This window comes from Choloepus didactylus, chromosome 12 (genome assembly GCF_015220235.1).
Source record: "Choloepus didactylus isolate mChoDid1 chromosome 12, mChoDid1.pri, whole genome shotgun sequence".
Classification (NCBI taxonomy): domain Eukaryota; kingdom Metazoa; phylum Chordata; class Mammalia; order Pilosa; family Megalonychidae; genus Choloepus; species Choloepus didactylus.
Genome location: NC_051318.1, coordinates 46,037,755 through 46,109,843, shown reverse-complemented (window position 1 = coordinate 46,109,843; position 72,089 = coordinate 46,037,755). Strand labels below are relative to the sequence as shown.

At 36.3% G+C, this 72,089-nt stretch overlaps 1 pseudogene; it reads left to right on the top strand.

Annotated features, from left to right (window-relative positions):
- The first annotated feature begins 33,811 nt into the window (after positions 1-33,811).
- LOC119506824 lies at positions 33,812-56,963 on the top strand (annotated as a pseudogene).
- The last annotated feature ends 15,126 nt before the right edge of the window (positions 56,964-72,089 follow it).

Genomic DNA, 72,089 nt, shown 5'->3' with positions numbered 1-72,089 from the left:
TGCCTAGACAACAGAAAATTACAACCTACACTAAGAAAAACAAAGTTATGGCCCAGTCAAAGGAACAAACGTACACTTCAACTGAGATACAGGAATTTAAACAACAAATGCTAAATCAATTCAAAAAGTTTAGAGAAGATATTGCAAAAGAGATAGAGGCTGTAAGGAAGCACTGGACATGTATACGGCAGAAATCAAAAGTTCAAAAAACCTACTAGTAGAATCTATAGAAATGAAAGGCACAACACAAGAGATGAAAGACACAATGGAAACATACAACAGCAGATCTCAAGAGGCAGAAGAAAACACTCAGGAACTGGAGAACAAAACACCTGAAAGCCTACACGCAAAGGAGCAGATGGAGAAAAGAATGAAAAAGTATGAGCAACGTCTCCGGGAACTCAAGGATGAAACAAAGTACAATAATGTACGTATCATTGGTGTCCCAGAAGGAGAAGAGAAGGGAAAGGGGGCAGAAGCAATAATAGAGGAAATAATTAATGAAAATTTCCCATCTCTTATGAAAGACATAAAATTACAGATCCAAGAAGCGCAGCGTACTCCAAACAGAAGAGAGATGAACAGGCCTACGCCAAGACACTTAATAATCAGATTATCAAATGTCAAAGACAGAGAGAATCCTGAAAGCAGCAAGAGAAAAGCGATCCATTACATACAAAGGAAGCTTAATAAGACTATGTGCGGATCTATCAGCAGAAACCATGGAGGCAAGAAGGAAGTGGTGTGATATATTTAAGATACTGAAAGAAAAAAACCACCAACCAAGAATCCTGTATCCAGCAAAGCTGTCCTTCAAATATGAGGGAGAGCTCAAAATATTTTCTGACAAACAGACAATGAGAGACTTTGTGAACAAGACATCTGCCCTACAGGAAATATTAAAGGGAGCACTACAGGGTGATAGAAGACAGGAGTGTGTGGTTTGGAACACAATTTTGGGAGATGGTAGCACAACAATGTAAGTACACTGAACAAAGGTAACTATGAATATGGTTGAGAGAGAAAGATGGGGAGCATGTGAGACACCACAAGAAAGGAGGAAAGATAACGACTGGGACTGTGTAACTTGGTGAAATCTAGAGTATTCAACAATTGTGATAAAATGTACAAATATGTTCTTTTACAAGGGAGAACAAGCAAATGTCAACCTTGCAAGGTGTTAAAAATGGGGAGGCATTGGGGGAGGGATGCAATCAGCATAAACTAGAGACTGTAACTAATAGAATCATTGTATTATGCTTCCTTTAATGTAACAAAGGTGATATACCAAGGTGAATGCAGATAAGAGGGGGGGATAGGGGAGGCATGTTAGACACTTGACATTGGTGATATTGTCTGATTCTTTATTCTACTTTGATTTAAGGTTATTTTTCCTTTTGCTGCTTCCTAGCTGTCATTTTTTTTGTTTCCTCTTCCTTTTGCCTCTCTACCTTCTTTGACTCTCCCTCCTGCCTTGTGAAATAGATATAGATGCTCTTGCTTAGTATGAGCAGAATGTTCAATTAGGATGAACTTAAATGTTTGGAAATGAACAGGGGTGTTGGTAGCAAGATGTGAGAATAACTAACAGCGCTGAATGGTGTGTGAATGAGGTGGAAAGGGGAAGCTCAGAGTCATATATGTCACCAGAAGGAAAGTTGGAGGTCAAAAGTTGGAAATGTATAAAACTGAATCCTATGGTGGGCAATGTCCATGATCAACTGTACAAATACTAGAAATCACTTCATGAACCAGAACAAATGTATGACAATACAATTAGAAGTTAATAATAGAGGGGCATATAGGGAAGAACTATATACCTATTACAAACTATATACTACAGTTAGTAGTATTTCAACATTTTTTCATAAACAGTAACAAACGTACTATATCAATACTAGGAGTCAACAATTGAGGGGGGTTGGTTAGGGATAGGGGAGGATTAGAGTTTCCTTTTCTTTTTTTCTTTTTTCATCTTTCACTTTATTTCTTGTCCGGAGTAATGAAAAGTTTCTAAAAATTGATCAAAAATTAAGTGTGATGGATGCACAGATGTATGAGGGTACCCAGGGGCAAGGGATTGTACACTTTGGATCTTTGGATAATTGTATGGTATCTGAACAATCTCAATAAAAATGAAAAAAAAAATAGAAAAAAAAAAAAAAAAAAAGCCAATCCATTTCTGGTATTTTGCATAATGGCAGCATTAGCAAACCAGAACACCCAACTTATACTCATCACACACATTCAAGGCCAGTTGGACACAAATCAAGGAGTGCACTGAGAACTGTAATTTTCTGATCACCCTGGGTTGGATCAGATCTCCAAGTCACAGAATGAAAAGTTTATTTAATAGAAAGAAAATCAGTGGCCATCATTGGAAGTATGCAGACCCTCCACCATGAAACTTACTGACCAGTGACCCAGATGGTTACAAGTATGGGAAGACAGTTATCTTCTTAGTTCTTGGGGCAGCCAGGAAGGATCTAGCATGGTGAGAGCCATAGACCATCCCCTCTGGCCTACAGAGGCTAATCCATATCCCCCAGGTCATGTGATGTGATCACTGACTTTGTGGGACTAGGTGTGGGAAAATATGGAGGTACTGTTTTTTTTGCCTCTCCTCCACTCCACTGAGGTCTGCCTTGGTTGCTAGGCAGTGGGGTTCAATCTTGTGTTGTGGCTACACTTTCCTGCCAATCCAGAGGTGACTAAGCTGAGGTCTTTGGAGTCTCAGAGTGTCTGCTGATGGCTGTGATTCTCTTCATGACCCGCATGACCCTAGTCCTGGAAGCACTATACTAGCACTGCCAGAGGACTTTAAACCAGGCCCAGATCCCCAAGGAATTCTATGGGAATTTGCGTCTTGTATATTCATAATGAGTTTTCTTTATTAAAACTTTTTATTACAGTGTAAGGAGAGACCGAAAACTGGCCACTGCTGCTTCTGCCTTTCTAGAGGAAACATCAAATTTTTGAGAATTTTCTTTACTTTAAATGAGTATTGGAAGATCTCAACTCTCTTTACGGGAAGCCAAACTCAAGAACGATCTACGAGAAATCAAAAATTTGTAGACCATGCAAAAAGAGCTGGAAAATTGCATCTCTTTCCCTAGTCTTAAAATAGATTCTTACAGAAAAACTTGAAAAGAGAAATACAAATACAAGTTTGGCTGATGGCTGACATTACTAGCAAGACTTAGTCCTTAGAAGACTTAGCAAAGCAAATCTAAAATCAAGTAGCACCAACCAAAACATCCTTCAAAACCCATCAGGAGAATAGAGAACAGCTTTGCCCAGGAATAACAGAGGCTTTGGGGGAAATTACAGTCTTTAGAGAACCATAATATTGCTTTCACAAGAAATGGAAGAGAGGAGTGGGCAAATTTATTACAGATTAGAAAACATCTCGGAAAACTACACTACATATAGAGCAAGTTTTTGAAAATTAACAGTCAGCTCAAACTTCCAGGTGAACACTTGCAAAAGTTAATTAATTGGAATGCTGTTCTTGGGGAGGACAACATGGATCTTGGGAACCTAGAATAGGATATATTGAAGACATCTAATGGAGATTTCTTATAAGAAGAATACAGAGGACTTTTGAAAAAAAGCTGATTATGTATCAAAGTTAAATACTTGCTTAAAAACTCAACAAGATAAAAGAAAACAAATCTACAAGCAATTAACTCAAGAAGATAAGGTACTTAAAAACCATGTCAAAAGTCTCCGAGGTTTGCTCTAATCAGAGAACACCCAGTTAGAAAGGGAGGGGCAAAATCTCCAGGGGCAAAGTCTACCCCAAACTTCATCAAGAAAAAACAATTTTTATTCTATATCCAATTTTCAGAGAATTTACCCCATAAAGACAGATGAGAATCATCATTGCATGCGAAGAGCTGCACACATTTAAAACTAAAGCTAAAATTATTTCAAAGTCAGAAGAATCACTGGGTATTATCAAGGCCTTTTTATTTCTCAAGAGAAAAAAAACTCACGAAATTGGCAGGAGACCTCTGTTAGCTGAGTGAAACCTCAATAACATAACAAATGAAAATTCATACATGAAACAAAAATTGATTGAGGGAAAGCATAATGGTTCTGAAAATTATCCTTGCAAACTTCATGTTCCAAAAGGCAAATTTGGCAGACTCCCAAGAGCATAACCAGGAACCTTCTGGATGAGCAAGTCTCCAAGAAAGGATGAGAATCAGGTTGAGATGATACAGGCATGCAGGTCTGGTGTGCAATGTCAACATTTTTCCTCACCCTGGGTCCCTCCAGTCTGGTCAATTCCAACACGAGTCACCAGGTCCCCTATGAGAGCAAGACAGAACTTGTATTCATGCTCCTTGTGCAGGTAAAAGCTCAACATCTTCTTTACATCCAACCCGCCCTCCTGATAGAGCCGCGGACCCAGGCTGTGGTCCCCCACACTGTCCTCCTGTCAAAAGTCAATTGTTACAGAGTAGTCCTAGGAGGAAGTTCCTGAGAAAAGGACACCCTGTGCTTCTCCTTATTCTGGAAAGCAGTAATGAGGCCCCCAAAGAGTCCTTGCACTGTAGGACTTCTCTAGCCCAGCACTAATCTCCAAGGAGGGTCTCAACACCAACCACTAGATTCCTCCTTCTGTCCAAACAACCTGGATACAGAATTGGATCACCTAAGTTGATTCACCTTCAACTGAGTCTACTTTGAAGATCCATAACAACAGCAAGAACTTTTTGCTGCTCTCTCCCAAAACATTTTGTCTCTTTTAGTATCATTCTGTTAAGGAATTATATAATAGCTCAGTTGGAAATATGATAGTTTATAATTGTTAATACATTGCGTTCAAACTGTAGATTAAGCAATATGAATCTTTTAAGTTAATTGTTCCATTTTATTCAATGTGCAGATAATATAATTAGATTGTTTTGTTGTCATTAATTAAAATAATCCAGACAAAAAATATATTAGTTCTTGCTATTTAACATATCATCCATAACATTAACTATAGTAAGAGTTTATATGAGAACTTCCACAAGTGGAAACATGTTAAACTCAAGGTTTATTTCCATACACAATGGGGTTAATACCATCTGGTTCTAACATTAATATTACCATTATAAAATTTGATTAATCAAATAATCCAAAAAGCTTTTCCGTCTTCTCTGTCCTGTGTTGATTTATAGGTAAGAACATGGGACTTGTTTATCAATTATGTGTAACTTAATCCATCCTCGCTCACCAGAAATGCAGAAATGTAGTTACTGGAAATTCTTCCTTAATAATTGTTTTCTCATCTTTAACTTATCATACTGTGTTGTGCCCCATCCCCATTTTTTCAAATTTCTAATGCTTGCATTTCTTAACAAGGCCTCTGGAGACTGTATATTAGACACATGTAGCATGCTTCTACATAGACTGCATATTTTTGTCCTGAATCTAGGCTTCATGATCACAGGGAATTAGGCTGTCTTGTTCATCCCTGTAAACCCAGCATCAAGAATAGTTCCTGAGAATTGGAAGGCACGCATAAATAATTGTAAACGAATGAATAAATTTTTCAAGTGTACAACAGCTTTTTTTCTCAGCCCTCCAAACCTTTCCATGTATGTTGTTTATTATATAAGCTTTATTGAGATATATTTCACATCCCATATAACTCTCCCATTCAAAGTGTACAATTAATTGGTTTTTAGTATATTCAGAGGGTAGTGAAACCATCACCACAAACAACAATTTTAGAACTTACTCATCACCCCAAAAAGAAACTCTGAATCCATTAGCAGTCACTCCTCATTTCCCTCTATCTCCTCTCTCCCTTCACAAATGCTAGTGTTCTTTCTGTCTCTATAAATGTGCCTATTCTGGACATTTCATATAAATGGAATCATGTAATTTGTGGTCTTTGAGACAGGCTTTGTTCCCTTAGCGTAATGTTTCAAAGTTCATCAATGTTGTACCATATATGAGTGCTTCACTTCTTTTCATTGTTAAATAATATTTCATTGTATGTTACAACATATTTTATTTATCCTTTTATCAGTTGATCAACACTTGGATTATTTCTACCTTCTAGACTATTATGAATAAGCTGCTATGAACATTTGTTTACAGGGTTTTGCATGGACATGTGTTTTCATTTCTCTTGTGTATATGCATAGGAGCCTAATTTCTGGGTCATATGGGAAATCTTTGATTAACTTTTTGAGGAAGAATGAGACTTTTATTCCAAGACCTTGCACCATTTTTACATTTCCACGAGCAGCCCATGAAAGTGATAATTCCTCCACAATCTTTCCAGCACTTGCTATATGTCTTCTTGATTATAGTCAGTCTAGTGAGAGAGTAGTATCTCATTGTGGTTATGATTTGCATTTTCTTGATGACTCATGATTTTGACCAACTTTTCATAGGCTTATTGGGTATTTGTAAATCTTCTTTGGAGAAATGTCTATTTAGATTCTTTGCCCAATTTTTTCCTTGCAATTTTGTTGAGATTTAGTACATACCAAACAGTCACCCAAAGTGCACAATCAGTTGTTCACAGTATCCTCATATAGTTGTGCATTCATCACCACAGTCAATTTCTGAACATTTTCATTACTCCAAAAAATAATAAAAAAGAAAAGAAAAGTAAAAAAGAAAAAGAACACCCAAAACAACCCATCTCCCCTAGGCCCCCTATTATACATTTACTTTTTTATCCCCATTTTTCTACTCATCTATCTATACACTGGATAAATGGAGTGTGAGCCACAAGGTTTTCTACAGTCACATAGTCACAACCTATAAGCTATACAAGAATCAAGGCTACTGTGTTGCAGTTAAACAGTGTGCCAGTTTGAATGTATTATGTCCCCCCAAACGCCATTATCTTTGATGTAATCTTGTGTGGGCAGATGTTATCAGTGTTGATTAGATTGCAATTGAGCATTTCTTTGGAATGTGCCCCACCCAGCTGTGGATGATGACTGTGATTGAATAATTTCCATGGAGGTGTTGCTCCGCCCATTTGGGGTGGGTCTAAAATGAGTCACTGGAGCCATATAAATGAGCTGACGGACAGAGGGAACTCAGTGCAGCTGAGAGTGACATTTTGAAGAGGAGCTACAGCCAAGAGGGACACTTTGAAGAAAGCACAGGAGCTGCAGATGAGAGACATTTTGAAGATGGCCGTTGGAAGCAGACTCTTGCTCCGGAGCAGCTAAGAGAGGACAAATACCCCAGGTGCAACTAAGAGTGACATTTTTGAGGAACTGCAGCCTAAAGAGAAACATACTGGGAGAAAGCCATTTTGAAACAAGAACTTTGGAGCAGACGCCAGCCATGTGCCTTCCCAGCTAACAAAGGTTTTCCGGACACCATTGGCCATCCTCCAGTGAAGGTACCCGATTGCTGATGCGTTACCTTGGACATTTTATGGCCTTAAGGCTGTAACTGTGTAACCAAATAAACCCCCTTTTATAAAAGCCAATCCATCTCTGGTGTTTGCATTCTGGCAGCATTAGCAAACTAGAACAAACAGTTTCAGGTATTTCCTTTTAGCTATTCTAATACCTTAAGAACTAAAAACAGATATCTATATAATTCATAAGGACAACCTCCAGAATGACCTGTTGACTCCATTTGAAATTTCTCAGTCCCTGAACCTTTACTTTGTTTCATTTCTCTTCCCACTTTTGATCAAGAAGCCTTTCTCAATCCCTCAATGCAAGGTCCAGGCTCATCCCCAGAAGTTGTGTCCCATGTTGCCAGGGAGATTTACAACCCTTGGAGTCATGTCCCACATAGGAGGGAGGGCAGTGAGTTCACCTGCCAAGTGGGCTTAGAGAGAGAGAGGCCATATCTGAGCAAAAAAGAGGTTCTCTGGGGGAGACTCTTAGGCACAATTAAAAGTAGGCTTAGCCTCTCCTTGGCAGTAACAGGCTTCATAAGGGCAAGCCCCAAGATTGAGGGCTCACCCTACTAAATTGGTTGTCCCCAGTGTTTGTGGGAATATAAGGGATTCACCTTCCTAGGAAGGGAGGGGAGAGGTCATAATTTTTGGGGGGGGGGGGGCGGGGGGGACATGATACAAAGCCAAGAGGAAAGTGTATTCATTTCACTCAAGGGTAGAAAGTACACATGCAATCCAGCACACTGGTTATCATCTTTGTAGTGTCAACACACATAGTAATAACTTCAACCTGATCAGAGCTGCTACCACCTGTAACGTGTTATGTGGCCCCGTAGCTAAGTCAATGTTCCCAATTTGCTATGCAAAATTATCAACACAGCAGAATGCATTTTTACACTTCAGGTTTTTATACACTTCCAAGAGGAGAGGACATTAAAGATTTTAATTGGAGTATTTTTCTTTTTTATTGAAACATGAGAGTTCTTTATGTAATCTAGATACAAGTCCCTTATCAGATACATGATTCACAAATATTTCTCCCATTCTCTGGTTTTTTTTTGTTGTTGTTGTTGTTTTCACTTTCTTGATGGTACTCTTTGAAACACAAAACTTTAAATTTTGATGAAGTCTAATGCATCTATTTTTTCTTTGCATCTATTTTTTATTTTAGGTATTGTATCTAAAAAGGCTTTGCCTAACTCAGGACTGTGAAAATTTACTCCTAATCTTATAGGTATTTATAGCTTTATCTCTTAAATTTAAGTCTATGATCCATTTCAAGTGAACTTTTGTGTGTGGTGTGAGGAAGCGGCCCAACTTCATGCTTTTGCATATGGATATCCAGTTGTTACAGCACCATTTGTTGAAAGACTATTTACTCCATTGAGTTTTCTTGCACTTTAGTCAAAATTCAATTGACCATAAGGTAGAAGGGTTTATTTCTGAACTTTCAATTCTACTCCGTTGATCCATGTTTCTATGTACCTGGCAGTACCACAGTGTGCTTATTATTGTAGGTTTATAGCAAAACATGAAATATGGAAGGGAGAGTCCTTCAACATTTTTCTACTTTTCTAGATTGTTTTGGCTATTTTGGGTTTCTTGTATTTCCATATGAAATATAGCATCAGCTTATCAATTTTTATAAAATAAGCCAGCTGGGATTTTGTTAATACTTGCATTTAATCTGTAGATCAAATTGGGGAGTATTGCCATCTTAATATTAAGTCTTCTAATACATGAATATGGGATATCTTTCCATCTATTTAGATCTTTAATTTCTTTCTACAATGTTTTGTAGTTTTCAGAGTATTAGATTTAAACCATTTTTGTTAAATTTATTATGTTATTTTTTTATGCTATTGAGAAGGGAATTGTTTCTTACATTCCTAATTTCATTTTTAGATTGTTCATCCTAATGTACACAAATACAATAGATTTTCATATATTGATCTTCTAACTGCAACCTTGCTGAACTTGTTTATGAGTTTTAATAGTTTTTTTCATGAAATTGTATACAGGAATTTCTATATACAAGTGAATGTCATTTGTAAATAATGATAGTTTTAATTCTCTCTTTTCTGTATAGATGCCTTTTATCTATTTATCATGCTTAATTGCCTTGGCTGGAACCTCCAGTACAATGTTTACTGGAAGGGGAGAGAGGGGACATCTTAGTCGTGTCCCTGATCTTGGAAAGGAAAGCTTTTAAATTTGACATTAGTGTGGGTTTTTCATATATACCCATTGTCATATTGAAGAATTTTACTTCTATTGTTAGTTTGTTGAAGATTTTTATCATGAAGAGGCACTGGATTTTGTCAAAGGCTTTTTCTGCATCTATTGATATGATCATGTGATTTTTGATGTTTATTCTATTGATATATATTACAGTAATTGATTTTTGCATGTTAAACTAACTTTGTAGTACTCAAATAACCACTTGGCCCTAGTGTATAATCCTTTTTACATATTGCTGAGTTCAGTTTATTAGTAATTTGTTTAAGATTTTGCATCTATATGCATAAGAGATTCAAGAGTATAGTTTTATTTTTTGTGATGTTTTTGTTCTGTATTGGTATCATGGTAACACTGGCCCATAGAATGGGTTGGGAAGTTTTCCCTCCTCTTCTACTTTTTGGAATTGCTTGTGAAAATTGGTATTAATTCTTTGAATGTTTGATAGAATTTCTATTGGAGCTATTTGAGGCTAGAGTTTTTTGGGGGGAATTTTTAACTCACTGTTACATTGTCTTCCCTATATGTCTTTTCAGATTTTCTATTTCTTCTTGAGACCATTTCAATAGTTTGTGTTTCTAAAAATTTGCCCATTTCTCTAGGTTATCAAACTTATTGGCATGCAGTTATTCATAGCATTCTCTTAGATCCCTTTTATTATTTCTGTAAGGTAAGCAGTAATGTCCCCTCTTTCTTCCCTCATTTAATAACTTCTGTCTTCTTTTTTTCTTGGTCAGCTTATCCAGAGATTTGTCAATTTTGTTGACCTTTTCAAAGAACCAATTTTTGATTTCTTTGACTTTCTCTATTGTTTCACTATTTTCTATTTCATTAATTTCTGCTCCAATATTTTTTCTTTCCTTTTTTTTTCTGTTTTCTTTCATTTAATTTGCTTTACATTTTCCAGTGTGTTAAAATGGAAATGTAGGTTATTGATTTAGATCTTTCTTTTTTTCTAATATAGGCATTTAAAGTAATAAATTTCCCTCTAAGTAGTCCTTTAGCATCATTCCATAAATTTTATGTTATATCTTCATTTTCATTAATCTCAAAGTATTTTCTAATTTCACTTGTGATTTCTTCTTTGTTCTATTGGTCATTTAGCAGTGTATTGTTTCATTTCCACATTTTTGTGAATTTTCCAAATTTGTTTTGGTTCTTGATTTCTGATATTAGTCCATTGTAATGAATGACTAGTGAATGAACATACTTTGTGTAATTTCAATCCTTTTAAACTTTTTCATTATTTTATATGGCCTTTTATGGGGTCTCACTTAGGGAAAGTTCCATGTGCACTTGAGAAGAATGTGTATTCTTCTGCTCTTGGGTGGAATGTTCTCTTTAGGTCTATTAGGTCTAGTTGGTTTGTAGTATTGTTGACATCTTCTATTTCCCTACTGATATTCTGCCTGGTTGTTCTATCAATTATTGAAAGTGTCATATTAAAGTCTCCAATTATTATTTTTGTCTTGGCTGCCCTGTCACCTATTTGCCACAGAACTGTTGTAGACACATAATCCATATGGTTATGGCAAAGGGGCTTCTAATGTCCATGTTTGTACAATGTTACTGGGTCCCACTTGCCACCCATAGAATGGGAGAGGTCAGGAATAAGCATGTACACTCAAAGTGGTCCAATCCATTACCCCCTTTACTGAGGACATTAGAGATGGTACCAGGGAAGTAGCAACATTCTTTTTCAATGAAGCAAATAAAGGCTTACACAAAGACTGGGAACCTGTGGAAGATGGGCTTTAATCAGACTTATATACAGAAGAAGAAAGCAAGCACAAGCAAGCCAAAGAGATTTTCCTGTAGTCTTTTAGCCCTCTATCTCCAGCTCAGGTTGTTCTTATGGCCGTACTGATCCTAAGTTACAAGAAAGACCTCTGGAGTGTCATAATACACGTTGTGTTTTCACTTATGCTAGTATTAAGAAGTTTTTATTAATTTCAACCAGAAGATTAGTAATATAAAGTGGAAATATTACCATTGTTATAATTAAAAGTCTAGTAGATAAAATAAAATTTGGGCCAAATTGAGGATATAACTTAGAACTGACATTTGAACAAGAAGTTCATGGTTGTGGGAAAGGGAAGAAAATCCATTAACAAACTTTCCAGCAAGAGATTTAAATTTAGAAAGCTAGCCCAAGAAAGTCAGCAATGAATACATAAATATATATTTAGAAGTGTATCATAGTAACATTTTTTAAAATAGCAAAGAATGTAAAAATAATTGGAAATTGTTTACATATTCATCATTGTAGTCATTAAATACTATAAATTATTTGACATTCATATAGTTAAAACTATACAATAATAAAAAATTATGATGTGGAACTATCTACCTAGATATTGAAGATTTTCTGTGACTTATTAAAGGGAAGAATACAAATCATCTTGTAAATGACCCCATTTTTACAAATATATATGTGTATGCATTACTAAGTATTGGATAGATATACAGCAATCTGTTAAAAATTATTATTTTTGGTTGCTGGGTTGCAGGTAAATTGTTACTGATATTTTAAAAAATTTGGTATTGTGTGCATTATTTATAAAAGCATATATAATTATAAAAAATAAAGCAAGTTTTAGTCTAAGAATAAAAGATAAGGGTCTATTTGACCAGAGATGATTTTTATTCTGAGAAAGAGACCACAGAGACTCAAGCATAAAAAGGTGAACATGAAATGGAGTCAAAGGCCAAATCCTGAGACACTGGAAAAAGGCCTCTTTCCAGGTAGAGATAATAAACTCCTAAGAATTAGGTTATCTCTCTTTTAGCAATTCAAGTATGGTAAATAGGGCAAGGTGGTAAGTGACAGAAAAGGAAGTTCAAGTTTGATGAATAGATCTTAAAGATAGTGAAGAAATGTTTTAGATGATTTTACTAGGGGGATTAGGGGCAACCCTGATAGGAATCTTACAGTGTGGTCTAAGGCAATTTAACTTGCTGTCAATTAATTTAACAATTCATCTTTCACCCTGTACCAAATATCTTCCATTTGCCTCTTAGTGTCCCCTCTACTTTCTTCTCCATCCTGCTCTGTGCTCTAGAGTTCCTACAGGAACCAAAGCAAGGGCCTCCTGAGTCCTTTGCCTTCTTGTTTGGCTGACACAGAGCACTGGGGAAAGGAAAGGAGTGTGGGTAGCAGGTGGAGTCAGGCTTTCCCTCCACTTAAGGAAGCCACAGCTTCTCTTTGCATAGCATTTCTATGCTGCATCCCCTTCCTTATTCCTTCAAGCCAGGGGTGAAAATCCACCCCACTACCAGTACTGCACAGATCCCATGTGGGTCCCCTACTCCCTGACCTCACTTTTGTAAGTAGTTCCTTTATCAATTTAATCTTCTCAAATTACCCAGCGTACTGTGCCGCCTATTGCCAGCTGGACCTTCATTGATACAAACACTTAACTGCAAAATGGACTAGCAGAATCTACCCCTCTGTTCTTTACAGGAAACCACTTCATTAAATAATTTTTCATCAGCTTTATAGTTGCTCGTAGAATACAATTACAAAACTGACTTGGAGCAGACCTTATCAGTACTCTACCAATTCTCCCACAGCTCTTTGCCATTTCCATTGTCATTTTCTAAGCCAGCAAGACTGCCCTCTGGCCTTCAGAACTCATTTGCCTAAACACAGGAAAAAATGGAAGTGGCTAGAAATTTGCATCTTCCCACACCCTCAGCCCAGCAGCTGTTAATCAATGACTAAAGTTGTAGGAGGTATAAATACTTTAGCTTCTCACCCTTGATGGGGACAAATCTGAAATGTGATCTATCCTGTCTCTAGGGAGTTCCTACTGCATTGAACCATAGTTATTCTCCAAGAGATTTGACTTAATCCCATAAGCAAGTTTGGATTTCTTCCTTTTCCTTCCCTTCCTTGTTCCGGGTATCCATTCATCTATGTGTTTTGGATATATTTCCCAATAAATCACTTTCATCCAAATTCTCATCTCAGGATCTACTTCAGGGCAACTCAGTCTAAGTCAGGAGGCACATAAATGTATCAGAAAATAAATTTAAAAAAAAAAATTAAAGAAGAAACCCTTCATAAGCATTACAAGCAAATAGATACATATCTAAAAGAAATTCAGGTTAGGTAAATTTTTTGATCAATAATGTTTGAGTATTGATTTTTAGCATCAGAATTTTCTAAAAAGGAATGCTTGGGGAAGAATTGATTCATTTTCTGACAATTTTTCAATGTTGGAATATTAGATTCTAAAATCATGAACTCTGTTGAGATCACGTTATCAGTACGTGTGTGTGTGTGGCACTGATAAGGGTAAAAGGTAGCATTCTGCAGACTTTTCAGAAAACCACAGGGTTGGAAAGTAGGTGCTTAATGGACTAGTTACACTTTGAGAGGTGTCCTGATTCCATTTTTTCCATACTCTACGTACTTCAGACCTGATTCATCTTTAACCTTTCAAGAAGAGGGCGGCAACTTTGCAAGATCAGAGTAATGGACAGAGAAGAGCCCAAAAAGACATGGTTCATTATCTTCCTATTTCAGCCTTTAATTTGATAAACAAGGTAACCAAATCCAAAGCATTTAAATGGTTTATAGAAAACCATTCAGCTGGTTAGTGGAAAAGCAGGGACTTAGACTCAGAGTTCTAGCTAAGTGTATTTCCATGCTGGTAGCATTTATTCCACTTTTTGGATTATTTAAATACATAATTTTCAAGATTCTGAGAAAGATGTAAATTCAATCTTTCATGATTTTTTTTTCATATAATTGTTGCAATTATATCAGAAACTTGGGTAATGATTTGGTTAATTTAATTATCAAGGTTGATTGAGGTTAATTATTTGTAGTCATTAGAAAATTTACCTTCTTCATTATGAGCCTGGATTGAAAGTGAGGGCTGGGGAGTGCAGCTCACCCCCCATTCCTACCAGAAGACTTACAGTGTCACCAGCCCCTCTCCAGGAATGGAGCTACATGATACCAACAAATCCACAACTTAGAGGGGAATTTTTAACATAAAAAGTCATGCTTTGTAACAAAAATGTAGACATTTACTCAAGCCAACAAAGGAAACTTAAAATATTGAACCAGTTCATTTTCTCTTTTTTTTTTTTTTTTTTTTTTTTGGTTTATTTAAGAGTAGAACAGATGATTTTCCCTGCCTTAATATCTAAACAGTTTCTCAATTTAGAATGAACTAATTAAAGAATAATTACCTTCTTCCTCCACATACAGAAGAAATGATGCCAATGTAACTTTTTAAAAAAATAGCTGGATAAATCCATGCACCTAAATTATTTTCACTGGTACATCTTGACTCTATTTTGCAAAACTTAATAAACAAACATGAGATCTATAAATGAGTTCTCTCTGAGCCCTGGCATCTATTTATTATGAATAGTGTGTGTAATTTTGGTTAGGGTTTGGCTTGGCTAGTTCAGACATATTTATAAAAACCTGCACTTCAATGACTGTAAGTTAAAAGTAATGCATGATGGTTTCTTTACAGGCAAATCTTAAATATAAAGTTCAAAAATATTTTACAAATGCATTTAAAGGTATCAAATTTTGATTGCCTTTTGATCAATTTGAATAGCACACATATTTTAAATGTAGTTTTTAATTTTTTTAATGTCTTCCTTACCAAGAGAGAATAGGCCACTGTTAATAGGGGATTTTAAATTATTTACAAATTAAAATCATAAATATTATACTGTCTTGTGATATATATTCACATTCTATTTCTGTAAAATTTGCTTTTACCTACAAGCAAAATTAACATTATTTGTTAGAGGAAGTTATGGAAGGAATAGATGATTTGGGGGTAAAAAGATCCAGAAGCATGAACAAAATAATACAACTGGAAGCTGTCACCTCATAATACAGCCATACTGCACATGTAAATTAGTAAATGTTTGTTGTTTTTTGTTATATGTGGACACAAAGCTGTGTTTGAAGTGGAACCCTTATTAGTATCCTCCAACATTAAACCTAACAGCAGAGATTTGAGCCTGATGAGAGAGTTCAAACCCAACTCCACCACTCACCAGCTGTGGGCGGGTTACATAACCCCTGTGAGCCTCAGTTTCCTCGTCTGTAAAATGAAGGTGTTATAATAGTATTTACCTCATGGCATTACTGGGAGGATTAAAATAAATTAATATACTTAGAAGAATGTCTGGCTCAGGATAACACTATATATGTTTTTTATTGCTGCTGTTATAATTCACAGTGCATAATAGGCTTTTAGTAAATGTTTGTTGAAGTAAATGCCTCTCCAAAATAAAACAACACATAGCAGATTCCATTAGATAACATATAGTACTCACACTTTTCATAAATACACAAATTCTACACCAGTAAGAAATCCAGAAACTGTTACAGAGACTGCCATTTACAATGCAAGAAATTGTTTATGCAGTGTTATCTGAGGGATTCTTTGAACTCCATACCACTTCCCCAAACCCTGCTGTAGTGGCTGAAGCCCACTCGTTACTACTTTGGCTAAACTATTGAGGATCCTTGTAAAGGGCAACCATTAAAAAAGCAGAAAGAGATGATGTGACATAATAAAACATAATCCATCACTTAGAACAGGTGGGAAATTAAAATAATAGATAATAATAATTTAACTATCCAGCTTATTAGTCAACTAGTTTTAGAAACATTCTTCAGGATTATAACAGAAAGAACACGGATGCTAACTGGAGAGTGCTGAAAGAACTCTGTAATAGGGTGGGAGGAAGAAATTGCCTACTTAATTTTTTTTCAGAGGCAAGTATACCTCTGTCTTCTTGGAATGCCATCAATACTATTTTAAAATAAGATTTTCAACCTCAGGATGTATGTGGTAGTGTGTCTAGTTTTTTGAAGTCACTGACAAAAAGATCTGATAATGTTCCATGTTATGACACTTCCATTATCCCACAAAATAAAGACTTCCTTGCTAAAAATAAATTAAAAAGTCCTGTGCTTCAAAGGAAGAGCCTGTCTTCACCTAACACTGAAGATTTCACTTACACTGTTTGCAGAGTACAAATTGAGGTGCAGGAGTTAGTCTGGATCTGTCGGTGACACAATTAGAGAGCCTGACATTGGGTTACCGGAGAAGAGGCTGCTGCTGTGTTACATTGACCTGCTACCTTCAAAGGCATTGGAAGAACTTAGAAACAACTGGTGTGCTCTGAAACACAAATGGTGCTGATTTTCAGTACACATCTATGAAACAAACTCGGAAAGTTCACAGTACTACAGTATTACTATGAGTTTCAAGGTCTGGATTAATGTTAAGCTCAGGGATGGAAGGTTGGAAGCTATGAAGTAACCCATCTGATATTTCTACCAGTTAACATTATATTAATTTGGGGTAGTAGACTTAGTCTATAAGTAACAGTCCTCTCCTAACTTCCCAGGATTCAGATAAGACTGACACAGTGGTCAGACTGAAGGAGAATAATATGCCAGCTGCCAGCTTTCTTGCTGGTAAATGTTAGCGTGCAAGCCCTGTGGCAGGTGTGCCCACAGATAGCTTGGTAACACTCATGAGAATTTCACTTTCACAATCCCCACCTCCAAGGCATGGCGAGAAGCACAGTTGACATCACTAAAGGTACCACTTATGGGAAAAAGCAGACCAGAATGTACTTTTTCTGCAGCCACTGAGATCCCAAAAGAAAAAAAGGAAAAAAAAAAAAAAACAGAAAAGAAAAAAAAAAGCCAGAAGTCATCTTAAGAATTAGAGAACTCATGAAGAGTTGTCGTCACTCTCCACATGGAGACTGTGCGGGGTGCTACTCTAGCATGTAGTTTTCAGCTTGGGTGCAGATGTGTTCCCTAGGGGACTTTAGGAAATGTGTGAGGATGCTTCTGGCATTTAGTAGGTGAGGAATAGAGTTGCCAAACATCCTGCAAAGTATGACAGTCCCAGACAATAAAGAACTTTCCTTCCTAAAATCCAATAGTACTCCTGTTGAGAAACACTACCAGGAAACTTTTCACAGGAAATCATGAGCATGAGTGAGGAGTGAATCTCCCTAGCAGTTTTGTGAGTGGGCATGTGTGTGCACACATGAACATCTGTGCTTGTAGGTACACAGCTAAGTCCATGTAAACTATTATTTCTTTTTTTTAAAGTGTTATTTACATTCAGAAACAGTCATCCTTTCCAGTGAACCATTCTGCAAGACTTGACAAACATACCATCATGGAACAATTCCATCACCCTCCAAATTCCCCTCCCATCTCAATCCCCTAGCAACAACTGATCTGTTTTCTGTCCTTATAATTTTGCCTTTTCTAGACTGTCATATAAATGAAGTCATACTTTTGAACCTGGCTTCTTTCACTAGCATATTTGAGATTCAACCATGTCATTGTATGTGTCAGCAGTTCATTCCATTTCTTTCTGAGTTGTCTTCTACTCTGTGGATATACCACAGTTTGCTTTTTCATTCTCCAGGTGAAGGGCATTTCATGTGCACTTTTAACCTTTAAAGAATGAGTGCAGATAAGATGAATATCTTCCAAAAAGTGCTGTCCAAACCTGAATTTATTGTATCCTTTCCCATATGTCTACCAATTCCTTTGGAATTCAGGTGTTCTCACTTAGTGAACCCAGATTCCTCTGTTCATGCTACTATCACATCACTTATTACATTGCCATTGTTGTTTCTCACAATAGATTTTTAACCTATTGGGATAGAAGTGTTGTCTCATTTAATATTTCTATCCTAAGCACAAGTTTAGGGTCTGGGGCATATCTGGTTTTGATTAATATGTATTGCATGAAGGTTTAAACAAATGCATGGCAAGAAAACAAAAGGATTCATATATGTGAGTCTTAGTCATGTATATGTAACACAAAGATACATATATTTGTGTAGGGGTAAACACTTGATTGTTAGTAGCTAAGAGGAGCTCAAGGTTCCCCTTTGCTTTCCTCTCAGTACCCTACACATACACACACACACACACACACCCCTCTTTCAAAGGTGTGCCAGGTTAAAAGCAAAATTATTTTACTGGGTCAAGTATTAGGGAATGGGGCTTTCATGTGATAAAAAGCATAAATACCCACATGGAGACACACACATACATACACACACACCCATGCTCAGGCAGAAATGTAGGCTCCTAAATACTTGATTTTGTCTTTTTTAGTCACCTTACCCCATGAGCTTCACCAAAACAAATCTAAATGGAGACTAAGCCAGGTAGGTGTTTGTATCTTATCACAGTAAAGTTATGAGGCAAGCTAAGCAGGTACAAACAGGGAACCCCATCCTAGGCCAGATGCAGGCCATTGTCTATAACAAGCTAAGCAGATCCTTTGCTCCTTCCCTGTAAGCCCAAGTCAAAATATCAGCTCTTTGAATCATAACACTGAGAGGTCAGGAGAAGATAAAAAGCAGCCAGTAAGAAGGTGCAAGTGCACCTCAGGCAAAGGACAGGTCGCATCCAGGAGCAGCCTCTGGAAAACTCTTACCTACCCTTGGAAGAAAGAGTGAAGCCAAAGGGTCACCCAAAACATTACCTGATTCCCTCACCAAATGAAAACAACAGCCAACAAGTGTTGTGGGGTGAAATAAAGAACCTTGCACTTAACTCTGATAGAGGACCGAGAAGGAGACAGGAAGGAAAAAGGAAAAGGGAACTTTGAAATCCCCTTAGGGATCAACAATCCAGACTGATCCTCTCATTTTGTAGATGAAGCCAGATTTTGATCAGAACATTTAATTAGAAGTCAAAAGACCTAAATTCTCAACTTCCCTCCATAACTACTAGTAGTGGGACAGCCTTGGGCAAGTTACTTAGCCTCTGTTCTGGAATGCAATATAGTAGAAATAGTTTGGCTTTTAACAATGGGGATTTATTAAGTTACAAGTTACAATTCTAAGGCCATGAAAATGTGCAAATTAAGACATCCACAAGAGGATACTTTCTCAGAGGAAAGGCTGCTGGAGTCTGGGCTTCCTCTGTCACATGGGAAGACACATGGCAACGTCTGCTGGTCTTTCTCTGCTGGGTTCTGGTTTCAAAATGGCCTTCTCCCAGGGCATTTTTTTCTTAGATTCTCTCTGCTCTCTTCAAAATGTCTCTGCCTTTTATCCTCTCATAGAGGACTCCAGCAAGGAGATTATACCCACCTTGAATGGGCAGAGTCACATCTCCATGGAAACAATAGTGTGCCCCCACAAGATTGGATTAAAACAATATAGGCTTTTCTGAGGTACATAGATTTATACCAGCACAGCCTCCTTGAACTTCATGTCTGCCTTTCTAACAAAGAGTAGTCCAATATTCCAAGTTCACCTCACCAAAATATTATTTCAATGAACCAAGTTAATATAAGAAAAGTACTTTGAAATATGTGTAATGCTATCATGTTTCGCATATTGCTATTAAACAACTGACTTGTGGTAGTACTCAGAAACAGCACTTAGAAGAGAGGGCATGCATGGGACTGACATTAGCAAACATTAAATTCTTGTTCTGTTGCCAACTGGTTCTATGATAACCAAAAGCTCCCAAATCTCAGCCACTTGATTTTTTCTACCCATTATATAGGAGCACATGTCTCATACCTAACGATGTAGGAAAACAAGTATTACTAGCATTTTGTAGCTGAAGGAAGTGAAACTTAGAGTGGGTAAATATGTGTCCAGAAAGCACACATTGTAAGTGGTGGCAGTAGAATTCAAAATTTGGTTCACTTGGTGTGACGGTTGGGTTCATGTGTTAACTTGGCCAGGTGATGGTGCCCAGGTATTCGGTCAAGCAAGCACTGGCCTAACAGTTAGTGCAGGGACATTCGTGGCTGGTTAATAAACCATAACACTGGTTTATTTTAAATTATCAATTGATTGCATCCGTGGCTGATTACATCAAGAAGGGAGTGTCTTCCACAATGAGATAATTCAATCAGCTGGAGACTTTTAAGGGAGAAGACAGAAAACTTTCACTTCTTCTTCATCCAGCCAGCCTCTCCTGGGGAGTTCATCCAAGACATTCAGAAGAGTTGCTGACTCGTTGCCTGCCCTATGGAATTTGGACTCATGCATCCTCCACAGTTGCATGAGACACTTTTATAAAATCTCATATCTACAGATATCTCCTGTTTGTTCTGTTTCCCTAGAGAACACTCACTAAAACACTTGGTATCAAGTTTTTCTTCCCATTACCAACATTTGTGGACTGCAGTTTTATCTTAAAAAAAATCACAAGAGAAGAGTTCATAACTTTCATTATCTTTGCCACTCAGAAATATTGTAACTTCTAAAGATTCTCTTTTTTTGTGTTACTTTCATATCTACATAATTAAAGAAATTTCTTGTTTCTTTCATATCTATTCTTCCAGTCAATCCCTGATTATGTAATTGTGGTTTACAGAAGTTGGTCTCTCTTTATATGATGAAGGTATAAGTAATTTAAATTAGTGGACATAATCTTTGTTTTGCTCACTTATCATCAAAAAGTATTCTGAAATTTCTTGTAGCTTTTTTAGTTGACATCTGTTCCAGTTTGTTAATGCTGCCAGGATGCAAAATACCAGAAATGGATTCGGTTTTATAAAAGGGGTTTATTTTGTTACAAAGTTGCAGTCTGAAAGCCATAAAGTATCCAAGGTAAGGCATCAACAATTGGGTACCTTCACTGAAGGATGGCCATTGGCATCCAGAAAACCTCTGTTAGCTCAGAAGGCACATGTCTGGTGTCCTTTTGCTCCCACGTGGGGTTTCAAAATGGGGTTCTCCAAAATGTTGCTCTTGAAGCATTTTGTCCTCTCTTAGCTGCAGCTGCTCTTCAAAATGTCACTCTCAGTTGCTCTCTCTTGGCTGAGGCTCTGAGCTCCTTCTGTCTGAGCACTTATATAGTGCTCTAATAAACTAATCAAGGCCCATACTGAATGGGTGGGGCCATGCCTCCATGGAAATTAATCCGAGTTATCACCTAGAGTTGGGTGGGTCACATCTCCATGGAAACAACCTAATCCAAAGGCTCCAACTTAATTAACACTCATACATCTGCTCCCACAAGACTACATCAAAGAATGTGGCTTTTTCTGTGGGGGGGGGGGGGGCAGAATATATATAAACCAGCACAACATCTGTTTTAGTTTCCCAAGCTGCTCAAAGAAAATACCATGAAATGAGTTGGCTTAAACAATGGGAATTTATTAGCTCACACTTTTGAGGCCAGAAAAATGTCCAAATCAAGGCATCATCAAGGTGATGCTTTCTGCCTGAAGACTAGCTGCCAATGATCCATGACTCCTCTGTTACATGGCAAGGCACATAGCAGTGTCTGCTGGTTTCTCCCTTCTCTTCTGGGTTCTGTTGATTTCAGCATCTTGATTCTGAGGCTTTCTCTCTGCATGAATTTCATTCTCTTATAAAGGGCCCCAGTAATAGGATTAAGACCCATCCTGACTGAGGTGGGCCCCATCTTAACTGATGTAGCCTCATCAAAAGGTCCTGCTTACAATGGATTCACACAGGAAAAGATTAAACTTAGAAACATGTTTTTCTGAGGTAAGTACAGCTTCAGACCACTACACGTTTTTTCAATGAGTTTAAGTAAATAATATGAATACATATTAATTAAATAATTATCAGTTAAAATATGAACATTAATTGAATATATATTGAGTAACTACTATGAATAATAATTCATTACAATTTTATTATTAATAATTTTTACCCAAACCTTGACTCTGCAGATTTTGATTACTCCATTGATGGAAACTGTTCACAATATAGCCTAATTGGCAAAAATATTCCTTATCATACAATTAGCTGAATCTAACTTGCCTTCTGTAAGAAACAAATTATCTCATAATACTTGTTACCCAAAGTAATCTCATCAAGATTAAAACAGATAGAGATCAAATATACTTATTTATACACATTAATAATTTTACAAAATGAGTGGAAAAACATACCTTTTCCCTTTACTTTGTAATGAGATATATAATAAGTATGCAAAATGTACCTAAAATTAAAGTTATTTATGAAACAGAGAATATACGGTATGGTATGCTTTGGAAAATGCACCTGTGGAGGTATTAAATTCTTAGGTGTAACTTTGGAGATTAGTTAAATAACAATTAAGTATAAAAAGCATAATTAACTCAATTTACTTTAGACATCATGATCAAACTTTTCTAACATATTCAATGAAAGAGAAAGATATACACTGTTAAAAGTGAATCCATCCATGAGCTAGCTTATGCAATTAAAAACTTTTAATCATTTTTATTTTGAAACAATTTCAAACTTACAGAATATTTGCAAAAAATAAATATAAACACCATACAAAGAGTTCCAACATACCCCACCGCAGATCCACAAATTTTAACATTGAACCACATTTGCTGTATCATTCTAACTATCCATCGATCAATCCATGTGTGTCTGTATATCTATTTATCTGCTGAATATTTGAGAGTAGATTTGTATACATCATTCTACTTGAACACTTAATACTTAGTATCAATCCTACTCAAACTCATCAAAAATTTGAAGAGGAAGGAGAGCTACCTAACTCATTCTATGAAGCCAACATCACCCTAATAGCGAAGTCAGACAAAGATATTACAAAAAATGAAAATTATAGACCAATCTCTTTAATGACTATAGATGCAAATCCTCAACAAATTACTCGCAAATTGAATCCAGCAGCACATTAAAAGAATTATACACCATGACCAAATGGGATTTATGCCAGGTATGCAAGGTTGGTTCAACACAAGAAAATCAATTAATGTAATACACCACATCAATAAATCAAAGCGGAAGAAACATATGATTATTTCAACTGATGCAGAAAAGGCATTTGACAGAATTCAACATCCTTTCTTGATGAAAACACTCAAAAGGAAGGAATAGAAGGGAACTTTCTCAATATGATAGAGGCAATATATGAAAAACCCACAGCTAACATCATACTCAATGGGGAAAGACTAAAAGCTTTCCCTCTAAGATCTGAAATAAGACAGGGATGTCCACTGTCCTCATTGTTATTCACAATTGTGCTGGAAGTTCTAGCTAGAGCAATTAGGCAAAAAAAAGCAATAAAAGGCATCTGAATTGAAGAGGAAGAAGTAAAACAGGAAGGTAGTGGGGCAGTTCCTCAGGAAGCTAAATATAGAACTGCCATATGATCCAGCAATTCCATTACTAGGTATGTACTCAGAGGAACTGAAAGCAAAGAAACAAGTGGACATTTGTAAACCTGTATGTAGTGGCATAGTTCGTGGCAGCCAAAAGATGGAAACAGCCCAGGTGTCCATCAATGGACAAGTGGATAAACAAACTGTGGTATATACATATGATGGAATATTACACAGCTGTAAGACAGAACAAAGTTGCAGAACATAGAACAACATGGATTAACCTTTGAGGACTTTATGTTGAGTGAAATTAGCCAGAAACAAAAGGACAAATACTGTATCATCTCACTAATATGAACTAACATTAATTAGCAAACTTTGAGTGTTAAAGCTGAGAACATAGGTTATTGAGAGAGAAAGAGGGTAGAGATTGGGTATTTGTTGCTGAAGGAGTAAAGAATGTTCAACAGGATTTATTGTATAGTTCCAGAAATGGATAGCACAATATGCTGTGATGGTAGCACAATATTGAAAGCACAATGAACAAAGATGTCTCTGTGTCAAGTTGAAAGAGGAAGGCTAGGGGCACATATGACACCAAAAGGGAAGATAGATGATAAAGACTGGGATTGTGTAACTTAGTGAAACCTAGAGTGGTCAATGATGGTGACTAAATGTACAAATATAAAAATGTTTTAACATGTGGGAGAACAAATGAATGTCAACCTCGTAAGGTGTTGAAAAAGGGATGGTATTGGGGGAAAACAATGCAAACTGATTGTGAAAACCTGTGGCACACACTCCCGTTATCCAATGTATGGACAGATGAGTAGAAAATGGGGACAAAAACTAAATGAAAAATAGGGTGGGATGGAGGGATGGAATGTTTTGGGCATTTTTATATTTTTATTTTTATTCTTATTCTTTTATATTTTTATTTTTATTCTTTTATCTTTTTTGGAGCAATGAAGATGTTTAGAAATTGATTGTGGTGACGAATGCACAACTGTATGATGGTACTGTGAACATTTGATTGTACACTGCAGATGACTGTAGGTTATGTGAATATATCTCAATAAAACTTAATTTCAGAAAAACAGAAGAAAGCACTTCACTTGAGCATTTGCCAGATCAATAGCTGCATACCAGATACTAGGGGATGTGTTGATTTGCTCAGGCTACATCTGGAACAGCAGCTGTAATTGGAGTCACAAACTGGTTAGGTTTACAATAACCCACTGTCATCATCCAAGACCAACCTGTTTTTTGCACAGGCCAAATAGAAGAGCTGAATGCGGGCGCAGTGAGAATCACCACCCCTCATCCTTCAAGTCCTTGATGGTAGCACTAATCTCTCTAATACCTCCAGGAACCAGGTACTGCTTATGATTTACTATTTTGCTAGGTAGAGAAAGTTCTTGTAGCTTCCATGATTTTCTACAATAGCCCTCACTCCACAAGTCAGGGAATGAATGTGGGGATTCTGCCAGTTGCTGAGTATGTCTATTCCAATTATGCATTCTGGAACTGGGGAAATAACCACAAAATGGGACCAGGAACCCACTGGACATACCATGAGACACACATAAGCTAAAACTCCATTGATGACCTTACTTCCATAAGCCCATTCTCTGACTGGTGGTCTACAGTGACATTATGGATCTCCTGGAATTAATGCCACTTCCAAGCCAGTCTCTAATGATTCCTGAAATGTCTGATAATTTCATTTTCCCTAATGCACAGTTACCCTGGTAACAGGCCATAGGTATGTTTGGGGAAAATCTGGGAGTATAAATTTTTGACAGTGTGGCAGTGTCCTTCCCCAAGGGGACCCAGCATTCCCTTCATTAAAGGGACTCTGGGTATGTAAAGTGTCTTAGGTCTGGGAATTGATTAAGGGGCCATGACTCCTTATTTTTGTAATTTAAGATAGACTTTTGTTCACCTGACATTGAACTCTTCTGCTTCTACAGATCAAGTTAAAGAATTCATTACACTGCCCATCTATTTTACTTCTAGGTACTCCATCATCTACTAGCCAATGCCACAGTTCCCTGCAAGTTGGACTATTTTTGAATACTGCTTTGAGTCTGCTGTTGTGGTAGCCATGTCCACCTTGTGCTTGGCAATTAAATGTTGCTACTTGGCTTCTGCCAACATGGGATCCAACCATCCCCATTGTGTTTAAGGATCCAAGTTCAGAGGCAGCAATTCCCACAGTACTATCTGACCTACAGAGAAGAGCAAGCACAGAGCTCTTCAGGGATGAGATGGTATTAATCTCACAAATTTATTCCTCACAATCCTGGTGATGTGTGTCCTCTGGACATTCCTTGGGTGGGTGAGCAGGTCTTATTAATCCATGCTAACATTCCAATTTCTCAAAGTCATTGACTCCCCTCATCTACATTACACAAGGGAAGTTCTGGCCTTTTGACTTCAGGCAGTGTAGGCCACCTGTTGGCCCATGCTTCAGCCAACAACCCAAACAAACTGTTAACACTCTTTCTAATCCCTCAAGCTACAACACTGAATCCAGAATTCCAACTTAGTGGGCCAACATCAATAAATTCAGTCTGAAACAACATTATTTTCCTTCCACCATTATCCTACACCCTAATACCCATTCCCACACATATTCCCCTGATTTCTGTTTAATGCATTGTAAAAATCATGCAGTTCTTTTGGAGTATAGTACAGTTCCTCATGGGTCAAAATTTGTCTCTCACCCTATGAGGCCTATTGGAACTTCACTCTAGTTATAGATCTGGAAGAAAACAGGGATGGTGAGGCTGGGTCAAGAGAAGAATTAGAAGTGTCTTGCCAGCAGTTTCATCTGGTAAAACAGGATTAATCTCTTCAGACAGAGGAATGAGGGTGATTTCCTCAGAGGAGTGGTTACAGGTTTATCAGGTAGAGCAGGGTTAATCTGGTTTGTATATACTATGTCCCCCAGAAAAAGCCATGCTCTTTGATGCAATCTTGTGGGGGCAGATCTATTAGTGGGGATTAAGTTGGAACATTTGGATTAGGTTGTTTCCATGGAAATGTGCTCCACCCAACTGTGGGTGATAACTCTGATTGGATAATTTCCATGGAGGTGTGGCCACGCCCATTCAGCATGGGCCTTGATTAGTTTACTGGAGCACTATATAAGCTCAGACAGAAGAAGCAAGCTTGCTACAGCCAAGAGGGACACTTTGAAGAATGCACAGAGCAGATGAGAGGAACTGCAGTTTACAGAGACATTTTAAATATGGCCTTTGAAAGCAGACTTTTGCTCTGGAGAAGCTAAGATAGGACAAACACCCCAAGAGCAACTAAGAGTGACATTTTTGAGGAACTGCAGCCTAGAGAGGAGCATCCTGGGAGAAAGCCATTTTGAAACCAGAACTTTGGAGCAGATGCCAGCCACGTGCCTTCCCAGCTAACACAGGTTTTCCAGACACCATTGGCCATCCTCCAGTGAAGGTACCTGATTGCTGATGTGTTACCTTGGACACTTTATAGCCTTAAGACTGTAATTCTGTAACCAAATAAACCCCCTTTATAAAAGCCAATCCATTTCTGGTATTTTGCAGTCCGACAGCATTGGCAAACCAGAACAAGTTTCAATGGCAGATTCCTCAGGGCAGACTGGAGGTCCATAAGCTGTTCCTCAGGGCAGACCATTATAGGCTTATTTGGTAAAGACTGCATTATCTAGGGTTTCAGTGGCCCCATCACCATTATTATCAACCCATATGTTGCCATACAAATTTTGGGGATCTAATTCCCTTCCAATCAATGTCCTCACTTAACAGCAGACACACTGCAAGGTTAGGAATTTAATTTACATTGTAATTCAGCTGCTTTCACAGTGAGACTCTGGGTCTTGTTCTCAGAAATCTCAAGTCTGCAGCACCTGAAATAAGAGTTTCTTTCAGGGAACACATAAAAACTTTCATGGCTCTTAAATTGGGAATTTGAAGCCTTGAGTTCATCCCTTTCTTTTACAACTGAATCCAGCTTTTTAAGAACAGCCAGCCGAAGTCATTATACCTTTTAACTCCACAAAACTTTGCTAAAATGTCAAAAACCCTCTCACCCTGGGCCTTGCCTCTTGTAAGCATTTGAGTAATCATGTCCAGTGGTGATATTCTGCATTTCTCTATTGCCATCTCACACCATGGACTATCAGTACTATCTTGATTGTTGGAAATAGAGTCATTAGTGCCTTTGAATCTAATCAGGTTAGAGAACCAATTCCAAAAACCTCAGAACTAATTCAGAAATGTTGTCCTTAAGATTCTTCTTCTCAAGCAGCACTCCTGACACCAAGGCTGTATTATTCTGGGTTCTCTAGGGAAACCAAATTGACAGAACAGAACATTATAATGGAGCAGAGGATGAGCACTGAGTTTGGACAGCAGCAGCAGTCTAGGGGCAGAAAGGGCTGCAGATCTGGGGACAAAAAGTCCAAAAAGCATAGCCAGCACAAAGAAACCTACTCAATGTATATATACAAGGTATTGAAACAGATGCACCCCAATATCGGCATCTCTTCCAAGGCCATGAGCATCATGAACTTCTTTCTGAATGATGTGTTTGAGCGACTGGCTGGAGAGTCTGCCCAGCTGGCCCAGTTTTCTGACCGAACCACACTGTGACTTCCCAGGAAGTCTGCTGCCACTTGGGGAGCTGACCAAGAATGCTGTATCAGAGGGGACTAGAGCTGTCACCAAGTACACCAGCTCCAGGTGACTTAGGCCTTAACATAAACAAATGGTGAACTGCAATATATATACATATATACACACACATACATATGTATATATAGATATATATAATGAGATTTTCATAAGAATTGTCTCATACAACTGGGGGATGTCTCATGCAACTGGGGGAAGACCAAATTCCATAGGGCAAGCAACAAGCTGAGAACTCTGGTGAAAGTTCTGGATGAATTTGTCAGGCAAAGTTGGAAGTTGGCTGGCTGAAGTAGAGACGGAAACTCTGTCTTTTGACTGCTGGAATCATCACTTCTCCTTTTAAGGCCTTGAAATGTTTGCATTAGAAGTCTCTCATTGTTGAAGGCAATCTCCTCAGTTGACTGTGGATGTAATCATCCATAGATGCAATCAACATACTGATGATTTAAATCCATGAAATATCCTCACAGAAACAATCAGACCAGTGCTTGCTTGATCAAACAAGTAGACACCATAACCTAGGCAAATTAACACATAAATTTAACCATCATGGAGAGAGAAAGGAGAGGGAAGGAGAGGCTGGGAGGAAGGGAAGGAAGGAAGAAAAGATGAAAGCAAGAAAGGAAAGAAATAAAAGTAAGAAGGATTATCATGAAAATCTGGATAGAGGAGACTATCATGTTAAATAAATTATTACATATAACCTAACCCATTCTACTGTTAAGAGAAAGAAAAATATTACATATAACATCCTAATATCAACTCATAAAATTCCTGCTACAAAGCTTCAATGTACTAACAAAGATGTCCACATAAAACAAAGATAGCACCATGTGACACATAGAAGTGAGAATAAATGAATCGTTGACAGATAACTAAAATAGTCTAGGAAAACAACTTTCTATTCACTTATATTTGTAATTTGTTAGTAATCCAATTTAGACTATTTAAAAGAAATATGTATCCAAAGCACATCTGTAATTCAAATGTAAAGCAAAAGAAACTGGTAAAAATGATACATTCTATTGTCATTTATTTCATTTATTTTCCTTTATTAAGCACAACCTTATCTGGCTCTTTAGTAACCAATTCTTTATCCAGGATGGCAGTTTCAGGAATTATGTATACATTTTCTGCATATTATTTGCTTAAAATTCAAACAGGACTATTTTACAAGTTCTAAAGGATAATTCAGATCAATCTTATACACAATAATGTGTCCTTTTCCCCAGAGAACTGATACTTATGTGCTTTACCAATTTCTCAGAAACCACAGCTATCCCAATCTCTATGAAATGAATAGTAAGAAGTTATGAAACCATCTTCCTTCTATCTATAAGGTCAAATGAAAATATTAGGGAAATGGTGGGATATATGAAAAAAAATGAGTAAAAAGGAAATGAGTAAAAAGAAAAGCTGGTCATTTACTTGAACTTCCTTTTCTTGCAAATATCCAAGGAAGTCAACACATAGTGGTTATGCAGACACTAAATAAGCTGAGAAAACCTCCAGATATTTGAAGTTCACGTTTTTCTCAGCTCCAGGTTTCTCTGAGAGTTGCACTCAACTCCTAAATGCTTGGGAATGCAGCCCCTAAATTCCCCTGAAAAGAAGTCTCTTTCCATTTTTATTTTCTCAGCCACAAACTAATCAGTCTTAATTGCTCGCAGCTGTGATTTGTTCTCCCAGGGGATGCTTCCTGCTGGTACCCAAGTAGTATAGAATCATGCAATTTTGTTAAATGCCAATAAATACATGGGAACTTGTAGAACCTAATTCAATTACATGAGATTTCAAGCACTGTAACTATCAACTAAACTTTCACTTACTTTCAAAGCTGACCACATAATGAAGACCACTTTCTCAAGCATGGGACAAGATATCAGGTGACTGAAAGTTATATTCTATACTATTAGTGATTACAATGGAATATTACTTATGATTCTATTTGTTGTATATATATGTGTATATATATATATATATACACACACACACACACACAAACATACACATATATTAAAATCCTTTGTGTTACATCTAAAACATTTTTCTTGTGTATTTGGGATTTTATTTAAATTATTGTTATAGCAACAAGAGATAATTGTTCAAGACTACGTGATGCTGCCTTGATACTTAAGATATTCATAAAATCAAGTAACTGACACACCCTTTCATTTTAGTATTTATCTCAAAAACTGAAGGAAAAAGATTATCAAAATCTTCTTTAAATGTTTTAATCCTGATTATAAGAAAAACATTTAAACATTTAAAAATGATATCACCTGAAAAGAATATTGGGATTTCATGTTATCTGGTTTATTGATAGTGGAAACTCAACCATTTGTTTGTTATTGATGAATCAAACCTCCATTAGTTATTTTCATTCAAAGACAGGAAAAGAAGCAACAACAACAACAACAAAAAAAAAACCCAATTAGAAGAAATCAACTACATTTGAAAGTGATTTAAGGTGTGAATGTGGGCTCTTTTTATTAAAACCAGTGAATCTGAAGTTTCAGTTAATGAACCACAATTCATAGCTATTAGTTTGACTAATAAACTTTGTTACTGGGCAAAAAACTGAGGATAATGAAGACAAAGTAGCAAAGTTGAGAACAGGTTGCCAGTGGCAGATATGGAACAAGTTCAAAATGCATAAAAAAGAGTTTGCAAAACAACATCAATAAAACTGCAAAAAATAATTGTTCTTTTGCATTTGTAGTCTTAATCAATTCACTCCCTGTTACAATATAGCAAGGCACAAAGCACTGTAAAAGGCACTATAGAATTTTACCTTAAATTATGAGATAAAACATGGAATTTATAAAAATATTTACACATTTTCAGGGTTTTATGAAGACTTTTCATTGTTCTTTTTATTTCTGGAAGTAACTTTACAAATGATAATTCACCATCTTATGTCTAAACATGTGGCACATTTACACTAATCTCCATTGTCTGAAAACCCTCCATCTAGACCAAAATGAAATTTAGAGAGACTAAATTGAGAAAAAGATTGAGTCTTTCATTCCAGACCAATGCTCCCACAAAGAACAACTAGAAAGGGCAAGTAAAATACAAAAATCATTTGTTTAAAGCATTCCAGTTGCCATGGAAGGAAAAAAACTAGCAACTAATAAATCAGACATGGGCGAACCATGCAGAAGTAAGCTAATGGTCTACAGCCATTCTCTCCCTTGAGGCATTTGCAAATTTGGGGCAAGAGAAAGAGGGTTAGAACCTGACTTGGTCTAGGTAGAGAGACATGATGGGAAGAACAAAACAGTAGGGTTTTTAGTGGTTGCATGGGGCTGGAAAAAAACAAGTCTGTAGACTCAAGTAGACTCAAACATATAGCCTGATTCCCTAAAAAACAGCTGCCTAGTTCTAAGCCTGCACGGAAAAGAGGCAAAAGAACTAAGCACAAACCTATGAAAAACAAAGCAGATTGTTCCATAGTATTGTGATGCTCAATGGGAAAGACTCTCCAAGTGAAGTAGCCCCAGTGAACACAATATTTTCAGTTGCAAGTCTTGGAAGAAGTGGTGCATTGGTGCTCCACAGCTGTATTTTCCTTTTCTTTTTTTAATGGGGAAGGAAAGGGCAGAGAATCCATACTTATTGCAGAAAAAGTTCTGAGTTAGAAACACTGGCAGAGATTTTAGTCTTCACACGATTGGTATGACAAAATTGAAGACTTTAGGTGCTCCAAACATACATATAGTTTCCCCCATAAGAAATCTGATGAAGTTTGAAGATGCCTGATAAAAGAAGTTAGATATAATGCCACAGAATTTGCTTTATCTTCTCATTGTGAAGGACAGAAACACCTTCCAAGGGTAAGAACTCCAATGAATAAAATTAACTTCCAATTGAAAACTTTGGAAGTCTAGGGGCAGAGGAGAACAAGCCAGAGGGAGACTGAATGTTTACAAAATCAACCTCAGCTTAGAAAAGGAAGTTTAAGGTGCAAATCCTGTCTGCTAATCCTGTCATGGAGGGTAACCTCATCTGGTACCTCACAATGCATGGTATTCAATTAAAAATAGAATAAATTAAAAAAAAAAAAACATAATATTGCACTACACAGTGAACCCTAAGTTAAACCATGGACTACAGTAAACAATACAATTATAAAGTTATGCTTTCATCAGTTATAACAAACGCAGTACCACGCCAGTGTAAAGTGTTAATGGAAGGGTGGTATACAGAAATCCCATATTTTAGGCATGATTTTTCTGTAAACCCACAACTTCTCTAATTTAAAAAAAAATCACTTTGGTATATTATGAGACAGGTAAAAAGATAAAGATTTCATCTCATCAGAAAATTGAGATTCATCTAAAATAAACAACTAACAAAGTTAATTCTAGAATTAGAAAAATATCTAAAATTTAGAAATCATTAGTTGTGTATACTGGCTAATTAAGTACAGTAAAGCTAGGATTAGTAAACTGGAACACTGGTCAAAAGAAAATATACTAACTGAAGTACAGGGAGTAAAAGATTGGAAAATAGAGGGGGAAAAAAACATGAGAAGCATGAAGAGCACAATGAAAGGTCTAAAATATGCAAAATTGTACTTCACAGAAAGAGAGGGAAAAGAGTGCAATAGAAGAAATGCCTGAAGAAACAATGGCTGAGAGTTTAAAAGAACTAATTAAATATATATAGAGAGAGAGACAAAGAGTTTCAGGAAGATCTACAAACCTGAAGCAAAATAATTTCATAGAAAGTCAAGCATAGGCACACTGTAATAAAAGTGCTGAAAAACAAAGACAAGGGCAAAATCTTTTTAAACAGCTAGAGAAGAAAAAGGCATAACACTTTCAAAGGAACAGCTTTAAGAATGACTACCGACTTCTCAACAAAAGCCATGGAAGCCAGGAAACAAGAGAATGACATCTTTAACATGAAGAAAATAACTTCCATCCTCAAATTCTATAGCCAGTTAAAATGCCTCCATTTAAAAATGAAAGTGAGAAGATTATGGGAAGATAGTGAAATAGGAAGTTCCAGGAATCAATCCCTCCACGAGAACAACTATTAGTCAAGAAATGTCTCAATCAGCTATTTTGAAATGCCAGAGTCCAGTAAAACACTGTACAACATCCAGGGAAGACTGGGAGAAAGAGGCCAGTAATTTACACTAAATATCAGCAAACTGCTCTCTTCGTGTGGTGATTACCAGCACCCAACCCCACTCCTGTGGCAGCAGCAAAGAGGCACGGTCTCTGGCATATCTTTCTGGCACAAGAGAAGGACATAAAAATCTGCTTTCCCAAGACGGGGGTGGTGGTGGTGGTGGTGGAGTAGAGGCCAATTGCTGATCACTGCTTTTGATTAGCGACTTTGGATCTCCTAGCGCCTGGCTCTGAGGGTGGCCATTGTTCCAACCCATGCCTGACAGAAGCAGTGGAGGAGACTTAAAGATGGTATGCTTCCCCAAAACTGTGGAGGACAGTTGAAGGGCTGCATTTGGCAAGAGCCAAGTCAAAAAAGCGCAGCTCGGGGGAGCCATTGAAGAAGCTCTTGGTGCCCTTCCTGCCCCTCCCTCAGTCCCACCCCAGGGCAGTTTGGAGCCTGCCATAGCTCCCTTTTGTAGGCCTGGCCTTGTTCTGGCTAGGAAAGAATGACTAGGGAAACTCCTTTCTGATGTTCCCCCACTCCCAGACTTTGCCCTCCAGGCAAAAGCAGCTTGACACAACAAAAGTAGTGGAAGAAATAATTGAGACAGACAGCCTGGGGCAAAGGTTTATCTGCTTTAAGTCCAGCAGTAGAACTCCGGGAAGAAGAAGGGCTCTCCCAGGGGAAGTACCAGGACATTCAAACTCCTATAAACAGGCAACTCCTAAGGCCCCTAGCAAGCAAAAGCCTAGGACAAGATACAAGCCCAGAAAAGACAGGGAGAATGCTGCACTTTGCATTCACCTTGGGCAGACCTTCCTGATAGGAAGGCTGATGGCCAAGAAAGTCTGTCATATCACCAGCTAGTTACAAACTATAAAACAAGGCTCCCAGGAAATAACTCCCAGAGTTAGCCTTTTTAAATATTCAAACATACAGTGTGCAACAAAAGATTACATGATAAACAAACAGGTAATGATGGCCCATCCAAAGGAAGAGAATAAAAATCCAGAAAGCATAATGAAGAAGACCAGACTGTGGACATACTGGACAAAGACTTAAAACAATGATCTTCAATATTGTGGCAACCCATGGCCTGAGCAAAACAGGCCTGCAGATCTTTGGTGCACAGCAGTCTGCATGACCTAGGCAGCTAAATGTTTAACCTACTGTCTTTCTAAGCCAGTAAAGAGAAAAAGGGTAAATTGACCTTAAAATGTAACTTTATGCAAGCAGACAGGAAGTGAGAGGCTCTTAGTCTCACAAAAAGAGCAAAATGTAATTGTTCAAGTACTATTCTAGTCCTTCCTGCACCACCCCCAAGGTCAAAGTAACCTGTTCCTGCATCTGTGCTCCCCCCACCCTTAGGAGGGCCTTTGTCTTAAACCCTTATAAAAGGCTTTCTGCCCTTTTTGCATTGCTCGGTCATCTTTCCTGTGAATGCGATGCCTGCCCAGTCTGAGAGAGCCACTATGATCTCTCCACAACTTCTCACCCTGTAAGTAAGCCCTAAATAAAGTCATGTATCAGAAAATGTTCATTGTCTTCTTTGGCCTTTGGACTGGCATGGCCATCTTGGGCTGCGACAAATATGTTCCAGGAGATGAAGGAAAATACAGAGAAAGAATTAAGGATTCTAAAAAACCAGAATGAACAATATGAGAATCTCAATAAAGAGATAGAAATTTTTAAAAAGAACCAAACAGAACTACTAGAGTTGAAGACCAAACTAGTAGTTCTGTTTGGTTCCTTTTAAAATAACAGAAATGAAAAATTCCAGGAGAGTTTCAACAGATGTTTGGAGCTGGCAGAAGAAAGAATCAGCAAACCTGAAGACAAGACAATTAAAATCAGTCAAGCTAAGGAGCAGAAAGAAATATGTACAAAGTGAAAATTTCACAATAAAAAATATATTTTTTTATTTAAAAAGTAAACATAGTCTAAGACTTCTGCGACACCAGCAGACAAACCAATAGACGCACAATGGGAGTCCCAGAAGGAGAAGAAAGACAGAAAGACACAGAATACTCAAAGAAATAATGACAGAAAACTTCCCAAACTTAGCAAAAGACATAAATATGCACATCCAAGAAGCCCAGAGGACACCAAACACAATAAACCTGAAGAAACATATGCCCAGTCACATACGGATCAAGCTGTTGAATGCAAAGAACGAGGAAGGAATTCTGAAAGTTTCAAGAGGAAAGCAGTGTGTTATGTACAAGGGAGTCCCACTTAGATTGAGTGCCAATTTCTCATCAGAAACCATGATGCAAGAAGGCAGTGGGTTGAAATACTTAAAATGCTGAAAGAAAATAATTGTCAACCAAGAATTTTGTATCTGGTGAGACTGTTTTTCAAAAATGAAGGCAGATTAAGAAATTCCCAGATAAACAAAAGCTGAGGGAGTTCTTCAACACTAGATCTGCCCTACAGACAATGTTAAAGGGTGTGCTTGAGGCTGAAAGAAGAGGACATTAGGCTGTGCACCAAAGTGGCATGAAGAAATAAAGAACTCCTATAAAAGAAACCATTTGAGTAGCTATCAATGCCAGTACTATTGTATTGTATCTTTTGGTATGTAATTCCACTTCTTATTTCCTATAGGCTCCAAAATGCAAATGTATAAAAAATAATAATAAATCTATGTTGTTGGACATACAATGTACAAAGATATAACTTGAAGTAAGTAAAACAAAAAGGTGGGGGTTGGAGTCATGTGGGAACAGTATATGCTTATGCTATTGAAGTTAAGTTGGTATCTAATCAACTATGATTGCTATATAGTTAGGCCGTTAAATCTAAGCCCCATTGTAATCACAAATAAGATATATGAAAAAACTATTTGGAAATGAGAAAGGATTCAAAATGATACAATACAAAAAAAAATCAAATAAATATGAAAGTAGCTATTAATGTAAGAATTCAGGGACAAAAAAGGCATTAGACATAAAAAGACCAAATAGCAAAACGGCAGAAGAAAGCCATCACTTATCAGTTAATTTAAATGTAAATGTATTAAATTCTCCAATTAAAAGTGAGAGATTGGCAGAATGGATAAAAAGATCATGACCCAATTATACTCTGTTTACAAGAGAAACTTAAATTCAAAGACACAAGTTGAGAGTGAAATGATGGAAAAATATATACCATGAAAACAGTAAACGAAAAGAGAACTGTCACAGCTATACTAATATCAGATAAAATAGATTGAAAGGTAAAAACAATTATGAAGGAAGAAAGGTCATTATATACTGATAAAGGGGTCAATTCAATAAGAAGACAAAAAATTATATGTGTGTTTGTGTGTATAATGTGTGTGTGTGTGTATCTATACCTATATCTATCTATCTATCTATATAGAAAACAGCTGAGCCCAAAATATGAAGCTAATATTAACAGATTTGAAGGGAGAAATGGATGGCTCTAATTAATAGTAGGAGATTTGAATTCACCACTTTCAATAATGGACAGAGCTTCTAGATAGAAGGCTGAAAAGGAAATGAAAGACTTAAACATTACTACAAATTGCTAGACCTAACATGTATAGAACATTTCACCCAACAGCAGCAGAATGCATGTTCTTCTAGAGTGTATATGCATCATTCTCCAGGATAGACCATTATGTTAGGTCACAAAACAGGTACCAATAAATTCTAATATATTGAAATCAAAAAATGCATTTTCTCCAACTACAATAGAATGAAGCTAGAAATCAATAACAGAGGGAAAATTGGAAAATTCACAAATATTGTATGTGGAAATTAAACAACACACCCTTAAACAATCAGTGGGTCAAAGAAGAAATCACAAGAAAATTAGGAAATATCATGAAGTGAACGAAAACAAAAACATAAAATAATAAAACTTGTGGGATGTAGAAAAGGCAGTTCTGAGAGAAAAATTTATAGCTCTAAATGCTTATGTTAAAAAAGAAGAAAGATCTCAAATCAGACCCTATCTCACAACTGGAAGATCTAGAAAAAGAAAAGCAAACTAAATCCAAATCAAGCAGAAGTAAGGAAATAACAAAGATTAGAGTGGATAAATGAAATAGAGTATGAACAAACCAAAGTTGGTTCTTGAAAAGATTGGTAAAATTGATAAACCTTTAGTTAGACTGACAGAGAAAAAAGAGAGGATGGAAATAACTAAAATCAGAAATGAAGGAAGGGACATTACTCCTAGCCCCATAGAAATATAAAGGATTACAAGAGGATACTATGAACAAAAGCATGTCAACAAATTAGATAACTTAGATGAAATCTAATCAATTAGTGTAATATACCAAATTAACAGAATGAAGGAAATAAAAACACATGATTATCTCAACTGACACAACATTGTACTGGAAGTTCTAGTTGGAGCAAGTAGGCAAGGAAAAGAAATAAAAGGCATCCCAAATCAGAAAGGAAGTAAAACCTTCCCTATTTGCAGATGACATGCTCCTTTATGTAAAAAGTCTAAGACAATCTACAACAAAGCTCTAGAGCAAATAAATGAATTCAGCAAATTCAATGGCGGGTCACAAGATCAGTAGTGAAAATTCAGCAAATTCAGTGGTGGGTTGCAAAAATCAGTAGTGTTCTTTACACTAGCAATGAACAATCTGAAGAGGAAATCAAAAAAAAATTCTATTCACAACAGTAATGAAAAACAAATATCTAGGACTAAATCTAACCAAAGGTGTAAAGGATTTCTATACACACACACAAAAAAAAAACTACAAAACATTGCTAAAAGAAATCAAAGAAGACCTAAATAAATGGAAGAACATTCTGTGTTCATGGATTAGAAGACTAAATGTTGTTAATATGTTAATTCTACCCAAAGCTATTTATAGACTCAAGGCAACTCCAATCAAAATTATAATAGTCTTATTTGCAAAAATGAAAAAGCCAATCATCAAATTTATATGGAATGGTAAGGGGCCCAGAGTAGCCAAAACATCTTGAAAAAGAACAACAAAATTGGAAAACTTACATGTCCCAATTTTAAAACATATTACAAAGCTACAGTAATCAAAGTTGCCTGGTACTGGCTCAAAGACAATCGAATCAAACAGAGAGGTCAGAAATAAAGCCTCTATGGCCAATTGATATTTGACAAGGGTGCTAATTTCGCTTAACTGGGAAAGACAGTTTTCAACAAATGGTGCTAAGAAAACTGGATATCCATAGATTTAAAAAATGAAGGTAGACCACTACCTCAAACCATACACAAAAATTAATCAAAATGGATCAAACATTTAAATATAAGAAGCAAACTATAAAACTCCTAGAAGAAAACATAGGGAAGTATCTTAGGTCCTTGTCCTCGGCAGTGGTGACAGAAAAGTTTTGTCCATGGTTAGTGGTAATGATAGCACAATATTGCGAATGTAATTAACACGACCGAATTATATATTGAATGTGGTAAAAGGGGAAAATTAAGGTTGTATATATGATACAAGAATAAAAATTTTTAATAACCCATAGAACTGTACAACACAAAGGGTAAACCCTACATAAACTATGGACTACATTAATAATCATAATATTGTTTCATCAACTGCAACAAAGGTATCACACTAATGCAAAGTGATAATAGGTAAAACGGTGATTGTGAGGTAGGGGTTACAGGAATTCTGAATTTGCTTGATTTTTCTGTAAACCTACAACTTCTCTAATTAAAAACAAAATCAATTTCTGCTTTAGAAGAGAGAAGAAGAAAAGGTGACCATTAATAGCTTTTCCTGAGAAGAACCAACGTCTTGGACAATAGCATGAAGCTTAGAAATACTAGACTTCTGATTTGTGGGAAGGAAGAGAAGAGAACCAAGGAAAATAATCTAATAATAAAATGCATCAAACTGAAACCAGATAGTTCCCGTAAATGTTATTCTCTGCCATACCTCCATCCTCCTCCACGTACAAAAATGTCGCTGTCTGCAAAAGTGTGTGTCAATTGTTCTAAGCTTCCACAGTTTGGGAGGCTTATTTCTAGCCTCATTTGAGGAAATAAAACAATCAATCTAGTTGTTTAAAAAAAAAAACAGTATTGAGAGGGTCATGAATAGGTGGGGAAAAAAATCAACAATTTGATGATTTGGTCAAAGTAACACCAGGCTGTTCTTTTGTTGATATTAAGAGCTTCTAGCCTGAGGATTCTCAACCTTCACTTCTATCAGAATCCCTTGGGATGCTCTTAAAGCAACTGGTGTACAAGCCCTACACCAGAGCTTCTGTTTCAGCTAGTCTGGTTAGGGCCTTGATATTAGTATTTTCTTAAAACATCCTTCTGTGATTTAAAAACGTAAACAGGGTTAATAATCTTCACTGTTTAAACCTATTCAAAGTAAACATAGGTCAATTATTTCGAAACAATTTTTTCTGATTACCAATTTTCCACATCCTTAGCTGTTCCCAGTCTTATTAGCATTCCACCAGACTGGTGCATGTACTCTGATAACGAAAACCTGTAGGAATGTCACATTATAAAACATTTAACAAAGTAACAAAATGGCATTTTTGCAAGCTGTGTCTCCAAGCAGCCAAAGATGATTACATAACAAATAAAGGCAAAAGATTAGTGATTAATCTGAAAAAGAATCTTCTGTATGTATAGAAATTATTTCCATAAAAAGTACTAGTTTCAAGTTATATGAAACAGAATTCATCTTCAGTCTCTAAGGAAGAAACTAACAACAGAAAAGAACTATATCATGCATTCGACCTTTAAAAAATAAAATGCATTTTTAACAAAAAGAGATATTATATTTAAGCTGTTTACAAAATAATTTTTAAACACTCAGGGAAAACATATTAACTGAATACCTACTAAAGTCCAGGTATAGTGTCTAGGTGTACATGGGATACAAAAGGGCACAAGACTGACCCTTTTACAAAAAAAATAAATAAATAAATAAAAAGGGGTTGTGGGGAAGGAGGGAGAAAAGGGAAATACAATCAGTTGGAAAAAATGAAGCAAATAAAAACAGTGAAGCAATTTGAAACTTACTGCTTGCAAACCTTACTACCTGAATGAAGTAATTATATCAAAAAACTCCGTTTGTTTTTGTTTTTGCTTTGTTGTTTGTTTGGTAATTAAACTGATGTGTTTGACACTATAGAACATCTTTAATGCTCTTACACTTAAGGGTAGTCAACAAAACAGAGTGTATAAAATAGGTAGTAAAATCCTGAGCAGCTTTAGTAGTAAAAAAAATGTTAACAGTAAGGGTTGTGTTATGTTTCTATTCCAAAGGACAAACTGATTATAACTCCCGCCCAGACTTGGAAGTTATTCATCCGACTGAAGGGGGAAATTGGTGAGCCTCGTCTGCCACAGCTGGGCAGATAACCAACAAATGGGCCCAGGAACAGGAGCAGAAGGAGCCAAGTTTCATGCCCGTTCCTTGGAGGTAAAAGAAAAACAAAGTGTTAACAACAGAAGCTTTTTATGACCAGAAATGCAAGAGTGCCTTTGTTATGAAACACAGGCTTTGATTTTCCGTTTCCATAACCTGTGATTGGTAAATTATTTTTACATTTATCTTAATGAGGTCCACCCTGATCTGAGATTTCAGGAGCTGTTTTCCTGCCCATGACACAAACAAAATATTCTTCTCCCCAATTCCATTTCTTCACTGACCTTGGGAAAGTAGAGCAAGAGAATAGTCATGTTACACATTAACTTATGTGTGTAAGATCGTGTGGGGAAATGGAGCAGTCAGGCTTTATTAAATCTGAGGAATTTTCCACCATGAGACCTGGCTCAATGTTGTTTAGTGACTTTTATTTGTACCTTGAAAAGTTACAAACACATACGCCCAAAAAGTAAGCATAGCGAGGTAAAAGTTCCCCCCAAATTGTAAATATATATTTGGCCTTGAACAACAATGCATCTCAAATCAAATTTGGACAAAAATCCACTTCTATGGGTGAATAAAAATTAATGGAATGTGATTCATTATGGGCATCAAACATTCAAATTAATAAAGACCATAGCCAAGTAGACACAATTATTGTATTCTTCAGTTTATTACCTGCACGCTGCGGTGAACAGAAGAATTTGGAATGTGTCCTTTTATTGCTGCCATGGCTGCTTGGAGTGCTGGCTTGGGAATTAAGGATTCATGCCTCTACATAATGATATATGATTAGCACTGTGAAAGTAATTGAACTCTACATTCTAGACAATCCCTTGCAGTGTCAGCAAGAAGCTGGAACAAACTGTGTCATTTAACAGAGTTATGCGGTAAGAGAGAAAAACCTCTGATCCCTGCACAATTAACTTCCTAATAATTTTTAGGCTTTTAAGATTAAATGAAGGAATTAATATAATAGAGCATGTAAATGTGCATCAGAGAAATAAAGCAATGCAAAGTCACTAAATAGGGTGGGAAATTTAAGGAAATTAACAATTGCACTCAAATATAATAAGAGACAGGTGTCAAGCAGTTAAAAGGATGATTGTTGTAACTGGAGCAGCTGAGGATGGTAAAAGCACAGCTGTTGCATAGATCAGTTACGTAGTAACAGAACACTTGTTTTGCTGTGTACTATTCTAAACTAAATTGTATCATTATATCACAACTAGCTCATAAAAAGTACCCTGGAAAGTGAGGTAATAATGATATTAAAATCTATTTTACATAATAAAATACTACAATTTGAATTATTTAATGTAACTTTATGCCTTCAAAATTTCAGCAAACTGGATTTACTGAATTTATAAAGCTTTTCAATTTTCTTCACCAAATGTATAAAATATCTCAAGAATTATTTTTAAGACAACAATAATACCATTGAATTCTATTGCACTAAATTCACAGTGATCAGATTTTGAAAGTAATATGTTCTCCTTGAAGTTCACAATTTCCAAACACTCCTTTTATTGTTGGAGTGTAGCTTTATCAAAATTCTATGTTTGGAACAGAGTAATGAGTTACATTTCAAGTGGTCCTATAAAATTTCATGAATGCTCTTTCTGGATAAGGATGGGAAATAAGTTTGTTTAGTTTTGGACTCAGGTTGACCTTTAGGGAAAAGAGGAAAGTGTTTTGTAATTATTTCATGTGAATTTTTTTTAATTGTTACAAGACCATCTAATATTCTAGTATACAATATAGAATATAGAACAAAAAGGGGGAAAATGTATCAAAATGGAGAAGTGATTATTTTTGTCTGCTTATGGTATTAATTTTTTTAAATTAGTCTATGAATGAAAGTGAATTCCAGACACTTTTCACAACTTCCTAAAAGAGTGTGAGTTTTCCTTGCAGGAAGAGGACTGAAGTTATTCAGTGAGTTTTCTGTTCATAATATATTTTTTGATAAATTATAAAATTTCTCTTTCAAATCTTAGCAGTCAACACCATCTCAAGTGAGTTTAATTCACATTGGCATGTGGATGCAGATGATTCTACCAAACAGGTGAATTGGAAATCAAAATATCCATATATTTGAACAGGTAAATTGATTTGAAAATTGATCACCAACACCATTCTTATGAAAGTTTCAAACTCCATTCTGCTCAGGATGTATTTAATACATGTTTGGTGGCTAGCTGAATACACATTTCTCACCCCAGCCATATTAAATTGACCAGACACAAACTCACTCCAGCAAAAACCAAAACAAATCTGGGGGTGGATGTATAAATCAATAGTCCTCTTTTAGATAGGGTCATGTGGCAATATCCACTAGATGTCCAAGTGTACATGTTTATATATGTTAATTGTGAGATCAGAGGGGATGTCTTGGCTAGGATATTAATTTGGAAATTATCAACACATATTTGGTACTTAAAGGAATGAAAATGTGTAAGATCCAGAAAGAGGAGACAAAGGTAGAGAAAGATCCAAATACCTCCAGTCCCCAGAAATGTCAAGACTATTGCTGTAAGGTGTTCTGTTTCTGCCCTTGTCAGAACCTCCTAATACCTTTCCAAATAGGATCAGCAACACAGAATGGGCTAGTCTTCAAGGGTCTTCCAGTAGCGACACAACATTCATTGATAACTGAGTAGGGGCAACTGTGGCTGAAAAATAATAACAGGCTAATAGTTTGAAGTTTCTGTCTTGGTGCTGCCAACATAGCCTTTGATTAGGAAACACCATGCCAGCTTATGGTAAATCTGAAGCCCAGTCTACAACCTAAGCAAGAGGAAACCTTTCCTCTGTGGAAACTCTCATGCTATGCACCATTCCTATAAATGTCTTAAAGTTCCTGGCAGCAATAGGATAAAATTATGAATGATAATGTTCATCTTTTGAGCCTCAACTTACATTCTATCTTCCCCACTTTCCTCTGGCCATTATTTTCCTTCTTTGATCAATATCAAATCTCATGAATGGATCTTAAGTTTATTCTGACATAGGTAATTTTCCTGAGGAATTTCGTTTTCAACAAAGATTGGGAAATTATGGTGACAATGAAAACATCAGAGGTGGAGAAGCCCTCAAGGGTAGAATTTCAAATAATTGCCTTTGGGAGAGATTAAGCAAAATGGAGAAGGGAGAAGAAACTAATGCTACCATTGGTAGCATTAACATTTTCAATGAAAAACATATTACGGAAGCACAGAATACAGATTTGGCTAAAATGCCTTATCTATCACATCCCCTTCCAGGATTACAGAGTCATAGCACTCTGACTCAACTAAGGGTAAAAATGAGGTGTCAAGCTTTTTCCCAACAAAATTGATTACTTTTTTAAAGAAATGAAAAGTGAGTCTCTTAGAGGGTAATAATAGCAATGATGATGCTTAAGGCTTGTTTTATATTTATGTACTTATTTTTCTTATTCTGAAAAAAAATTGAGATTACGTTTTAAATTGCTTTCAGGACTCTTGCTCTTAGGAAGAACAAAAGCCATACACACTAGAAAGCATGGAGATTTAAAAGTAGAGCAGAGGCCCATTATTTGAAACACAGTTCAAGGCAACACAGACAATAAGGCCATTTGTTGGGGTAAAATTTAACCAACCCTTTCAAGGTTGAAAGGGATCTTCAATCAAAATATTGCTCTTTCAACAGAGGAAGATGTTCTGCATTGAAGTGATTTAATAGTAAAACTGATCGAAATAGCTCTCACTGGGGAAACATCAGCTAAAACAAAAATAACAAGAAAAACCCACTACAATTTTGGTTAAGTAGATTGTTGAGCGGCATTCCAAACTTCAAAGTATATGACAGATTAGAGGATTTTTTTTAAAGTAAAGCAGATCCACTGGATAAATATAATACTTTATTAAAAGAATAATGTTATTCCTCACTCCTGTTTTGTTAAGTTTACTCATTTGGTACATAGTCCTCTCACCAGATTTTAGACTTCTCTTACATAAAATACAAATTAAAAGGCTCCATTTTTTTTTTTTTTGACACAAAAGCGTATTTACAATTTGCAGTAATGCATTTGTTACCGAAGTCACTGACCTGCCTTCAGAGCTGAGTCCCTTAATAAGTGTTCTCCTGCAGTAAAGTGGGTTATGGTGAATATGGTGTTAGCTTGTGCTTCCTTGGAAATGGAAAAAAAAAAATATCTGAATGTTGATATGATAGTTCATCCTGGTGAAGTGTCTTTCAGTGGTTCTATTTTGTTTTTGAAGCTTTTTACTGCTTTAGCCACAATCACACAGGTGTATGGAGGCTATTAAGCACCACACATTAAAGTCAATGGTGAGACTACTGTGTCTTAGATTCAAAATGAAAAACAACAAAATTATTACTTTGCCTCTACTGATTCAGGCTAGGAGCAAATCTGATTGGTGTACAAATCCCTCACAAAGAAATGTTAATAGGAGCCATAATTCTGATACTTTTTCAAATTGTGGGAAGCCGGTCAGAGGTCACACAACAAACCTAGCTCCATTACTAATTTCACACTTGGTTAGAACCACACAGTCAAGCATTTGCTGTATAAATCCAAAGCACAGCAGACAATTGTACAGATTCAGTGATTACCAAAAATGAATGTTGAGTTTTTATAATGATGAAAACTATGGAATATGAGGCTTTCTATCATAACAGTGTCACTTTTATCAAAGTATGGATTTATTGGATTTGATCATAATTTTATGTATGTAATGTGAAAAATCAGAGGCCAAAGTTTATATACCATCTGAATTTATAGAATTTTCCAGATAATTTTCTAAATGACTTTCTTTTGCCTGAAATATGAATTAAGGTAAAAGTATTCTCCTCTGTTTCTTTTCCTATCCTAATAGTCATAATTCTTCCTACAATTTGCTCTTCTTCATTTTGATAATGTAGATCTCTCCCAATTGTTAGGTTTTCTCCAATAATTTTATAATCCCTAATAAACTCTTGTGAAGCATGTACATACATATATGAGGCGTTCAACATTAGAAAAATGGAATGCATTATGAATAACTAACAACACATCCACTAATTGAACTTTTAAAGAGACATTACCAGTTTAGAGTTTCACTGGCTCAGGAAAAATGTGTAGTGAAAGGAAAAAAAAGGAATAAATTACCCAGAAAAAAATTTATTTGCTCATTGAAGGAAAACTAAGATGTTTTCAAACTAATTTTAGTGTGAGTTTCACTGGCCTTTTAAATGTTTTCAACTGATAAAAGGAAAACTTTTAACAACGTGACATTTAGCTTTATTGAGCAATTTGTGAATCTGGCAGCCTCCTATCCAAGAAATAGAGGGGAGCTCCACTGAGGTGGTGGAAAGGAGAAGCTCATATGGAGCAAATGGGGAAGTGTTCCAGTTTGCTAATGCTGCCATTATGCAAAATATCAGAAATAGATTGGCTTTATAAAGGGAGTTTATTTGGTTGCAAAGTTACAATCCTAAGGCCATAAGTGTCCAAACTAAGGCATCAACAATAAGGTACTTTCACAGAAGAATGGCCAATGGCATCTGGAAAACCTCTGTCAGCTGTGAAGGCACGTGGCTGGCATCTACTCTGGGGTTCTGGTTTCAAAATCACTTTCTCCACAATGTCTCTCTCAGCTTCTGTGCGTTCTTGGTTCTTTCTTCTGGGATGTTTCTCGCCAAGTGCCTTGGGGTCCTGTCTTAGCATATCCCGGGGCAAACTCTGGGCTTCATCTCTTAGCTTAACATCTCCAAATGTCCTTCTGTCTGCATCTCCAAGCTTCTCCAAGAATCGGCATCAGCAAGCATCTGGGCTTGTGTGGCTCTTTTTAAAGGACTCCAGTAAACTAATCGAGACCCATGCTGAATGGATGGGGCCACACCTCCATGGAAATAGTTCAATCAGAGTTATCATCTGCAGTTGGGTGAGTCACATCTCCATGGAAACACTCAATCAAAAGGTTCCAACCTAATCAAAACTAATACATCTACCCCCACAAGATTACATTAAAGAACATGGCTTTTTCTGGGGGACATCATATATTCAAACCCACACAGGAAGCAAGTGAAGAAATGTTCTGATTGGCTGACATTAAGCTTCCATTTTACACAGTGGGGGATCTTACAAAGTGGGATTAGATATGCATTCATTAGTATGGTATGCTTGTCCATTCTGATAAGCTATCTCTACTGGACTCAAACTACTTTTATCACCAGGCCCTGCTCATCTGTTTTCTCAGGAAACCCTTGTCAGTCAATCATTTTTGTCTTCAGGAAATGTCCTTTTCAAAACAGGAGTCTTCTTCCAGCAATGCCCAATACAAGAGGCCATTTTATTTCACTTATGACATAAAACATAACATTGGTGCACACACAGACACACACACATAGATTCATACATTTATCTTTTTGTCTATGCCTTTTTCTTAAGCCCTGACTCTTTTTCATGTTCACAAGCAAGATTCCACGGTGGCATGAATTTTCTAGTCCTAAGTTATGACTCGTGGATGGACTCATGACCACTTAGCATTTCACATTCTTTGCACAAGGAAGAATATATTCTAGATTAGATTAATGATCAAAGTCCTCTTTCCTGAGCTGGTACTTTCAGCTGTATCCCACCCATGGTATGAAGGGATGTTGTTAATGCCTATTTTAACAACAAAATGGAACTGTTTTAAAGAGAAAATCCTAGTTTAAAAAAAGTTTTACCCCCCTCAAAGTTAATTTTTACTGACTTGTGCATTTTTAAAGCTAGTTTCAAACTAAACCATTTACACAGGTGTAATCGGAATCATGATAATGCAGACACAACCATCGATCTGTTGAAAACATCCATGCTGTGAAATTAAAGGAGTATGACTTAAGTTGCTCAGTTTTCTACTTCATTTTATGTGTGTAGGTAGACATATAGTCTGTAGGCATATAAATTGTCCTCTCAATAAAAACACGTATGGTTGGAAAGTATCTTAAAAGTTAAGCAGTAAGTAGGGAAACTTATATGGCAAGCAAGATTGGCCACAAAGAAATGTGTAACTGCTTGAGTCCTATAAAATGGAACAAAATTCATTGGACTGGTAGAGTTTCCGAAAATGCTTTTTTAAAGAGATTTACTAGTGGACCCATTGCCTAGTTGCCTCAAATTGTGAAAACTTGCCTAGCCCACCCCAAGTCTCATAAAAAAAAAACATCTTTAAGATTTATGAATGTATTTTGAGCTGTTGCAACTGCCATATGATCTTTTATTTGTTAAATGAATATTCTAGTTATATTTAAGGTTCAGGCACTCAAAAGCAAAGGACAGTTTATTTATGAGCCATTTTCCATCACAATAAGATAAATATGAAGATGGGATTGAAACAATCCTTCATTACAGACTGTTCCCTTTCTTGTTTTTCCTCCCTTGCACTCCCCAGCTTGCTCTTTGGCCATGGCCATGTGTCATATCCCATCCTGCAGTCATATTATGATTTTACTACAGGTTTACTACTGCAACATATTTGATCTATATGCCTATTGTATTTATATTCCATATATTTTCATGAGAAATCAATGGTGCCTTTTTTTTTCCCCCAAAGGACTCTAGGAGGCTAAGAGTTTAAGGGAGGTTACAGTTCGCTTGGCAGTATCTACAACTAAAGCAGTTTAAAAATTTACAAAGCTTTCCATTTTCTTATTTTATAGGCATAGTTTATTTATTTATTATTTTATTAGAGAAGTTATCAGAAAATATAGAGTTCCCATATACCCCCGTTCTGGTTTGCTAAAGCTACCAGAATGCAGTATATCAGAAATGGGTTGGCTTTTGCAATGGGGTTTTTTTAGTTTGCAAATTTATTGTTCTAAGGCCATGAAAATGTTCAAATTAAGGCATCAAGAGGTAGATACCTTCTCTGAGAAAAGGCCAATGGCATCTGGGGTTCCTCTGTCACATGGGAAGGCACATGGCAATGTCTGCTTGTCCTTCTCCTGGGTTCTGGTTTCAAAATGGCCCTTTCTCTCTGAAAGTCTCTGGGCATGTCTCTCTAAGTGTCTCTGAGCTCTCTCAGTTTCATCTGTCTTTTATCCTCTCATAGAAGACTCCAGAATGGGGATGAATGGACTGGGTCACATCTCCATGGGAAACAACCTAATCGAAAGGTCCCACCCAAAAAAAGTCCGTCCCCACAAGACTGGATTAAAAGGATATGGCTTTTTTGGAGGGACATAACAGATTCAAACCAGCACATCTCCCCACTCCACCCCCACAGTTTTCCCTATTATTAGCACTTTGCATTTGTGTGATAACTTTGTTATAATTGATCAAGCAATATTATTATAATTATTATACAATTAGCTATAGTCTGGAGTTTACATTAGGGTTCACTGCTTGTGTTGTGCAGTACTATGACATTTTTAAAAAGTTTTTATTCTAGTAACATATATACAACCTAAAATTTCCCCTTTTAGCCACATTCAAATATATAATTCAGTAGCATTAATTGCATTCACAATGTTTTGCTACCATCACCACCATTTATTACCAAAACTCTTTCATCACCAAACAGAAACTCTGTACCAATTAACTGCTAACTCTTATCCCCACCCCAGCAACTGGTAACCTGTATTCTAGTTTCTGATGATAGACATAGTTTTTAAGTTCAGAGAGAAAATACTTTGTTTGATATAGTGTCTGCATAATAAATACAAGAGGATTATAAAAGAAATACTGATGAAGTCTCTTCAGCATGCATCTACTCCATTCTTTCAGCAGTAAGTCATAGAACCACCATTCTGATCTTGTTTAAACTAACTGGAAGCTTCACATGCTTTCTGACAATAGAAAGATCTTTGAAGATATCACCAAACAGTCAGATAAAGCCATGAAAGATATACAAAATTTAATCAGATTTCCACTTTCATATTTGTAAAAGTTGAATGGCTCTGAAGAGATGACAAGAATATGAAATGAATGCAGGACCCTCTCAATTTTGAAGGTCTTCATAATTTACAAAAGAGGCCATTTAAATATCAAGAGCCAAGGAAATGCAGAATCCAATCAAATAATATAGTATCTTGGGTATATGTTTCAGGTTTCCATGAATCAACCTGGAAAACAGACTTCTGGGCTGATAGGGTTATGTTCTTCTAAATACAAGAGATTAAAATGGGGCTTAGGGTGTCCAATCATTGTCATGAAAAGAGTCCAATGAGTACCTGTCAAAGGTCTCTGATCACTTCACATCATAAACAACTGAGAAGTTATCCCCCCAAATTGCCAGAATTGTTTTATTTATTTATTTATTTTTAGCAAATTAGATTCTTTTAAACCAGGGAAGATATAAAATGAAACACAGAAAGGCCTAAGAAAATCAAACTTGTAGTATGCATATTTTTGTAGTAAGATATATGGGCTTTTAATTTTTATTGTTTGTAATGTTCAAGAGAACGTGTCCTATTAGAATAACAAATTGCCTATGATTCCAATTTAAATGTATTACTGAATAATTGATTTCCACTTTTGATTTACAGTTGAAGAGTATAAACAAAGTGTTAATGAAAAGTATTGGAACATTTAATGGAACTTACAATCATATTAATAATTTTAATTTATTCAATTTTTATGTATTACTTGAGTATTTGGAAAATTGATCACTCAGAAAATTGAACTGCTTTAAAAAAGTACATTTGAATATATTAAATTTGTGAGTGTAATTTAAAATGTTTAATAGTATATAAGTTTGTAAATAGTATGAACATTAATCAAAGAACCTGTTCAAGTATTATTGAGGTAAGATTTTATAAGCCTAATGAAGAACTAAGTTTAAAAATTTGAAAACAAATTTGTAACTTCACTAAATGTAATATTAATTTTTATTAATTTTTAAACAAAAAATCTAGTCATTTGTATACAAAAAACACTGAAAAAATATTTTAAAACTCATATTCAAGAAAATGAAATTTTTAACTTTTTATTTTTAAATACTTTCAAACTTACAGAATAGTTACAAAAATAATACAAAACCCATACAGAGAACTTAACATAACCATAACCCCCAGATTATCAGATCCACCAATTTTAGATTTTGACACATTTGCTGCATCATTCTATCTATCTGTCTATCTATCTGTCTGTCTTTCTATTTATCAATCCATTTTCTAAACACTGTGAGTGTGGGTTGCTTACATCATATTCCTTGAACACTTAGTACTGCCATGTTCCTAAAAAACAAGTATATGCACTTATATAATCACCTTAAGTACAGTTATCAAGTTCAAGAAATTTAGCACTTATGTAAAGTCTGTATTCCAATTTTTTGTATGTCCCAATAATGTTCCTTTGAGCCTTTTCTCCACCCTTGCTAGAGCCCATCCAGAATCATGTATTGAAGTTAATTGCCATTATCTCTTTAGTTGCTCTTCCTCTTTTTTTAAAAATTGTGGGAACATACACACAACCTGAACTTTCCCATCTCAACCACTCCCAAGCATACCATTCAATGGCCTTAATCACACTTACATTATTGTGGTACCCTGGCACCTTCCATTACTAAAACTTTCCCATCTCCCCAAATAGAAACCCCACACCCATAATGCATTAACTCCCTATCCCCCCGTCCTCCACTCCTGGCTACGTGTTATCTAATTTCTGTTTCTATGACCTTGAATATTCTCCAATATTTTCTTTATAGTTACCACGGTTCTTAATTTTAATATCCTAAATCTATAACAATCTTGTTTGCTTTTATACTTACTTAACTTCAGTAGTATATGCACACTATGTTTCTATACCTCCTGTCCCCCAAACTTTATATAGTTCTTGTCAAAAATTACATGTTTATACATTATGAGTCCCAAATCACTGATTTATCATTTTATTTTATGCATCTGTCTTTTAGATCCTGCAAGAAGTAAAAAGTGGAGTTACAAACCAAAACTACAGTAGTATGGGCATGCATATTTCCCCATATCATTGCCCTCATCAGAGATCTTTATTTCTTCATGTGGCTTGGATATATTTTATATTGTCCTTTGCTTTCAACCTGTAGAAGTCTTTTTAATATCTCTTATAGGACCAGTCTGGTGGTGAAACTCTCTCAGCTTCTAATGTCTTACTCTCTCTTGCATTTTTGAAAGACAGTTTTGCCAGATATAGAATTCTTGGTTGGCAAGTTTTTGCTTTCACTACTTTAAATATGTCATCCCACTGCGTTCTTGCCTCTATGGTTTCTGAGGAGAAACTGGCATTTAATTTTATTATCTCTGACCTTTTCTCTCTTTCTTCTCCTTCTGAGGCTCACACAATGTATATACTGGTATGCTTGATGGTGTCCCATAGTTCCTCAGGCTCTGTTCCCATTTCTTCATTTGTTTTTTTGTTTTTTTTTTTTTTCCTATTCCTCAGACTGAATTATTTGAATTGTCTTATCTTCAAGTTCTCTAATTCTTTTTTTTCTGCCAGCTTCCATCTGCTTTTGAACCCCTCAACGGAATTTTCAATTTCTGTTCCTGTCATATTCAGCTCTGTTAGGCTGTGATATTCAGGTCTGTTAGGTTCCTTTTCATAATTTTCATCTCTCTGTTGATATTTTCTTTGTGTCTATCTATCAGTTTCCTTATTTCTTTTACTTCTTTGTATTTTCCTTTAGGTCTTTGAGCATATTCGGGACCATTTTTTAAAGTCTTTTTCTGGTATATCCCAAGTCTGGTCCCCTTCATTGATGGTTTCCATTGCTCTACTCTTCTCCTTTGCTTGGGCCATCACTTCATGTTTCTTTGTATGTTTTATAACTCTTTGTTCACACCTGGACATTTTAATATTTTAATGTTTCTTTGCTTGAATTTAGACTCTGAGGTGCCTATTCCTTAAGCTTGTATCTGGCTAATGTCATGACAGAGTTCATTTGAATGCCAGGAACTAAGAGAGAGTAGGGTGAAGGAAAAAAAGAAAATACCAGTGTGAGTGCTGTCCTTCAGGGATTATCCATATGATGAGTATAGAGAATAACTCTGGGCCAATGCCTAGGACCTCCCTGATCCTTTCTGGGCTATTATCCCGTCTTGGCCATGCATGTGTGGCCCTGGAATTCGTGTGTTTACACAGTTGTGAATGCCCCTTCTTCCCTAGAAAACAGTTTCCTTGTGGTCCTGGGCACTGCGCTATATGTCCGACAGCCAGTGATTAAATGACTTGACTGCTCTCCCACAGCATTCTATAGGAGAGCTCTGTGAGCTGCCTTCTACATGCAGGGCAAGTTCTGGCTCAGTAAGTCTTTCAGCCACCACCAGACAGATCAGGCCAGACACATATACTCCCAGTTTTGCATGAGGGTTATTCTGCTCCCTCTGGAACCAGGACCAGGGATCTGTATTGGGAGTGTGGGCTGGCTCAGCACTAAGCCAGCGAGGGGTGGAAGAGAGACCGGCCAGGGTGCCAGGATATCCTGCTGCTTTTAAGTAGCTTTTCTCTTGATTCAGCACTCACCCTAATTCCTGCTGTTCTTTAACTCAAGAGAATGAATTTTAGGAAAAAAAATGCTTTGGATTTTTTTCCTTATGATTGCTCTTATGCCAGGACTACATAACAAAAAAATATGAACAAGAATTTTTAGCAATTTGACTCTAAAATAAATAGACTGCTGTGTTATAATGAACGAGAGAGGTTGCTTGACTCTCTTCTCTTTTTTCTCTTGAATTCAGTCAAATTTAATTGTATGGATAGATATGCCTGAAGCCATTAGTTAAATGGTTTGGTTTACTATAATTCCTACTCCTATGTCACTTAAAATGTAGTAAATACAAATTTTGGAAATTATAAATATGTACATAGTTGAAGCCCTCTCATTCACTATGTTTAGGATGGAAGTTTATCAATCAACTAATGCAAAAAAAACCTAAAGCGAATAATCATTATAAGTAATCAAATTTCATTTTAACATAAAATGTGCACACATGTATTTGCCTTTCTTTAGATGTGGGTTTGAGGCCTTTGCTTTGATTAGTAGTTAACAGATTAGTATTTTCCACACACAAAAATGCATTATGTAAAATTACCAGTTTTATTTCTCTAAAGTGGTCCAAGAATATAAAGATGCTAGCAAAACAATTGGAATACAAAATTCTCGGCTAATATTCTTATCTCGGCTGTTCGCAGTTCTTGCTCTAGTCTTTTCACAGTAGTCAACATGGTTTTCATAGAAACAAAAGTAGGTCTTCTCCTAAATCTAGATACATATCTAGATGCATACACACACACACACACACACACACACACACACACACCATGACATAATAAATGTGTATATTTTTAAATTCTAATGACAGTCATCTTCTTATTTCTGTCCCCATTCAATACCATAAATGAGTTATTTATAGTTTAATTTGTCTAAACTACTTTCATCCCATTTAAGTGTTTGATGTGTTCAGCAAATCTGCAAGAACCAAAAAGAAAGAAAAAGGTACCACATGAGTTTAAGCTTCACTATTTTTGAATGATATTATAATGGACAAAAGCAAATATCATATATATGTGTGTGACATGCAGGAGCCAGTTCATACAGGCTTGCAAGAATTGATTTCTAAATTTCAGGAAGTTTGCAAGCCACTTGTTAATCACAGTCAATATTAAAATTTAAATTATATAAACTTAAATTATATTAAAAGCAAAAGTATAAGGTATTCAAAATTGAAAAGTTTTAAATTAAAACCTCAATGGAGTACAATTTATTTGATTAATAAACATATTAATGCATTTTACTATGGTCTATGCTTCTGAGGTTATTTACATTTATTTGTAAGATGGAAATATCCCATTATGATGTCCTACTGAGCATCTCTTCCCAACCCCGTGTTCAGTGATGTGTTCATGGTTTGAAATGAGCCCTGGTGAGAGTATTTATACCACGGAAATCAGCAAATGCAACAAATCAGGTTTGGATTTTTTTTTTTTTTTTAATTTGGGTGAGGTTGTTGCGAGGGTGGGGAGAAGAGCCAGCTGTTAAATATTTACCAGCATACCACTGTGTATACGGTGAGTTACAAAAATAAATAGTACAAATATATTTTGGTTTGTCCTTAATGTATTGAAAGTAATTTTTGGACACTGAACCTTCAAAATGTTCCTGTAGGTCGTTTCTAAATGTTTTACCCTATTGTAGTCAAGAAGAAAGGAAAATACTTGGGCAGACTCAATGAGAAATCAATAAAACACCCTGCCTTCCAGTTCAGACTTAACCCATTAAATTGCATTCCATTAACTGTAAAAAATAACTATCAGAATATATTTTCAATTGTTGGAAGAGAGACTGAATGACTTCATGTTCCAGTCTATGTACATTAAAGCAACTTTTACAAATAGAATTGAGAAACTTCCCACAAGAACACAAACCAAAATGGACATGATACAAGTGTAAGAAATAACTGTCTCTCCTCAACACTAGCCAGCCTAACACTTGTGTACCAGTCAGTTTTGTTTCTTAGAATACTTGATTAACCTGTTGGGATCTAGATTTTTCCTAGGCTGACTGGAATAATGTATGGAAAATTTTGCATATAAATGTTCAATTGATAGATGGTAGCTAGAGAGAGAAAGAGAGAGAGAGAGAGAGAGAGAGAGAGATGTATTGATTATTAGTCACCAGGTATGGTTGTAAGTGGTTTACATGTATGAATTCAACTTAACCTTCATGACAACCCCATGAGATAGTAATATAATCTAGCATTCTCCACTTGACACATGTGAAAACTCTGGAACACAGAAGATAAGTACGTTTCCTGAAATTAATCAGCTAAAAAGTGGCAGAGTTGGAATGTAAACCTAGACAATGTGGCTTGACTCATTCATTTAACCATTATACTATAGACATTTTACTTAAAAAATATGTTTTACAGCCATTGCTAAATATCATAAAGCTTCAACAAAGATACTTTACTTTTCAAAACTTTTGGAATTAAGATTTGTGTTTTAGTCAAATTAACATGTTAAATTGGCCTCAATGGAGTCCAGTTTTATTCAGATTATACAAACAAAATTAAAAGAATCTGAAAACCAACAGCCTAGACACTGTGGCATTCAAAGAAAATTAAATATATAATGAATCTGCTAGTTAATGTGTTACAGCTAAAAGCTGAAAATTCAGCAAAAATGCTTTTCAAATGTGCAGTTTTAAAAATTTATAGGTATACCATTTTGCACATCAAAACCTTTACAAACAGTCTAATATTCTTCTTTTAATAATAGGAGTTATTTGAGAAAAACCTTGCAGGCTGGATAAGACCATGGAAAAAATAAATTCAAAGTTTATTTTGCACTACATAAGAACTCCTCATAAAAAAATAAAGTCTAACCTCTCTAGGAGTATGCTACCATTGGGAAAGCATCCACATAAGTTGCTTGTGGCCAAAAATCCAGAGTCTTTGACCCGCACTCAAAGGTTTCTATCCTGGAAATACTGTGATTTAATGAAGTGGCTTCTCTACTTAAGCTTAGCAGCAGAGTACAGGAAAAAATCCCATTGAGCTCTTCCACTGCCATTTTAAATCCAGCTCCATAAAACGCTCCTCTGCAGCCACTACCCGGTTTCGGTCCGTGAGCCAGCACCTCCCTGCCTACAACTCCACCACCATGGAAGACACGAAGAGGAATTTGCACAGCGATCCAAGATTAATGCAAGCAAGAATCAGCAGGATGATGAAAACGTTTATTGGAGGCTTGAGCTGGGATACAAGCAAGAAAGATCTGTCTCGACTGCACAATTAAAACAGATCCAGTCCCTGAAAGAGCAAGAGGATTTGGATTTGTGCTTTTCAAAGATGCTGCTAGTGCTTTTCAAAGATTTGGAACTGAAAGAACAAAATCTGGATGGCAAATTCATAGACCCCAAAAGGGTGAAGGCTTTAAAAGAGAAAGAACCCCCCCCCCAAAAAGTTTTTGTGGGTGGTTGAGCCCAGGTACTTCTGAAGGGTGAATAAAAGAATATGTGGGAGCATTTGGAGAGATTGAAAATATTGAACTTCCCATGGATACAAAAACAAATGAAACAAGAGGATTTTGTTTTATCACAGATGAAGAACCAGTAAAGAAATTATTAGAAAGCAGACGTCATGAAATCTGATGCCACTAATTGTAAGATGCAACACTGGCTCATGTATAGCTAATAAAGAAAACAAAAATCTGCCAATTAAACTATGACACAATGCTTTCTTACCACTTAGAATTTTTATTTCATACTTGAAAAAAATTTATTCAAATATGCATATAGTGCTTTTTCATATATTAGTCTTTTGTACTCATAAAAAAAGGACACTAGAATAAAAATGAATAGATTGAGGTACTTCAAAACTTCTTCAGATACTCTTACTCTTTTGAATCACTTCCAACTCCAAGTTATTGATATGTATGTTTCCCCATAAAATATCATCCTCTGTGTCATCCAGAGCATAGGTGAAGCTTTTAAAAAGATGCCCCAATATTGTCTTTGGGGTCTTCTTCCATGTCTTCCATGTCTCTAACATTCTGCAAGTTTTGATGCCAACACTTTGTTGAGCTTAATCAATATAGACAATGGAAAGTTTCAGGTAAAAATTAAGATTCACAAACCTTCCTTTAAAGGTCCTCAAACAGTTTATGATTAAAATATTAAAGGCTGCAATTGTCCCATCATGCAGCCAGAAACAATAGCCACAGTAGAGCATATGCAGGTGATAACACATTCTCACTTCCACCTGGTCAGAGTCCATGTTAAGATTCCATCAATTTTAAGACCTATTCCAATTTCAGAAAAGTTAAAAGGTGGAAAGTGTGCAGCTTAGAATCAATAAAATTAAACATTTGAGCTGTTCCAAGTTATCTCAGACGAACCAAATGAGTAGTTTTGACACAAAGTGAAACAACTGCTGATTTATTTAATCTATCTAAGTGACTTTTCCTTTCATAAGAATACCAACCTTCTTCCCTTCAAATTCCATTATGTTGCCCTCTGTGGCTGGGTCTATAAAGATTACAATGTCAGCAAAGTTGTTTTCCCAATTTCTCCTCCCTGGGGAGATAATGCACTTTGTAAACCCTCTCTTCATTGCTCAGTAAAGAAACCAATTTTTTAAATACCAAGTAGTAAAAATCATAATAAAATACTATCCAATTTAAATTTGAAGAGTCCAGGTCCACAATCCTGTCTCCAAGACCTTAGGACAGATGTGTGTCAGAATTAATAATTATTTTTTATTCTAACAAGGAAACATTGTGCATGTATCATATCCCATGTAACCTCCATGGTGTCTAGGGCAGCACCCTGTTATCAAGTAATTAATATTTCTATGGTGAAATGTGTGAATAATCCTACTAATTGGGATAAATAAAGACTATAACTGGCCTTACTTAAATTCAAGCTGGATTTTGTCACCAAATGAGATCAGATCAGGTCAGTTTCACCACCAAGTGAGTTACACGGATCTTTTGGTTTTCAAATCTAAAGCAATACAGTATTGCATACATGAGATTGTAGACATACATTAGGCATAAAGTATCTAGGTTTTGCATAGAGTTTTAGTTGTTCGCTAGAAGCTGAATGATATTTTAGAAGTATGACTAAAGTGGCAGATTTTCTTAGTTCTCAAGTAATCGCAACACATTTGAAGAAATGGACTATATCCATGCTTAATGTTGGTTGTGTTGCTCTGAAAAATCTCCTCCTACATTATCTTCTTCCTCCACAAATTTCTCCATCTCAGTAAATAGTATCACAAGCCACCCAATTGCTCAAGCCAAAAACCTTGTCCTTGATTCCTTTCCCGGTCCCCCTCAGATGTAAGTCTTACCAGCTCTACTTCCAAAATATGCCCTGTGCCAGTCTGGATATACCATGTCCCCCCAAAAGCCATATTCTTTCATGCAAGCTTGTGGGGACAGACATATTAGTGTTGATTAGGTTGGAATCTTTTGATTGTTTTCCTGGAGATGTGACTCAATCAACTGCGGGTGAAATGTTTGATTAAATTATTTCCATGGAGATATGGACCCTGCCCATTCAGGATGGACTTGATGTAATCACTGGAGTTCTATAAAAGAGCTCACAAACAGAAGGAGCTCAGAGCAGCTGAGAGGGACATTTTGGAGAGAAGCTAAGAGCTGATACTGTCACTGACACTTGGAGATGCTTGGAGATGCTTGGAGATATTTGGAGATGTTAGCTCAGAATTTGCTTAGGAGAAGCTAAGAGAGGAACCCAACACTTAGATGCACAGGAGCTGAAGAAGCTAAGTGAGACCCAGAGATATTTTGGAGAATGCCGTTTTGTAACGCAACCTGGGAGCAAAGGAACAGCAGATGCCAGCCACGTGCCTTCCCAGCTGACAGAGGTGTTCTGGATGCCATGTTCTGGATGATACCAGTGAAGGTATCATCTTGTTGATGCCTTAGTTTGGACACTTTTATGACCTCAGAACTGTAAATTTGTAACTTAATAAATCCCCTTTACAAAAGCCAATCCATTTCTGGTACTTTGCTAATGGTAGCATTAGCAAAACGGAACATGCCCTATTGGAGAATACATGTTATAGGGCTCTAACATCCACTCTCTTTATCGCCACAGCTACACCCTAAACCAAACTACATCGTGTCTTCTTTGGATTAAAATAACTTCTAAGTGGTCTCCTGTTTCTACTCTTAGCCCCCTGCAGCCATTCTCCATGAAGCAACCAGAGTGATCTTTAAATCATAAATCAGAAAGTTGTATTCCCCTGCTTCAAAAACCCCAAATCTTACCATTGCCAACAAGGTTTTCCATGACCGGGACCTCCCTCCTCCCAGTCTCCCTTCAATTTACTGTGCTTTATTTAGCCTCACCAGCTTTCTTTTCTCTTCTGCAAATAAGCAAGTTCTTTCCTGTCTTAGAGTCTTTTGCATTTGCAGCTTCCCCTGCCTGGCTACTTCTTGTCCTTTATCTGTCAACTCAGATGTCAATTATTCAGCAAGCCAGGACTTCCCTGGTCCCCCAATCTGCAGTAGATATAACCCCCAGTCACTGAACGTATGACCCTGGTTGAATTTCTTCAAAGAACTTATCATTATCTGAAGTTATCTTGGTCAATCATTTGTTTACTTATTTATTGTCTGTTCCCACCTTCTGGAATGTAAGTTCCATACAAGCAAGGACTGTTCACCATTGTATCTCCACTACCCAGACCATTGTCTGACTTATAACAGAGGCTCAATAAGTATGTTCTGAATGAATGAATGAAATCCAAGTAATTGATAGCTTTCCATGTTAATGCTATCATGGCAGTCATTCAAGTTACTAGTATTCCTGGTTCATCTAGGCTATGCTCACACAAATTAGAGTAGACCACGGACATTTCAGAGAATGATAATGTGTCCAGAAGAGCAGAGTATGGGATATTTTTGGTTAATTTGTTATTTTGGCTACCTAAATCACTACTATGCTTCTGTAACTTGTGTCATTTACTGAATGCTTTCTGTGAGCCACAGCTACTGTAGGACATGTATCTTACCCAATTTAATCCTTTCATCATCCCTGAGAAGATTAAGTGAAGTGCCCAATGGTTCATAGCTAAAATGCAGTGACACAAGGATTGAACCCCAGATTCCTCGGAGTCCAAACCTGAGGTCTTGAATGTAATCCCTCGATTTATATTTAAACAACTTTAACCTTCTTTCGATGACTCAGCACAATTAGGAAAATATTGTTATTCCATAGCACAATTAAAAAATAGTTACTTGAGTTCTCTGAGCTTTGAAGAATGTGGATATAGAAGAATTCACTATGTCTTTACATTGGCAAGATTATCTTCTCTGTGGAAAATTCTAGGAGTTGGGGCCTCCAGGTTTACCTCTGGTTGTGTTGATATAGCACATATATACATTTCAAAAATACCCTGTTTGTAAAGCTATCATTTAGGTAAAGAGAACTTTACCTAATATTATTTGTAAGAATATTAACCCTGTCACACTTACAGTGAAGAAAATCCTGATTATGTACCAGGACAAGATAATTTTTAATGTAATCTGATGGAAACTGTAAGAATAGGATATGTTGCAGCCAAATTGGTATTAGTAACAGGGTGACAAATCAGGGTGACCAACAGGGTGACCAAAATGAAAGCCTCAAGCTGTCTCATGGATATTTATGTCTCTTTAAGGACTCTTCTGCTACAATGGGCTAAGCAACATTTTCTTTGGCTTATTTCCTAATTTCTTCATGATGTTGTGATAAAATGTAAGTTTCCTCATAAAGGACATTCACACGCAAAAAACAGTATTATAAATCAAAAAATTGTCGTGAGGTTTTATTTTCAACACTTCTTGTCAACACTTCTTAATGCTAACTATATTTAGTGAAACTTCCCTTATAAGTATATAAGGTCCCTTTCAACTGTAACTATCCCTGTTAATATTAACAGCTAAAGTCTGAGGTGTGATTGTAAATGATTTTTCACATACCAAAAGTATTTTATTTTTTTGAAGTGTTAAATCCTTCTTTAATTCCTGACTTTTCATAATGGTTACAATCATTCTGAGAAGCAATTTTCAAGAAGCCATTTCAAAAAATATTACTTAAAGTACTTTTTTATTTTTAAAAGTTTATTTCAGCATAACTGTGATTACAGAAATACACTCATATCAGTTAATAGAATGCAATTTAAATTTAACTTGTGCTACACAATTTGGACCAAAACCTTGGTACATGGTTTAGATTAAAAAAAAAAAAAAGAAAGAATTTGCAATCAGGTTTGTTTTTCATCTATTATAAGTGTATAAAAGATTCTGCTCTCCCTCAAATGCTGCTATAGCAGACAGCAAGAACCATGAGAAATTTACCTTTGGTTTGCTTCTGAAAGATAGCATGTGCACTGTAAAAGTTTTAAAAATCGGTGCAACAAAACATTGTCATAATGTTTCAATGCCGGCTTACAAAGTTTGATAACTAATGGATGCATATGGGGAAGGGGAGCAGGTAGCCTATGTACACCTAAAGCATTTTTTAAATAAAGAGTAAAAAAAAAATTATCGACAAACCAGAGCACGCTGATTATAGAAAGTGTAGGAATGCAGAATAGTTATTTGGAACATTTGAGTGCCTTTATTTTCAGATCTCTCTAAGGAATCTTCTAATGCTAAGAACACTGGTTAATTTTCTGAAAGACATAAAAGAAAGCAATCTAAGCAATCCAGCTACAAGGCACATGGTCACATAAAAATTATTGCAGCATTGGTCATAATCATAAGAGAAATAAAAAATCCGTACTTGAAAATGCACTAAGCTTAACTAAAATGGATGTACTAGCCTAATTATACAATGATGACATCACTCCCCATGTATGACTTTAGTGATGTGCAGAAACTTAATTTTACTGGATGTTTGTTTTCCTGTCCTTCAATCTCCCTCATGCCCCCCACATTGGAAGGAACACTGCCTTTGCAAGAGGTGCAGTTAGTGGGCTGTGATGCAGACCAGGGAGGTTGGTTTGTGTGGGGCTTGTGTGGGGCTTGCCCTAGGCCTATTATTGACTCACAGAGGGAGGGCTGGAATTATAACCAGCACCTCCCATGATCCAGGTTGTCTTTCACCAGCCTATCAAGAAACAAGTTGGCGGCCCAACTCCTGAGGTTCCTCCATAAGTAATGCACCATGGACATTCCTCATTGCATGTAATCCTCATAATAACCCTGTTTGGTAGGTTCTGTTACAGTCCTTACATTGCAGGTAAACATACTGAGCCTCACCCAGCCAGTCAGGCAGTGGTGAGCAAGAGTTTGAACTAAAGGCCTTTTTGTTGCAGGCTTTTTCTACTTATCATGCTTCCTTTCCAAACACTGGAGAACCAAGAGAGTTATAAAGGTTAAAGAGGGCCCACGTAAAGATTCTCAGTCATTTATGAATAAATAATGGAATAAATGTGTATGTCTCAATTATATCTCTATACCTATAGATATAGATGTAGAGAATATACATCTATAATAATGTCCTAGTGGTTTGGGTAGAAAATATAAAGTTTTGAGAGGAAAAATGTAGAAAATATAAAGATTAAAAGAGATTAATGCCATGATTGCATATTCAGAAAAAGTGTTCCCTGTTAATTTCCTTACTTGAAAATCACTTCTCTGCAAGTATTTAAATCATCCTTTATTCACATTAAGAGAAACTAATTGCTCTCCATTTTGATTTATTTTTTCTTCAAGTTAGGCAGGGTTTTTTTTTTTTTTTTTTCCTTAATATTATAGATTCATGCTTCACTGATGCTATTCACCGAAAAAAAAGTTAAAAAATTAAGTTAATGGCAGGAGGGACTGCTGGGTTTAAGATCTTGGATTTTATCCTCATATTGCCTGGATTCAAATCCCAGGTCAACCAACTCTACCTCAACATTCTCTCCTATAAAATGGAAATTGTGAGGATTAGATGAAAGTATACAGATACAGCACTTAAGAGCATCTGATAAATATTAAATTGTTGCTCTTAACCTGAACATAATATGCAGAAGTGATCATTTGAATGCTTTAGGCAACAGAGCTGCTTCGGTTGTGCACAATTCATACTAAATCTGCATTGGATTGTTGAATCAATTTTCCAGTGAGTAAAATATTGACTGCCGATCTTCTTAAATCTTTGAATAGTAAGGACTTCTTAAAAGTGAATGATGTGTACAAAGGCTACACACCTCCTGATCTTAAATCCACACTCCAAACCATTCAGGAATCACTTCATTTAGTCTTTTCAAAGTTTCAACCCAGCATAACAGTCTAACAAAATCCCCTATGCTAAATCATTAAAAATTCACTCATAAATAGACAACACAGAACCAGGATAAGTATTTTCTTTTCTGTGAATCATGAAGCATGGGTATTTTAAAAGTCTGAGGAAAATAATCAGCTTTACAGGTCAAGCATTTTGCCTCTGAAATCACTGGTTTAGAGAGAGTTACATTTAGGGTGATATGTTTGAATGTCTGGGATTCCAAGAGTAACCATTGCATTGCCCAAAGTAGCAACCCCAAAACAACAGCCAGCAATCAGCAATTCAGAGTTCCTCAAAGGGCTCTTTGCTTACTTATAACCCCTTACTGTAAGTTGCCTGAAAGTGCCCAAATCTGTGTTTGATAGGGCATAATCAAGTTAGAATGTGTATGTCGCAGATTCCACTCCTAGAACCTGTAGGACCAGGGTTGAGGTTTGGTTTGCCATTTGCTGTGCTCATTTTGCTTTATATGCAGCAAGAATTTTGTCATGTAGCTAAGCTGACTTTCATTTACTATTCATATTTTGTAGCAGGTGCATGTGTTCATTGTACTGCATTAGTAACTTAAACCTAAGCAAAGTTTGGTTTAGTCTTAGCTAAGTAGTCAGTGATAAAATAGATGTCTAAAGGAATTTTGAAGATCATAAGCATGGCTGGTGGCATTATATAATATCTATATGCCTATATATATGCAGGTATATATATCTATATCATTCACCAATAAGTAGAATAGGGCCCAGATGATTGCTCAATAAACATTTGGTGACTAACTGAGGAAAGAAATGAATAAAGCAAAGCTTTGAAGTAAGTGACCTAGACAGGTGAAAAAAAAAAATAGACTCAGGCTTGGGGTGGAAAGGAAGAAAGAACTAGGTAGCTATTAGGTTAGTAAATCAATGTGGAACCAAAATGTATAGAAAATTAAATAATTCAACTAATTCAACACACATTTATTGTTCACTTTTATGTGTCAGTTCAGGTTCCCACACTTGAGTCACTTATTTAGCTCCTTCACCATTTGCCATATTTAGGCAGCACCTACATATTATTTTTCTTTAAGTAAACCTCAAATGGACTCACCTTTTTAAAATGTGCCCTAATCTACACAGTATTTCCTGTCAATTCATGGATTTTATGCTCTACTAGTGCTTCTCAAACTTTGATGTGCACAAAAGTCACTTGGGGTTATAGCTAAAATGCAGTTCTGGTGAAGCGGATCTAGCTGGGGCCCATTTCTGCATTTCTCACAAGCTCCCATATGAGGCTGAGAACTAAATTTTAGTAGCAGGTCTTTTTTTTTCATATTATTATACAGTTAAATACTTAAACAATGCCTTAAAATTCATCTTCATATCATGAAAAATCATCTCATATACCCTGTCAGTGATAAATACAATGATATAATTTAGTGACACTGAGTTTGAATTGAAAAAATTTTAAAATGTCTTTTGCTTTCTGGGAACTCACTATCAAAAAGGAAGATATTTATGTAAGTAGCCAATGAGAGCTTGTTCTGAACTCTGTACAAAATGTTATGATAAAACCCAAGAAGTATGGAGAAGGCCATGGAAGAAGTATGTCTCAGTCCTCAGGGGTGCCCAGAATGGAGCTGTCTCCCACCTGCCCCTATGGTTGTGAAGGCTGTGCATGGCACAAGGGACTCCAGACAAGGGGATGGAGGACAGGTGTCTTCTCGGTTCCTCCAGCCCCAGCTAGGGAGAAGGCCAGCTTTTTTCATAATTTGGGTAGACCAGGTCCAGGCCAAGTTTTCTAATCCATCTACCTGGAGGGATGCCTTTATCCTAATTTGCCCAGACACCATTATTAGCTGACCATTTCATTTGTACCAGAAGACATTCTGCCCTTATTTGGAGCTACATACCGTGAATTCTGAACATGATTTCTTGCCAAATGAGTTTCAATTTCCTTCTCCTTTCCCAACTTTCTCTCCCATTATTATAAAGGGGCTAGTTAGAGTAGATGCCAGTGAAGAATTTCTTTAAATATTCAAAAAAACATTTATTGAATATTACATGTAGACCAAGCACAGAATAGGTGGAGGGGAGGGAGAAGGAGGGGACCCCAGGGGCCAGGTATTACAAGTGAGGGGAGCTCTTCTGTGTTCTTATTTACACTCCTCGCCAGGCAAATAATAATAGCCTCCAAAGATGTCCACATCCTACTCCCAGAACCTGTGAATGTTATGTGACATGGCAAAAGGGAATTAAGTTTAGAGATGAAATTAGGATTGTTAACCCACTGACTTTAAAAAAGGGAGATTAGCCTAGATTATCCAGGTGGGCCCAACATAATCAGAAAAGTCTTTCAAAGTGGAAGAAAGAGTCAGAAGGGTAAGTCAGAGTGTTGCTGTCTGAGGAGGATCTAACTTGAGGAGGATCTTTGCTGGAAGGAGACCACAAGCCAAGGAAAGGCTCTCTCCTGGAGCCTTCGGAAAGGACCATAATCCTACCAACCTCTTGATTTTAGCCCAATGAGACCTGCATTGAACTTCTAATCTGCAGAACTGTAAGATAATAAACTTGTATTTGTGGTATTTTGTGGTAAATTTGTGGTAATTTGTCACAGCAGTGGTAGACAATTAAAACACTCTCTCTTACTGGACCTCTATCTCTGTTTTGCTTCTTTTTGTTTCCAGGATGGTACTCTTTCCTATATCTATTTCATCTCTTACTGTTCCTTCACAATCTCCTTTTCTGGCTCCTCTTTATTATCTCTGATAGTTGGTTCTTTCCCAAGTTATATAGTCAGTTCTCTTTTCTCATAAGAATCACAGATTTGATGAACACGCCCAGATTCAGTTTGTAGATAAGTCTTCTTTGGCCTGTACAGTGTTTTCAAGCTGACTTGAAATACACTTAGATGGAACATGTATCCTCTAGCTTTCCAAAATTCACACTCCATCTCTTAGAATAGGAGCTGTATTCTACCTGGCGCAATTCCCCAATTTACATTATTTGCTTTGTCCTTAAAGACTTTGAATTTGGGATCTCTCTCTCTGAAAACGTAAACATGTAATGAGATGTTAAGATGTTACATTAGAAACGGTTCTTGGGCCCAATAAGTTTAAGAAATGCCAAACTAAAAAAGGTTAGGGAGGTCGTTACATGCAGGAATTGACAGCCTTGATTATGCTAATTATCATATCTATGTACATATAGTATATAGCTGCATATAGGATGCAGCATTTCCCAAACTTATATCCCCTTGGAGATCTTAACTATCTTAAAGTTCTGCTGTTCCAAGAACATACTTTGAGATATATCGTTCAATACACTCTTTTCATGTTCCCATTACAACCATCATCTGTATCTTTATGACTTCTCAAAGTTATAATTATAATAAATCAAATACTTTTAAAGCATTTTCTATATATCAAGTACCATTCTAAGCACTTTTGCACATGAGCTGATTGACAATCCCAGTAATAGGCACTATTATCCTTATTTTACAAATGAAGAAACTGAGGGCTAGAAAGATTGTGATGTGACAGAGTCACACAGCTAGAAAGTTACCAAGCTGGGACTTGTACACAAGTCATCTGGTTCCAGAGCCTGTGCACTGAACCACACACACATAAAACTAGGAATCACCCTGCCCTTGAGCTGGGGGTATGGGTACAATACAGGAAAACATTGTCAACCAGAAATAGCTAAAAATATAAGCCATCTCAGATCAGATTGAATTCACGGTCCTTGCAGATGTTCAAGAAGACATTGGGGAACTTCTTATAAGGGAGATCTATAGAAGGTATAAGCACTGAAGACATTTAATGCAACCATAAGGTCCTTCCAAATATGAGATTCTATAAGGATATGAGCCTATTCTGGATGGGAAGGTAACATAAGAAAGAGTAGTGGATATTGTTTGTGAGTAGACCAGATTGGCTGGGGAAAAATTCCTGGAGAAGAACAGCTCCAAGTAATGCCCCAACCCAGAATCAGATCATGGGAGACCTTGAAGGTAGCAAAATAACGGTTTGGTCTTTGTTCTTTAATTGATGAGCCAGGAAAAGGTTTTTTTTTTTTGTTTTATTATCAGAAAAGCAATAAAAATGCAAATGGATTTGAAGGAAATTAATCAGACTATAGACTTAATCAAATTATAGTCTGATTATCTATAGTCTGATTACTACCGGGTGATAACCAGTCAGACCTCTTTTGCATCTTTCCTTCCCCCCCATTCCCACTAGGTGGCACCAGAACCCAAAATCAGGACTCACTAAAAGGCTGTCTCACTATTCTAACCCTTTCTTGTAGGACGACTTGTAAAGATAGTTAATATGAAGAGTAATTATTTTAAAAATATTTACCATTTCCTATTTTACCTCTTCATTCACCCTAGGGTGCTTTCCCAGTGGTCACAAGTTTCAGCTTAGACTGCGGTGTTCCAAAGAAGAACTCCTGGGGTCCACACCAGTTTAGAGAAGTGTTGTAGACCAACATAACAAACAAATCATCCTGCAGAAAATGCTAATGACCAGCTGGAAGTTGATACAGTGGAATTTATTTGACCTTTGATGACTTCAATAAGGGGAGAACTGTGTCTAATCCACAAGAAGGGGTGGATTTCAGGTGGCCTGTTAAATTGCCTAACTAGAGGATGGAAGGGAATGAAAGTCTGAGCTAACTTATTACCTAATTCTTCTGGAAAAAAAAATGTGAGAGCCCAGCACTTTCCATCTCTTCCTTCCTTTCTGAAAGCCTTTCACAGTGCAAACTATTAACACTGAAGAGGGCTTCCTCCTTTAAGTTTACACTGAAGAGGGCCTCTCCTTTAGATAAGTCTTAATTGAATTTTTTTTCTTAGTGCCATAGTTCTGGTTCTGTTTTGATTTTAAAGGATGGGAGGGAGGAAGATTTCTGATTTGCTGGAAAGTTAGTATTCTCACAAATCTATATGAAAAGCAATCATTTCTGGTCACTTGTAAATATGTAGTAAGTGATGAAAGTGTCCATATACCAAGCTTTCTATTTTAAACATGAAAACCTAGTTCATTTTCTTCAAAGCTTCAAAAAGCAAATGGCTTATCGCCCAAATCATAGGTAAGTGGGCACATGGCATTATTCCCTAAATCTCTTCAAACTGAAATTTGATGAAGCTTTAAGTTAGTTACAAAGGGGGTATTGTTTAAAAGTAAATAGGCTTTTGTTTAAATACTATAGTTTCAATTTCCCCCTTGTTCTGGAGAAAAAGAAAAAAAATTAACCCAACTTTACTTGAAATTTTTGTTTTAGTTTTTCTAACCTGCCTTTTTGAAAATGGGCAGTACAACAGAAAGGCTAATATAGATGATAGACTTATGGACCTGGATAAATAATTAATGAGCTGGAAAAATTAGCTGGAAGATGTTTAATCATTAATTTATATGAGTCATCTCAAGTATTTGAGCCTACCCACAAAATATTGCAGTAATTATGAGTGTATATATTTTGTCAAAGTGGAAATTAATATATGATGAGAATCGGCTCTTAGAAAAATCAAAATATGGAATTGGGTCTGTTTGGTCTACTCTTTGTTTGTTAAAGATTAATGAAATTTCACTTCCCTTATTTTATCAATTAAAAAAATAAGCGGTATAAATTCCATCCGTATGTTTAACCAAAAATCAGACTTCTTGGTTAGGGAGGCTAGCTTTGCATTTCCTTTAGGGACTTTTTCCGGTAAGGTGGAGGGGAACACCTCATTATTGAAATATCTGGTGAACAATTAGAGTTCTTTCGGAAGACTTAAGGGAAAAAAAAAATGGTCTTTAACATAATGCTAAGTTTTGCAATTTATGGCTGTGTTCTTCAATGTGGTGTTTTCCAATACAATTTTATTACAGGCTCTAAATTATACTTTCACAGGAAAGGTCTGTCTTTAAACTTTTAGGTCAGAATTGTTCAGATCTTTTCACACTGAATCAGTCAGGTTTAAAGCTGGCAAAATCCTTGGCAGCCTTGTAAATCTTTCAAAAGATGTTATCCAATTACCCTTCATGGGCCACAGGATTCCATACCACACTGTGACTATTTCCTTCTCTGTGAGGAATTAAGTGCTCATGAGGGGTTAGAAACCAATGAAGTTTAAAAATAAGGTTCTGCATTTTTCCTACAGTTCACATGGCATAGATATATCTGCAGCTACTAAAATATCGTAAGATCTTCCACAGACATTCTGATCTACACAGGGGCCCTGGCATCATGGAAGCTTTAGTTGTTTTAAATTAGCAAAAAATAATGATAATCATACAGGAATGGTTCCTATTAAACAATCTCATTTGCGGCCCTTGTTAAGAATTTAGCATAAAGCTATGTTCCAAATGGCAGGCACAAGAGATCACTATTGCTCTTAGTTTTTCAAGAAAAACAGATTTTTAGGTACATTCAATAAATACCCTTGGGATTGAAAAAGAAAATAAAAAGAAGATAAATATATTTCTTTGGTTTGGGTTCTGATCTGCTAAAAAATGTGCTTATTTTCCCTTTAAAAACACGTATTAATCTCTGTTTCTAGGTTGCCGATATGGGATACTAATAAAAGGCTAAGGAGACACTCAATTTATATCAAGCCTATTTCATGCCACTTGGTTTCAAGAGAAAATAATCACAGGCAGAATCATTTTGAAATAATTTTTCAAGGAAAAATGTGAACATGTGCACAGATTCCTCCACAGAAATTAGAAAAGAGCAGCTCTCCTTTGTAATGGAAAAGGCAGAGTGGAGGTTACGGGATTCTGGCTGCACCTTTGACCTCAAGGCCTCTAGAGTCATTCACTTGTCATGACCTGTGACCTTTCGCAAATCACGACCCTGGCTATCTGTTAAGCTTGATTTTTACTGCCTACAACAAAAGGTCTTTTTCCTTCTGGAATACATAAGCAGAAGTCATATAAATGTTCGAAAATAGTTTGCAGCCAACAATAAGGCCAAGAAAAAACGTATGAAAAAAAAATCACAAAGTGCAAAAGAAAATGCATTTCTAATGTTTAAAGTTTCCTCCAGTGGAGTGGATAGATTTCAGGGGACTACAGTGTGAATGTTTAGCCTCATGTTCACTCTTTTAAAATCTTTCCTTGATTTAAATGTGATGTAGCAAGAGGTAAGGAGACTAGTGCTTTTATAAATTGTGCTTCAGGTTCTTTGTACTCCCATCATTAAAAATCACAGAGTTGCTTCTGCAGCTGTATGCTCATCAACACCTCCTTTTAGCCACTATCTAAATTGCTTCTATCTATCTCCAGAGAAATGCAATCCCCCCTCTCAGGACTGTGAGTGAAAGGTGAGTAGGTATAAATATTGGAAGTAAAATGCAGTATTGGAGCCAGTATTGGAGTAAAGATTGAGGAAGCCATGTAACTCACATTTTTTTAAAATGCATATGGAAGCCCTCTGGATTGAAAATTCAATTATTCATATACAGTTCTAAGTCCCAAATCTCACTTGGTCTTTACGATAACATCAACTATTAGGAATCTGGTTGGTACACACTGTTGATTGGTAGCAATCAAATGATTTGAGTTTTCACAAAATTTCTAATATGCTACTTTGTTTTCTTGCTTGTTTCTTTAAGTAAATAATAGAAAAAAAGCTTGAAAGCATCAATTAATGGCAAAGAATGAGCTATACTTTTTCAACAAGATGAGAACAGATGCAGTTTTTTGAATTGTAATTCTCTAGGATTTGTCTGCTTAAGGAATATTTTATAGCTATTGCCCAGCCAGTACAGAGATTTTTATTTTTGCTTTCTTGCATCAAGATAGAGGTATATTAATATTTACTTCAGGGGCAGTTTTTATTTTCAGCTATTTCCACTGGCTTTTTGGCATTCTTTCACACAATTTACCAAGTTTTTCTTCTGACAGTTTTCTCTTCCTCTGAGCCTCGAAAGAAGTGTTTGATTCTTTGAAAATGAAATGAAAATTGGCATATTTGATAAAGGTAGTTCTAGGTAGGCCAATACGCCTGGTTCAATCAGAATTTAGAAGGAAAATTAAGGGCTTGCCAAATGCTCACAAACAAGTTTAGTTAAAAGCTTTGCAACAAAGTTTTTCAATATTTGTAATTCATTTTAAAGATAGTTGAAAACAAAATCTTAATACAAACTTGTTTGCAGAAGTATATCTGCAGTCCATGTTTTTCATGATATCTAGACAAACAGGATTAGATAAAAAGAAGTCCAATTGTTAAATATTATCCTTCCTGAGTTAGAGATAGAATAAAATGAATGGGCTAAAAACTGATGGGGAGAAGAACACGAGAGATTGCCTCTGCCATCTGAATGTGCTTCTTCCTAATTTTCATATTTATTACTGCAACACCAAAAACTTCAGGGTCCTTTCTGCTCAGATCTCTGCTAAGGCTTCTAGGGCTTCAAATTAAAACTCTCAGAATTTAGTTTTCATTACCTTTCCACTGGAATATTTATGACTTCCTACAGAGTCAGGTTTCAATAAAACTTAATCATAAGGGAATTTGGGGAAATTTG